This window comes from Plecotus auritus (assembly GCF_963455305.1).
Source record: "Plecotus auritus genome assembly, chromosome: 7".
NCBI lineage: Eukaryota > Metazoa > Chordata > Mammalia > Chiroptera > Vespertilionidae > Plecotus > Plecotus auritus.
Genome location: NC_137774.1, coordinates 90,786,220 through 90,848,113, shown reverse-complemented (window position 1 = coordinate 90,848,113; position 61,894 = coordinate 90,786,220). Strand labels below are relative to the sequence as shown.

At 47.5% G+C, this 61,894-nt stretch overlaps 1 protein-coding gene across 1 annotated transcript; it reads left to right on the top strand.

Moving 5' to 3' along the window:
* The first annotated feature begins 1,277 nt into the window (after positions 1 to 1,277).
* LIMK1 (LIM domain kinase 1) lies at positions 1,278 to 27,487 on the top strand. Its single transcript, XM_080679628.1, has 16 exons — positions 1,278 to 1,465; positions 3,234 to 3,330; positions 10,326 to 10,464; positions 10,805 to 10,914; positions 12,072 to 12,278; positions 16,815 to 16,920; positions 17,019 to 17,185; positions 18,305 to 18,488; positions 19,320 to 19,406; positions 19,751 to 19,882; positions 21,005 to 21,064; positions 21,339 to 21,404; positions 23,960 to 24,116; positions 25,762 to 25,817; positions 26,028 to 26,185; positions 26,283 to 27,487. Exons 1-16 carry the CDS (start codon positions 1,411 to 1,413, stop codon positions 26,443 to 26,445), a joined length of 1,944 nt encoding a protein of 647 aa, XP_080535754.1. The 5' UTR covers positions 1,278 to 1,410; the 3' UTR covers positions 26,446 to 27,487.
* Positions 27,488 to 61,894: the final 34,407 nt, after the last annotated feature.

The following is a 61,894-nucleotide window of genomic DNA, read 5'->3' as shown; positions in this document are numbered from 1 at the left end:
CCTGTCTCATTGGTTTCCCTTAACCCTGCCCCATCCATTGTAAAACCTCCTTTATTAAACTCTGCTCAATAATCCCCACTGAGTGCTCCTGTTTCCTGCCAGGATCTTATCTGCGATATGCCCTATAGAAACGCAAAAACATTGTACAGCCTTTGAGGACCTCCATGTCTCCTTGGGACACTTTCCTGTAAGTGCTCTGGGACCATCTGACCAGAAGGCAGTGGGGGCACTAGTGTCTGTCTAAATATTAAGTATTTTTAAAGCCCAGCTTCTTTATGATTAGAAATCAAGATTTGAATACCCCCCAAGGTAATAGTTTTGCACCAGGGCAGAGTGCCTGGCCACTGGCCAGGGCCCTGGCAAGAGAAGTCTAGCAAATGTGATGGCTGAAGCCAGCGTCTGGGTACCTCTGCCTTTATTCACTTGGGCACATAGCTCAATCTCTCTGCTCATAGCTTCCTGGGCAATAGGATAAAGGGGGAGGGTGGGCCTAGGGGGAGATAGGGTCGCTCCTACCCAGGGAACATTCTAGGATTCTCCACTTCTAGGCAGGCTGCTACACCCTTCTAGTGCTGAACTGGGCACCTGTGCTTTGGGAACCGACCAATTCCTCTGGCCACTTCACTCAGCCAAAACCCTGTTCATCTGTTCCTCCTCCTGAACCCTGGGCAGGGCAGCGCCAGCATCAAGTCTCCAGCCCTGGAAAGAGCACAGGCCTGAGCACATCAGTCACGGTCTGGCAGAAGGTCACCCTCCCCCAGGTCCTGCTCCCTTAGCTCCCTGCCTAGCTGGTGAGGGGCTGAGCCTTGGGCCATCGCCTTCCCTCCCCAAGGCGGCCACCACGGTCCTCAAGGTCCACAAAGTCTCCTCCAGCTCAAGTCCCAGTTCTTGGCCTCCATCCAGCTGCCTTGGGTCAGAAGGGGGTTCCTGCCGGGAAACTGAGGCCCCTTCTTGGGGCTTCTAAACTCGCCTAGGTTGCCCCGCGTAAGCCTCAGTTCTCGGTTGACGTATCTCTGCCTCAGGGCGCTGGGAGGGAGAAGTCGCTCGGGAAAGATGAATGAAGGGGCGGAGGAGTTGGTAGGAGCGAGGCGCCGCGAGGGCGCGGGGCGGGGCCGCGCAGGGCAATTCGGCCGCCTCCCCGCCCCTCTCCGCCCCGCCCCGCCTCCTGCCGCAGCTCGGAGGCCCCGCCCCGGCCCGCCCCTCCGCTCCATCCCCAGGCCGCCGTGGCGCGGAGCCGGTGCCGGAGCCGGTGTCCGAGAGGGGGCTGCGGCGCCGCAAGCCGGAGCCCACCCCGGCCGGGCCCGCTTTCTCCGCCTTCGCCTCCCGGGCCGGCGGCGGCTGCGGGCCAGCTCGTGGGGCCCGGGTCGCCCCCAGCCCCAGCGCCGCCGGGCCCCGCCTCCCGCCGAGTGCATGAGGTTGACGCTACTTTGTTGCACCTGGAGGGAAGAACGTATGGGAGAGGAAGGTGCGCGGGGTGAGGGCCGGGCTGGGCGCCCACCTGGGACCGGGCGGGCGGAGGCGCCTTCTGGAGGGAGCCGGGGGCTCGGGAGGGGGCCGGGCCCTGCCGCTACGGAGGCCGGGTCTGCCGCGAGGCCGCGCCCCTGCCTCCATGGGGTTGAGCTCGACCTTCCGAAGCCCGCAGGCCCCTCCCTGACACGCTCCCACCCGGTTTCCCCTCTTCCGCCCTGGATGGGCTGCCCTCCCGTGGGGAGAGCCCCTCCTCCCTTTCTTCCCGCCTTCCCCTGTCCCCCGACCGACGACCACCCGGTAAGAGTCTCAGGCACTGCCCCCCACCCCCAGTCCGGCCGTCAGCTGCGCGCTCTGCCCACCCGGGGCCTGCCTCAGGCCACCCTTACCCAGTCTAACCCTGTCTGGGAAGAAAGCGGTTCTAGGGAAGCCGCAGCCCTGGGTCCGAGTTGCCGTCTGGCGCCTGCTTGGCTCTGTGACCTTGAGCCAGGCGCTAGCTGTTGGGCCTCAGTTTCCCCGTCTGTACAGGTGGGGGCCGCATAGTTGCCTCCCCCCCACCTCCTGGTACCGGTGGTTGGGGGCCAAATGGGCAGAGTCCAGATGAACCTCCAGGGAGTCCTTGGCAGTTTGTTGAGGGCCCGCACTCCCTCGCTCCCTGCCAGCAGTATTGGCCGGGAGGGTGACTAATCCCAGCCTCCTCTTCAGCCCCTTCCCCTTACTGGGGCTCAAGACTTGGGACTCCACCGCAGTTAGGGTATGAAGACCAGGCTCCCCCAAAACTCCCCCAGCCCAGAGCAGGGTCAGGTCTCCTTCCCAGGGTTTCCTCAGCTGCACCATCACATAGGCCCACCTGCTCCTGACTAGGCAGACCCTCCAGCCCTGCCATCCACCTGGCTGCCCGCCAGGCCCCTGAAGGCCTACTTGGAACAAGGGCCCACCTCACCATCGCCCTTCTTCCCCTACCACAGGTCCCTGGGTCCTCATGGAGGCACAGGCGGTGGCCTGGGAGCCTGCTGTGTGACCCAGCAAGCCTTAACCTCTCCAGGCCTCAGTCTCCCCATCCGTACAATGAGGAAGGGCAGGCTTCGGGGATCTTCCAGGGCCCACCCCAGTTCTAACCATGCCAGGCTCCAAGGATGACTAAGCATGCCTAGTGGCTAGCTTGTGGAGGTGCCAGGCTTCCTGGAGCAGGTGTCTGGGAGTGCCCAGCTCTGCAGTCTCAGCCTCTGGTCAGGCCAGGACATAGCCAAAGCTCATTTGGGGCTGGCCCCTCTGGGCTTCCTGCCCTTCCCCTCCCAGGGGTTTCAACCCAGGATGCACCAGTCCAGCCCTGTCTAATCCCTACCTGGACTTGAAGGGTCCTCTTAGTTCCTTTTTCTGGGCAGGCAGGGGAGAAAAGGAGTTGTGACAAGAATGTCACCCGCTGCCTTATTTCTAAATCCTGCATCTTACTCCCCATTTACCTTGAGTTGAAGAATGCTGTTGCTGGAGAGTGGACATCTGATCCTCTTCAGTTTATAGATAGGGAAATTGAGATCTAGAGAGTCTTGGTAATTTCGCCAAGGTCTCAGCAAGACTCTCAAACCTGCCTCCTTTCTCCTTTGGCACAGTGACTGCCCAGCCTGGGTGCTGTGTGTATGTGTGAGTGTGCACACGTGTGCATGAGGATTTGTGCAGGTGCATGTGGGGTCGACAGGGCAGGCTTGGCCTGCACTAAACGGGGCCTCCGCTAAGCATGATTCCTAGCTCCCTTACCACCCCTGCAGGAAGCGAGTTGCCCGTGTGTGCAAGCTGCGGCCAGAGGATCTATGATGGCCAGTACCTCCAGGCCCTGAACACTGACTGGCACGCAGATTGCTTCAGGTAAGGTGGGCTGGCCAGGGGTGGGGTGCCCTAAGCAAGAACCACCAAAGATAAGTAGCTAGGCAAGCATTCTGGGAGAGCTGTCTACTCCTCCTGGTACTGTTTCTTGACTTCCAGCAAGTCTTTGGCCTCTGTTTCCCCATCTGTTAAATAGGCACTTGGACTAGAGATCCCTAAAGGCTGCTCTGTTTTGTCATTAGATCAATGGTTGGCAAACTGCGGCTCGCAAGCCACATGCGGCTCACAAGCCACATGCGGCTCACAAGCCGTGGTTTGCCGCTCTGTTGACTAATGAGTTTGCCAACCACTGTTCTAGACCTTTTAGGAGAGGAGAGGAGAAACCTGTCTTTCCACCAGTATTACTAAGCCCTGCAGCAACCTAGGCAGGGGGAAGGGGGGAAAGCAGTGTACCCTTGCCTTCTGGGTGCTCATGCTCCAGGGGAGGAAGGGAGACAAACCCAGGGGAAAGTTGGGCCTCCTTCACCAGGCCAAAGGCTGGTTGTGAAGATGCATAGCCCAGTATGCATAGCCCAGACACTAACTCCCATGTGTTGGAGACAGGGGCCAGGACTGTGACTGAGCACATGGGCAACCCAATAGGGCCATAATTAGAAGCAGGATCAGGGATAGCCTTAGAGTTGGCGTTAGAGCCAGAGTTGGGGTCTCAAAGGATGTGAGGTTTCTCACATGGGAAGGAATTCCAGGCAGGAAGAAATTCCAGGCAGAGGACCCAACAGGTGCAAAGGGTGGAATGGTTACAGGGCCTGGCTCAGTCAGTGAACAGCCAATCAGGTGGAAATGCATTGCAAAGGAGGGAAAGTGAAGTTGGGAGTCAGAGTATCCCAACTAGGGTCAGAGTATCGACCACCAGCTGATGGGGTTTATTTTAGTCAGTGGGAACCTCTGACAAAGTTTTTTTTTTCCTTTTTAAGAATAATGTCTAACATTTTCTACAGTTTAGTAAGGGCCAGGCACTGGTGTAAGGACAGTTAGATATTGCGTTGTCTCCATTAACTGAGACAGAGAGGGGTTAATTCTTTTAACCAAAGTCATGCAGCCAGTGAGTGAAATGAATACCCACACCACTGGCTAGTGAGGCCAGAAGACAGGCAGGCACCATGCCTGTTCCCTGGCAGGTGTTCAGAAGGAGGTCTTCAGGGCAGCAAGGGACTCTCAGTAGGCAGAGAAAACCACAGGCACTGAGACAGGGAGGTGGGACAGCGTGGGCAGTTGAGGGAACTGGAACAGCTCACTTGGTTGGCATAGATTGAGTGGAGGGATGCAGTGAGGAGGCAAACCTGTGACTGATTTGTGAAGGGCCCTGAACATCAAGATAAGCACCTTCTGAGTGTCTAGGGAGCCAGCAGAGGGATTCAGAAAGCAGAAAGCAAGGGAGGGACGTGGGCAGAAGTGCTATTGAAAAGTGCCATCCCAGTGGCAGATGGTAACTTGGCAGAGAATGGACCGTCACAGTAGTTCAGGGGTCTTAAGGCCTGATTTAAGACCGTGACTAAGAGTGGAGAGAATTGGAGATTTAGAAGGGGCAATGTATGGCAAGTTTTAGTCATATTAGCCACTACTTATGAGCACTCTTTTAATGTCATTTCATTAAACCTTCAACATAAGGTTTGAATGAAGTACCATTATTTGCCCAGTTTGTATGTGAGAAATGGAGGCTCAGAAAAACCAAGTAACTCACTGAAAGTTGCAACAGCTAGAGCTGGGACTTAAACCTATGTCTGTCTCACCCCAAATCACTGCAGAGTTGAAGAGGTGAAGGGTGTTGGGTTGGGGCTGGGGGCTGGTGAATGGCAGGCGCTGAATTTAAAGTGGTCTGGTTTTTACCCTGGTGCTGGGAAGGGTAGTGGTCTGTTGGCTCTGGTGGAGTCAGGGGCTGGGTTGGTGATGAGTTGTGCCCTGTCCCTGTTGAATTAGAGGTGTGGTGGACTATCCAGGGTGGCAGTGCCCTGCCCAGAGCTGGCCGAGGTGGTCTGAGGCCAGTCAGGTGAGAGGGCCAGAGAGAACAGCCTGCTTAGGGCTGGCACTGAGATGCCGGGCGGGGGGAAGGGGTTTAAGATGGGGCCAAGAGAAATCAGGGGAAGAACTTCAGGGGCCTCTGTACCTCTGGTCAGGAGGGAGATGGAGCCTTGGGAGACATGGGGAAGGGCCATGAGTACAGCTGTGGAAGCCACAGGAGTAGAGGAGTGGAACAGAATGCATGGAACCTGGCTTTGAAGGGCCCCGGCTCTGCATAACCAGGAGAGGGGTGAAGGCTCTGGTGGGGGCGGTAGGAAGGAGGCATGTTTGGGCTATCCCTGGCATGACAGGCACAGAGAAGGCTCCCACAGTGAGGAGAGCCCGTAGGTAGTAAGAGCCGCAGGTCCCATAGTGTGGCGTGCATGAGTGTTCTGACCCTGTGGTGTGGTTCTCCCAGCAGCCCCTAAAACCAGTGATGCCAACAGTGTCCGCATCCCATGACAGCTGGAAAGCAGTTCAGACAGGAGTCACTGCTTGCCTGGTCCCCATGGCTAATAGGCAGCCAGTCTGGCTCTCAGTGGGATGCCCAAGGCTCTGATTCTGTTTGGTTTCTCTCTGGAAGCTTCTCAGTGCCATGAGCTCTGAGGCCTTGCCATGGGAGAGTTCCTGTGGGCATACAGGATGCCTTCTGGCATTAATACTGGGGGGTCATTGTCACCCCAGGTCCCCCCTTTCTCTGTTCCAGGCACCCCATCCCTTGTAGGCCCCACCTTCTGGAAGGTTATAGCCACACCTAGAGTGGTCCAGGCTTCCCTTTGGCCCAGCTGCTGCCTTTGGGAGGTCCCTTCCCAGCAGCTTGTGCTCATGAGCCATGGGGCTGCTGTAGCTCTGGTAACATCCCCCCAGAGGCTGTGTGAGGAGGGTGAGCATGCAGCTGGCACTGTGGTCGGAGCCTGGGCCAGAATGCAGCCTCCCCCTCTTTGGGGGACCTTTCAGGCAAGGAGGACAGATTGTCCATGAAAGTTGACCTCTGTTCTCTTGGGGGCAGCACCGGAAGCAGCAGCTACTTTGAGCTTGTCCCTGTCCCCAGAGAGGCCCGAGCCCTCACTGCCTTTAAGTGGAGGCCAAAGAGCATGGAGGATGCCTTTCTCGGTGTGTAGGGCTGAGGGCAGAGGGACTGCCACAGCCTCCCTGCCTGCACTAGAGTGCCAGCAGAAGGCCCTTCAACTGCTTCCTGTTGCGGGCTCAGACCAAGTCCTCCAGCACCCACATTGCTTCATTCTCCTCCCATGCTGGTGGCCACGCTGGCCCCACCCTCTGAAAGCCTCCAATCCTGAGTGCCTGGAGTAGGATGGGGAAGCGGCTGATCGGCCCACCCTGCCTGTGCACTCCCCATAGGCCTCCAGAGCCCCTGGAGCTGTGGGGAGCTGCGGGGAGCTGCAAAGGATGCTGACCTCAGCCCCGAGAAGAAGGCACTTCTTTAGAGGGGCCAAGTAAGTGGAAAGCCCCTTCCCCACCTGTCCCATACCTCAGGCAGGTCCCTGGTGTAAGGTCTGGGACTAGAGGCAACTGTGGGACAAACCGACCTGGGTCCAGGCTGTGGGGCAGGAGAACTGAAACTCTGGTCACTGTTGGCCGCCTGTTGAGGGGAAGCAGGCCGCTGCTGAAGTTTCTGGCCTTTCTGGTACAGTTTCTCCATGAGGCTGATCCTCCAGCTGCCCTTCCTTCACCTCTGATGTCTGGGGATGTGGCCCTGGATAGAGTGTACTCATGGGAGGAATGGACCGGTCATTGCAGAGGTTGCCACTGCCTCTCAGCCCAGCTTTCTCATGCTTTCCCCAGTGGCTGAGCCTAGCTTTATCTTCTCTCTCACGGAGGGGTACCCTGTTCGGGGAAGACAGACAGCTATCCTCTAGGACTTCCTCTCTGTCTGACCCTGGGCCATCTCTGTACACCCTTAGTACCTGGCACTCCTCTCTTGACATCCTTTGTGGGAGCAGGGGCATGTGAGGGCACCCCTAAGAGCCAGGCCTGCCGGCCCCACCTGCCTCCTCTGGCTCCTGGCTGGATGTAGACCTGAGGAGTGAAGAGATGGACAGGGTTAGGGGCTCCTGAGTACCTTCCTTTAGCAAAGGTCCACTGAGGCCACAAGTGCTAGCCACCCAGCTGCTGTGTGAGCCTGGGCTAGATCCCCTATCTGAGATGGAGGTCCCCTGCCCCCTGTCTGAGATAAAAGGCCCAGCTGGGGTGCCCTGGAGCAGTTCTGAGGATGCTGGGGGTGGAAACTGCTCCAGATGGAGTGCACAGAGCAGGTCTCTCTCTGGTGGGAACCACCTATGTTCTCTTTGGGGCTCTGTTTGTGGATGCCTGGCCGGGGACCTCAGAGCCCCTGCAGGTTAATGGTGGGCCAACAAAGACTGGCTGTGCAGGCTGGGGAAGGGGTGGGGGCGGGGGGCACCTAACCAGGCCTCAGAGCAGGTTTCACGGAAGCGGCGACCAGGTTGCGATTACACTTACGGAGCCCTTGGACGTCAGTGTGGCTGTGGTCGTGTGGTCGGGTCTTCCAGGGCTGTAGGAGTTTGTGAAGGATTAGGAGTTTGTGGGAGGGAGAAGAGCATTCCCTCTCCTGGAGGAAGGCAGCTGCTCCTGACCAACCCACCCACCCGAAGTCAGGCAGCCCCCACTTCCTGAATCCTGGCAGCCTGGGAGTGAGGGGGAGACTCCTGTGGTGACACTCCTGTTACATCGTGATGTGCCTGCTCCGTGGCAGGGTGAAGTGAATCACTGATCAGTGCAGAGCGTGGGGGGCCTCCCCATGGTCATGGTGCAGTGTCTGCACCGCCTCTTTGCAGAACCCGCTTCTCCAGCACCTCCCCCCCACCCCTTCCGCCTCCCCCCCTACCCCTTCCGCAGTGAGATGCCCGCCCCCTGCGGGGCCCAGGGCAGGAAGGGGGGGTGCGGATGACGTCATGGCTCTGGTCCAGATGCTGCTTCCGCTGCCTCCTCTCACGTCCCAGGGAGGTTGGTCTCCCGAGTCCCTCCCTCCCCACTCCCCTCTTTCATAGGGAAATGGCATCAGACCCCCATTCTGCATGCATCTTACTTCCCACCCTGTTTCTGAATCCAGGCATTTTGTGCCTTCCCTGCCCTGACCTCTCCCCACCAATCACCCTCCCTCTGGCTCCCAGACAATGGAGAACAGGCTGGGTCCCTTAAAGGGACAGTGTCCCACAGCACTCTTTGCTGCTGCCCTCTCCCTCTTCATCCCCAGTTCCCTAGTTAAGGAGCAGTCAATGAAAGCAGACTGTGTAGAGTGGAGGGTTCCCTGGGGTCGGGGATGTCTCACTCAGGATCCAGTCTTTCCTGCCCCCTCTCTTCCGAATTGTTTCCCTGCTGAGCCATAAGCTCTGAGCCTGGGTCCTTCTGTACCGGTGTGACCTTGGCACATCACCCAGAGAGCGCAAACAGCCGCTGGACTGGATGGATTCTCTTCATGGTGTGTCCTCTGGCCCCTAGGACCCTGGGTCAATCTTTTGAAAACATGCCCCTGAGAACTCACTGGGATCCACATTTCTGCATTTGCTCCTCCTGATTTAGCTGGGCTGTGGGTGCCTACTCCACTGGGACAGACACTTGGGTGGAAAGAAGTTTAGCTCCAGGCCTGTGGGATGACACCAAGAAGCTAGTAAATCATTCCTCTCCATCTGCTCTTCAGGGGCCCCACCAGCTGGGCTTCCCTAATAGCCCCTGGTGATGGGGCAGGGGGATTGTGGCCCTGATGATCCTCCATACAGCAGGACTGCTCTTCTGAAGGAAGGTGTGGGGCCTAAGGCTCTGGTTGAGGTGGAGGGAGGGACAATGCTGTGCTGCCCCTTAATTCCTCTTGTGACTGGCAGCACCTGTAGGCCTGACGGGTCTAGAAAACCAGCAGATCCTCTGTCTAAACTGATCCTGCCTGGTCTCTGCTGAGCTGAACTCCTGCCTCATACCTTAGTATGAGCAGGGTTCTCAACCTTTCTAATGCCGCGACCCTTTAATACAGTTCCTCATGTTGTGGTGACCCCAACCATAAAATTATTTTCGTTGCTACTTCATAACTGTAATGTTGCTACTGTTAATGAATCGTAATGTAAATATCTGTGTTTTCCAATGGTCTTAGGCTCTACAGCAGGTTGAGAACTGCTAGCAGGGTCGCCTAAGACCATCGGAAAACACAGATATTTACCTTACAATTCATAACAGTAGCAACATTACAGTTATGAAGTAGCAATGAAAATAATTTTATGGTTGGGGTCACCACAACATGAGGAACTGTATTAAAGGGTCGCGGCATTAGAAAGGTTGAGAACCACTGCCTTAGTGGAACCCGGAGCAGCTTTATGTGACGAGCAGTTCCGATGCTCTGAAGCCCATCTGCCTTCTCTAAAATGAGGATGTCCATGCCTGCCTCATGGTGGCCTATGAGGATTAAGTAAATTTAACCAAGACAGTGGGAAGGTGCTAGCTTAGTAGGTCTTCACAGCTCCAACAGGTCACTTGTATATACGTCAGTTGGCTCAAGCTGCCTCCACATTGCTTGGGTGGGGGCAGGGGAGAGGGAGAGGGAGAGGAAGCTGTCTAGAGGAGTGGGCCCATGGTTTGTTAGGATCCCCAACTCAGTCCTGGGCTCCCTGGTTCCATTACACTCTCCATGACCAAGAGCTAGTCACTTGCCCTCTCTGGGCCATCTTTCTTACATGATAAGGGACAGGGGCTCAGATGAGCCAGATACTTGGGGTGCAGAACTGCTCTGGGTGGTTGTGCAGGCTGTGCACTGCACAGAGACTTCTGGCCAAGGAGGCTGAATCCATCCCTGACTCCACTTGGTAAGTAAGCCCTGTGCTCCAGTGCAGGCTGTCTCTGCCCAGAGGGCACACCTTTTTGTAATTCTCACAAAGGTGCCTATAGACTGACCAGACCCAGCTGTGGGAGAGGGTTGGGCGTGGGCCATGCTAAGCCCCGGCTCCTCTTCCGTCCAGGTGTTGTGAATGCAGTGCTCCCCTCTCACACCAGTACTATGAGAAGGATGGGCAGCTCTTCTGCAAGAAAGACTATTGGGCCCGCTATGGCGAATCTTGCCACGGATGCTCGGAACACATCACCAAGGGGCTGGTCATGGTGAGCACCCCCTGCCCCACTTGCATGTCTCACCTGGTGTGTGTGTGTCCGTCCGTGTCCTCACAGGTTTTCCTGCTCGAGATCTCTCTCCCATCATCGCTCTCATTCTTCTTTTCACTGGTTCTCTAATTCCCCCATGCCTTCTTAGCCTGTCTGTCTGTCTGTATCCCTCAGCCCCCTGCCTTTACTAGTAGAGCCAGCTCTGCCCAGGAGCTCAGCAGCTGGCCAACTAGACCCTCAAGGTTTGTTTGGGGTTGCCCTTCTAAGAGAAGGTCGAGGGGAGGAGATATGGGAGCTGAAGGGGCTACTAAGTTGGGTTGTCCCCCCACCTGCCTTCCAGGTGGCGGGGGAGCTGAAGTACCACCCAGAGTGCTTCATCTGCCTCACGTGTGGGACCTTCATTGGTGACGGGGACACCTACACACTGGTGGAACACTCCAAGCTGTACTGGTGAGTACCCTGGCCCCTGGCCCAGTCTGCCATGCCCACCTGTAGCACAGGTCTCCCATACCAGGGCCCTTTCCCTACCTATATGGGGCAGTCATTAATAAAAGTGCTTCGTAGGAGTGACTGGGAAATATGACATGAGAGTCACACTGAGAAAGCCTCAGATTTCTTATTGTTGTATTACTGGCACCAACTACTGACTCTCCAAGTTTAGGGCCCAGTCTGCATGCAACAAGACCACCTTCACTTCAGACAAATTGAGGGGTCCCTAGGCCACTCCCACTTCAGACCAGCTGGTTACAGATTAGGAGTTCCCACAACCCCCTCAGGTTTGATAATTCACTAAATGACTCACAGAACTCAGCAAAGTTCTATAATTAGGATTCAGTTTTATATAAAGGATACAAATCAGAACCAGCCAGATGAAGTAACACAAAGGGGAAGGTCCAAGAGGGTCCAGAAAGCAAAGGTTCTATGCATCCCCCCAGTGAGAGCAGGACGTGTGACCCCCACTCTCCACCGCAGCATCACCAGAGTTTTTATTGAGGTTCCATTATGTAGGCAGAATTGATAGAATCATTGGACACATGATTGGACTCAGTCTCCAGACCCCCTCCCCTTCTCAGAGGTTGAACTGGGTCAAAGCACCAACCTTCTCATCACAAGGTTGGTCTTTTTGGTGACTAGCCCCATCCTGAATCATCTTGTTAACATAAACTCGGGTGTGACCTGAGGGGTTCCGGAAAAACAAAGACGCTCTTATTCCAAGGCTTTAGTCCAGAAACGAGGGACAAAGACCAGAGAAATTTTTTATTATGTAACACGATAAAACTGGATTCAAGGGCAACATGGCTTGATCCCAAATGGACTTTTAATGACTTACTCCTGAACTGGACTTAAACCCAGGCCTCTTTCTGGTCAGCTTATACTGCGACAAGCGAGTAGGCAAAGCCAGAATGACTGAGCATCAAGGAGGGGCAAGGGCAGGGCTGCACATGCTCAGTTTCTGCTCCCAGTCCCATCAGGCAGCTAAGATCCTCCCCCTCCCATGGGAAGCAGTCAGGGTGGTGGAACTGGGACTTGGGGGTGGGGAGATGCTGGTGACTGCTGATGCTCTTTCTTCCCACTCTTTGGGTTCCCACTGCCTGTGACTCTTGCAGCGGGCACTGCTACTACCAGACTGTGGTGACCCCCGTCATCGAGCAGATCCTGCCCGACTCCCCCGGCTCTCACCTGCCCCACACCGTCACCCTAGTCTCCATCCCAGCCACAGCTCATGGCAAACGTGGCCTCTCAGTCTCCATCGACCCACCTCATGGCCCACCAGGTTGTGGCACGGAGCACTCCCACACCGTCCGCGTCCAAGGGTGAGTGGCTGGCCTGCTGAGGCTGCAGGTCTTGTGGCTATAGCCACGGATGTTTTAGATGGGGAGCCAACTCTGGGACTGGGGGCTCTGAAAACGGTAGCACGAAGGCCCATATAGAGCCCAGCTCTGACAGCCTGGTATACCAGATGCCTAGTTCCTCTAAAAACCACTACACAGCCCTAGCTGGTTTGGCTCAGTGGCTAGAGCATCGGCCTGTGGACTGAAGGGTCCCAGGTTCGATTCTGGTCAAAGGCACATGCCCGGGTTGCGGGCTCGATCCCCAGTGGGGAGGGTGTGCAGGATGCAGCCGATCAATGATATGCTGTCATCATTGATGTTTCTATCTCTCTTTCCCTCTCCCTTTCTCTCTGAAATCAATAAAAACATATTTCAAAAAGTAAGTACGTAATAATTTCTTATTGGATCCACATTTGATCCAATAAGAAAGAAAAGTAACCAGGTCAAGAATAAGTGAAGGAGGGAGCCCAGGGATATCAGCAGAATACTAAACGTAGCCATGCCTTGAGGGCAAATCTAAATTGGGTGAACTTAAGCTTCAATTTTCTTGATTCTTTATTTTTTTAAAATATGTTGTTATTGATTTTAGAGAGGAAAGGAGAGAGATAGAGAGATAGAAACATCGATGAAAGAGATACATTGATCGGCTGCCTCCTACACACCCCAAACTAGGGATCGAGCCTGCAACCAATGTATGTGCCCTGATCAGGAATTGAACCAGGACCTCTTGGTTCATGGGTTGATGCTCAATCATTGAGCAGCACCAGCCGGGCCTTAAGCTTCAATTTTCAAGTCCTTTCATGGCTGGGTCTTTCAAAGCCTTGGCCTGCTAAGGAAGCTAGTCTAATAAGAAAACTGCTCCCTCCCCCATTAAACTTTGGACCCCAAAAGGGCTCTCAAGGTAAGGATGAATGAAATAAACCACACCTTCCATCAGTTCACACCCCTACCCCCCAACTCCAAGAACTGTAAAATAAACTGATTTGAACCTGAATGGAAGGGGAGAGGGAATCTAAGAATTTATACACTTGGGATTGCAAACCAAATTCATATGTCTGGGTGGTTCAAAAAGCATTAAGACAAAATTGTAAAAGTTTAAAATGCTTCTTCCCTGCTGATGGTGCTCCCAAGCCCTTTACAGAATCAGATACAGATCCTTTCTGAAGAAACCCACTTCCAGGCTTCATGGAATTTACTTAGATAAGTGTCTCAAGGATGATGAGCAATTCAGTCAAAAATCACTGAACATATATATAAGAAAGCAAGGCATTGTGAGCAAGAGTCAGCAGAAACAACAGAAAGCAGAACCAGACCTATAAAACCTTCTGATATTGCAATGATCAGAAACGGTATAAAATAATTACGCTCAATATGTTCCCATAAAAAAGAGATGCCTGAAAAATGAGTAAAGTAATAAATTTGTAAAGGAACCAAATATACCTCTAGAAATGAAATATATAATTATTAAAACGAAAATATTAATTCAAGCATTTAACAATACAGTTTAAAACAGAAGAGAGAAGCAGATACACAAAAAGATAAAAACTGGGAAAGAGAGGTTAAGACATATGGAGGACAGTGAGGGGATCAGGTCATCTATTTGGAATCCCAGAAGAAGAGAGAACCAATGGGAGAGAGGCACTATTTGAAGATGTAATGGCCGAGAACTTCGTAGAACTGATAAAAGACGCCAATCCACAGACTCATGTCCAGTAAATCCCAAACAGCAAAATAAAAATAAATCCACCCATGGATCACCCCATCTAGTGAATTAGTACCCTAAAGGCAAAAGAAAAGACTTTCAAAGTGGCCACAGAAAATGAGAAATTACCTTCGAAAAAGTTCAGTTGGACTGACAGCTGATTTCTCAATAGAAAACATGTAAGCCAGAAATCAGTGAAATGATATATTTAATGCACTGAGCAAAAAAATAACCATCAACCTAGAATTCTATATTTGAAATATCCTTCAAGAATGAGGGTGAAATAGACATGGTAAGGCAGGCAAAACCAAGATTTGGTACTAGCAGATCATCCCTAATGAAAATTCTAAAGTATGTAGAGAAGGTCTGGGATGCCAGGAGGAATGAAGATTAGGGAGCCAGCTCACTTACAACTCACTGTGACTTTGAGAAGCTCCCTGTCCTCTATGGGCTTTGGGGTCTTTGAACAATAAGGAAGTTGGACAGTTGGGAGCCTTGTAAGATTTCTCTGAGGAGTTCATTGACTCCTTGAGAAGTAGTTTTAAATGTCTCCCATGTCCCCACGTCTGGACATGAGAACCAAGTGCCAGCTTCCATTGGATTCAGTGAGCTTCCTCACACACCTGCTGGGTACCAGGCACCATGCCTAAGAAGTGAAGTTAGTACTGGGGAAGGAGGATGCTGGCAGGCTTGCCTTTCCATCTCCACCCCCACCTTGAGCATCAGCCAGGCCAGCAGCTGCCTTACATACACAAGTAAGCAGACAGACTGGTGAGAGAGATGGGGAAACTCCCAGACCAGCTGGTCCTTGACAACCAGGCAGAATTTTAGAAATGGAGAGCCAGTGGCACCTCCCCCGACTCCCTTACTGGCTGAGCATTCTTTCCAGACAACATCTGCTTTCCAATTTCTGCAGAGCCACCCCTTCTCAGAAGCTCCCAGCTTGCCCAAAGGCTGCTGACCGGATTTACTTGTTTTAAGCAAGTCTTAGTTGACCACTTTTCATTTTGTTTATAGCAGCATTTTAAGGAAAGTTTATCTCTGACCCAGTCCCCTGCTGCCTTAACAGGAGACTGAAGGAAGGGAGATGAGGAGTCTAAGGAATATATTTTTCAGGCTGTATCCATGAGAAGCTTATATCAATGAAAATGTATTCATTGGTGTGTGGGGTTTTTTTTCAACTTTTTATCTTGACATTTACAAATTTACAGAAAATTTGCTAAAATAATAAGTATATTGAACACCTATACAATCTTCATCTAGATTCATCAATTTTAATTTTTTGCCACATTTGGGGTATATGTGTGTTTCTCCCTCTACATTTATGTATGTGTATACATATATACTGATTTATGTTTATATATACACATATATGTACATATTGTCATTTACTAAATCATTTGAGAGTAAGTTACAGATATCATTGACCCTTCCTCCCTGCCAAAAAACTTGGACATTCTCCTAAAAATAAGGATATTCTCTTACATAATTATCAGTTGTAATTATATGTAATCATGCCACTTAGGAAATTTAATATTGATACAGTACTTTTATCCAGTATGCAATCCAGTTCAAATGTTGCCAGGTGTCTCAGTCCTGTACTTTGTAATAGTTTCCTAATCCAGGATCTAGTCCATGATCATGAATTTCACTGAGTCCTCATGTCTCTTCAGTCTCTTAATTTGTGACAGTTCCTCAGCTTTTCATTGTCCTCCATGATGTTTATGAAGAGTGCAGGTCAGTTGTTAAGTGGAATGTCCCTCCATTGGGTTTGACTGATGTCTCCTCTTTATTAGATTTAGGTTATGCATTTTGGCCTGATACCACATAAGTGCTGCTGTGTCCTTCTCTGTGCATTGTCACATGATGCCCTTTATTGGGGATGTCAGCTTTGATAAACCTCTCTGCTGTAAAGGATTTTTTTTTTCCCTTTCGTAATGTAATCAGTAAGTCATTTATGAGATTTGACTCTGTAAATATCCTGTTCCCAAGAACCTTTCACCAAATGGTGCTGGCATCCATAGGTGATTCTTATCTGTATTAATTATCTCCATGATGGCTACAAAATGGTGGTTCCCCTTCTGCATTTATTACCTGGCTTTCCAATATAAAGAAAAGCTCCCACAGGTATGAATATGCTCTTGATAATGAAATTTTTTAAAGAATCTCTTTTCCTTAAAGTCTTCAGTTTCCTCTCTATCTTATCACCTACCCTTCCCCACCTCAGGGCAGAGGTAAAGTGAGTATTCCTTAAAAAGCTTTTATGAAGACAAAAGGAAAACCAGGTAACACCAAAGAGTTAAAAGAAGCGATTAAATTTGGCAAATTGGCCATTCCATGAGTTAGCTTATGGCCAACTAATCGAGGGCGTCATCCCATTTCCACTCTGCAGTTGTGGCTCAGGGCAGGCCTCGAGCTCCTTCCTGCTTGATTCTGGAGAATGGGAGCCTTCACCTCATCTTTCAGGGCAGTTTGGGAGTCAGGTAGGAAGCCAGTGAATCCAGACCCTTTTAACACTCATGACATTCGTCTGCTCCAAGCAAACCAGGAAGTTCGGAAGATTGGTCTGTTGAACGGCAGCCCCTGAGCGCCTGGTGTGGGGCAGCAAATAGCTAAGGGAGTGCCACCTTTCTCCAGTTTCACACAGCGGAGACATCAGTAATTAATGACAGAATTCTCACCAAACCAGACTCCAAGTTCATTGCCATCTACTGATCACACAAGCTAGAACCAGATCACCTCAGTTTCTTCTCAGGGCTCTAGGGGACAGGTGGGCGGGCAGGAGTCTGACCGCTGCTCTTGCTCTGTGCCCACAGAGTGGACCCAGGCTGCATGAGCCCAGATGTGAAGAATTCCATCCACGTTGGAGACCGGATCCTGGAGATCAATGGCACACCCATTCGGAACGTGCCCCTGGATGAGGTATGGGTCCTGAGTCTGGTAAGCAGGATTGGAGGTGGTGCCTTCATGCCTGCCCCCACCACCTGGGACTCACCTGTCCACACACCTGCTCTCCCCAGATTGATCTGCTGATCCAGGAAACAAGCCGCTTGCTCCAGCTGACTCTTGAGCACGACCCCCACGACACGCTGGGCCATGTGGCGGGCCCTGAGCCCAGCCCCCTGGGCTCCCCAGCTCACACTCCCAGTGGAGAGGCTGGCAGCTCTGCCCGGCAGAAACCTGTCCTGTAAGTCAGCCCTGTACCTTGGTGTATCTGGGTACTTTCACTGATGCTGGGCCTTGAGATGGGACCTGATTCCCACCCTCCAGTCACTCAGTCTGTGAGGGAGTCAGCCCTGCAGAAAAGCAGGCCAGAAAAAGGTGCTGGGGACTATGAGAGGAAGGACAGGTAGTGCGAAGTAGGAAAATAGGTGGAAGCATCTCCCCCAATTGGGATTACAGAGCTTTCCAGGGTGTACCAGCGCCTTGGTTGCAAGGAGCAGCCCACGAGTAACTCAGGATAATGGGATCTTTGGGTATGGTTTGGGAGGGGTGGGTTCCAGGCAGAAGCTAATTGCAGGGCTTCAGATGTGGCAGGGATCCTTGGACCTTGTCCACCCGTCACAGGGCCTCACTGAAGGGTGTGGCAACAAAGAGATGTGTTTCAGAGACCACTCTGGTCCCCCATGTGGAAGGGCACCCAAGACCAGAGGTAGCTAGAGGGCTGTTGCAGTGGTCCAGGTTGGGGGTGCCCTGTACTCTCCTGCAGGGGGTGGAGGACATGAGGAAGAAACCAGAAGCAGCCTGGTCCTCACTGCACTTACTATGGGCCTGCTCAGGACTCCTGATAAAGACTTGGGGAAGGGGCAGTGGGACAGCCTTTACTCTTGAGAAATACTGATGCTGTGGTTATGTATTTCTTCCCCACCTGTGTTTGTCTGGAGCTCATGCCACCCTCTAAGGCCACCAATGTGGCAGGGCTATGGGCTTCTTGGGAAGGTCATCTTCTGCACCCCAGGACCCAAATGCTGGGAGACAAAGTGTTGACCCAGTGCCACCAAGCAGAGAAGCCCAAGGACAAACGTTCCTACCAAGGGCACCTGAACAATGGTGGGCCTCAAAGAGGAAGGCCAAACAGGATGGGACACCAGGTGCTGGCATCAGGATGGGGTGACAGTCTTGTGACCGCCTCAGGAGAGCTGCCCTGTGCTACCCTCTCAGAACGGATGATTATGCATAGACTGCCATAGATGGGAACATGACAGGCAAGAGGAAGGGGGCAGGCCGAGGCCTAGCCTCCCCCAGGGGGCCTCAGCCAGGTGTCCACCTGCCCCCGGTGGCACTGGGCATGTGTGTCTGTCCCCAGGAGGAGCTACAGCATCGACAGATCTCCGGGTGCCGGCTCACTGGGCTCCCCTGCCTCCCAGTGCAGGGACCTGGGGCGCTCTGAGTCCCTTCGCGTGGTTTGCCGGCCACATCGCATCTTCCGGCCATCGGACCTCATCCACGGGGAGGTGTTGGGCAAGGGCTGCTTCGGCCAGGCCATCAAGGTACAGGGCATGCCGGGCATGGACAGGCCAAGAGTGGGAGCAGGCAGGCAGGCGGGTGCAACCTATCAGTCCTACCTCTTCCCACCAGTGTCTCCAGGAAGCCACATGGAAGGGGCTTCCAGACTCCCTAGCCAGTCTCTTCCACCTGGGCCTCCTTGAGCTAGTGAGGGGAAGGGCACCTACTCCAGATAGACCCAGAACTTTATATGGAGGCGGTTGTTGGGAGGTGGCAGCTGGGAGGGCAGCCCAGCCACACCTGAAGGCCTCATACTGAGCTTGCCAACCCACTTGGGCTCGGGACTGCTTTCCCCTTCACACTCTCCCCAGCAGAGATGTGAGCCCTTCCCTGGCTCTCATGTCACGGGCTATGACTAGGCTAGAGGATTCAGGATTATACAAAAGGTACTGGTCAGGTTGCCCACATGCTCTTGTCCAGATAGGCCCTGGCCCCCAGTACTTATCCCTGGTCCCATTGCCAGGGGAGGAGTCCCTGTCAAAGCCACCATTCCACCTCCAGGAGACAGCCCAGCAGAGCAAAGACAGCTGGCCTCTGGGTCAGGCGGTCCTGGACCCAAGCCCAGCCACCTCCTTCCCTGCCAACTGGGTGACCTGGAGCCCTGCTAGGAAACCTCCCTGAGCCTCAGTTTCCTCATCTGTAACGGTATTAAGTTCTGCCACACTTGAGGGCCAGGACATCACATGAAATGTCCATGAAGATCTTGAAGCTGACTATCTCCCTGACAGTCCTGGGGTAGGGATGGGGCCTCGGCAAGTTGGGCTTAGAGCAGAGCTTCTGTCTGTCTATCTCCATGCCTCGGTGTCCCCACACAGGTGACACACCGGGAGACAGGTGAGGTGATGGTGATGAAGGAGCTGATCCGGTTCGACGAGGAGACACAGAGGACATTTCTCAAGGAGGTCAGTGAGTGGAACTGCCACACTCTCTTCACCAGACTTCTGATACATGCTGTGCCCCACCCCACCCCCCTGCCCTTTCCACCTTTGAAGGGGTGGCAGAGGGTCCCAAGAGGATGACACTCAAGTCAAACGACGAAAGTAGAAACAGTATCTGCCAGGAGGGCAAGAAAGGCAGGGCCACCCTGGGGTGGGGGAGCAGCGCCAACAAAGAGCACAGTGGCAGTGGGTGTGACATGAGCCCCATGGGGCGGGGAGGGTCCCCTGTCTTTGGCATTGTCTGTGGCCTCTGGTGGGACAGTGGAGGGAGAAGGAGACGTGTGCACAGCCTGTTTGTTCCCCGCCAGGTGAAGGTCATGCGATGCCTGGAGCATCCCAATGTGCTCAAGTTCATCGGGGTGCTCTATAAGGACAAGAGGCTCAACTTCATCACTGAGTACATCAAGGGGGGCACACTCCGGGGCATCATCAAGAGCATGGTGAGTGCTGGGCTGCCCCGCACAAGGCACCTCCCCTCTGGGCCTGAACCCTCTTCGGTGGGGTGAGCCTCTGGTCTCAAAAGACCCTCCCAACCCTGATTTCGGAATCCAGTAGGATTACTCTGACTCCATCTGAAGCGGGGAAAAGCTGAGGCTCAGAGAAGGGTGGCAGCTATGCTGAGGGGACACAGGCTGTTTTGAATTGGTCATCCTGCAGGGCCGCAGGCCAGACCCAGCCCACCTGCCACAGGTCAAACACCTGAGAGGCCCCTCCCGTGACCTCTTCACATGGACCTTTGTTTTGCTTCTGGTGAAAGCAAATCATTTGTACTGTTTGCCAGGTTCCATAAAATTCAGAACTAAGGGCTGGGAAAAAATTGTAAAGCCACCTTTAGAAGCAAAGTGCTTGGAGGGGTACTTCCATCGCTCTTGTGCTGCTGGCAGTGCCCCTGGGGTCCAGTGTCACCCTGAGACCCTGAGTTCCTGTCCCCTCCCGCGCCCGCCGCTGATTCCTCCCCCCTCGGCCAAATTACCTGGTGTTGCCGGAGTGTCACTGTGTGGGCTCCTAACAGATAGGACTTCTCAGAGGGCATTCTGTGGTCAAGTACCACTTAGGCTTCCTAACTGTGCTCTGAGTCTTTAATATGCTCTGATGTCCTCACCCTCCCTCTGGAGGTCTCCAGGGGATGAGGTGAGAGAAGAAGCTATTTCCCCAAATGACAGCCGAAAGCCCTGCTCTCCTGAGCGATATGGCTGGCCCATGGCAGGTGACCTCACTAGGCCCATCTATGATGGTTCATGAAAGTTCAGATTTTTAAAAAACTTGAAAGGATGGGATTTTGTAGAAGATAAAAAGAGCTTTTTTCTCAGAGGTGGCGCATCAGGAACTACAGAGGAATATCTCTCTCCTCCCCACCCCCACTTTAGTGTTCGAAATCAGTTCTGCTAGAACGTTGTTATGAATTATACACCCACACCCATTAGAAGGAACAGTGTGGGTGCAGAAGAGAGTGGGGTCATCAGACCCGCTAAGACACTTGCCCCCTGCCTCTCTCTCACCCCTTTGCTCCACCACTGTGGCCCTGTTTTGGCCCTTCCTGGCCATTGTCTCTCCGCCCCCAGGACAGCCAGTACCCATGGAGTCAGAGGGTGAGCTTTGCCAAGGACATTGCTTCGGGGATGGTGAGTAAGCTTTGGTTCTGACTTACGGGGTGTGGGCTGGTGATCCAACCACACTTATGAAAACATTCTCTCTGCTAATCTGAAATTCCACAAGGGATTTAGACATGAAAGCCACAAGGAAGCTTTGAGAGTTAACAGAGAGGACCGAATGGAGAATGGGGAGAACACCCCCAACCGGCCTGATGGGGGCGGGATGGGAGGTGGGAGCCTCTGGGGCCAGGGCTGGGGTCCTTCAGCGCAGCCGCCTCCTGACCTTTGTGCCCTCCTTCCCCAGGCCTACCTCCACTCCATGAACATCATCCACCGGGACCTCAACTCCCACAACTGCCTGGTCCGTGAGGTGAGCAGCCTGGGCCTGGGAGGGAGGGGACAGCAGGAGCCCTGCCCACCACACTCAGCCTCAAGGCCTTTTCTGAACAGGGGTCCCTGGGTAGGTGCCCCTACTCCAGCTTAGCCCGGCGGGGAGGGGGCAGCTCAAGGCCAGGAGGCAAACAGACCTCACTGTGCCATTTACCTGCAGTGTGGCTCCAGCTCTCTGAGCCACTGACATTGCAGGTTGTAGGAGGGTCTCACAAGTCAATGAAGGAAAAATGGATGTGTAAACCGTAAAGGTCCAGGCGTGTGGCATTCATAGAGAACAGCCCACAGCAGAGTGGCCAGGCCTACACCAGGCAGCTCTCCCGGCTGTGGGTCTAGAGTGGGGCCTGGGCACATGGACTGGGTCGTCAGGGCAGGCTTCCTGAAAGAGACTTTGAGGGGACATACTTAAGTGGGGTAGTGATTAGTCTGTCTGCAGAAAACAGAGGAGGGAGTGACTGACCACCCAACTGGAGAGGCATCCTGGGGCTGTCATAACAACGTGCAACAGACTGGATGGCTTAAAGTAACAGCAGTGTGTCCTCAGGGTTCAGGAAGACAAAAGTCCAAAATCAAGGTGTTGGCATGGTTAGTTCTAAGGGAAAATCTGGCCCCTCCTCTCTCCTAGCTTCTGGTGGCTGCTGGCACTCCTTGGCGTTCCTTGGCTTATAGCTACATCACTCCAGTCTCTGCCTCTATCTTCACGTGGCCTTCTTCCCTCTGTTATCTATGTCTTCTTATAAGGACACCAGTCATTGGATTTAGGGCCCACCCTAATCCCGTGTAACCTCATGCTAACTAAGTGTGTCTGCAAAGACCCTGTTTCCATGTTAGTTCACATTAAGGTTTCGGGTGGACATGAATTTGCTGGGGATATGATTCATCACACTACAGGCAGGATGAGCGCCCGTCTCAGAGGAGGAGTTCTCCAGACAGGTGTCTGTCCAGTGAATTCAGCACAGGAAGAGTGTCTGATGGTGGCAGCGGGACATGCAAAGACCCAGCAGTATGACATCCAGGAAGCCATGAGTTGCTCACTGTCGAGTGAGGGTCTCAGCCCCTGGGAATGTTCAGGCAAAGCAGGGATTTTCTAGGCTGTGGGAAACAGTGGGCAGTGAGCACAGAGAGGTTGGTGAGGCTAGATCCACTCCATGGACCTTCCAGGGAGCCAGCTTAGGCTGCCCCTGCTGGCAATGGGTATCACTGCTAGGTCCAGCCAGTGTGCTGGGCACAGTGAGAACAGGGTGACCTGTCATAGCCTCAGTCCCACAGCACAGCCCATCCTTGGAGAATCTGATGAGAGTTGTGAGCCTCCTGTCCCCAGAATCCATCTATGCACAATCAAACTCTTTGTCTACAATTTAGGGCCTCAGAATCAGTGATGGCCCTCACTGGTTTCCCTAGAGCTGTTCCCATAGCAGGATCTGCAGAACCCTGCACCATTTGATCCTGTGAGACTTACGAAAGTGCACAGTCCTGAGCCCCCCACCAGGCCTTCTGAAAGGGATGGGGCAGGAACCAGCACTTGAACAATCCTAATGGACCCTGGCTTTCAAGAACCACTGCCCAGGAGTCTGAGGAACCCAGGTCAAGACCCTTCAACTAACTTCCCACCTGGCATTACACCTGAGGAGATGGAGCCCTGAGAGGGACTGTGTCCTCTGAGGCCTCATCGAGGTGGGCCCAGGATACACTTCATCCCTTCGCCCATACGCCATCTCTGTAGAGTTTTCTCTAGGTGACTGTTCACATTCATGTTACCCCCAAAGGTAGCACAGAGTCTTTCCCTTCAGAGTAAGCCTGGCTCTAACTCACCTGCCTGGGGCCCTGCCCCTCAGCCTTGCTGTGCCCATTCCTCAGTGTCCACCCCAGCAGTGGCCAATCCTGGACCTGGCAAATAGGTTCCAGAATTCCAGGGCCCCAGACACCAAGCCTAAGAGGCTGGGCCTTGGGGCACTCGGAGGATCTCCCCAGCCCCCTGACTTGGCACCATGCCCTAGGGTTCCCTGCCTGACCCTCATCGCTCAGGAGACCCCATCCCTGATTTTACCATCTTGGGTGAACACAGCAGTCAGCATCTCAACTCTGCCAGGGTCCAGGCTGGGCCCTGGGAGGGGCTCCTACAAACCTAAAACAGTAAAGCCAGGGGCTCTGGAGCCCTGGGTTTGAATCCAGTCCTATCATTGACCAGCTGGGTGGCCTTAAGCAATTTTCTTAACCTCTCTCGGCCTCAGTCACCTCATCTGCAAGGTAACATGTACCAGATTGTTGGAGAATTAAGAGATAAATAATAAATAGGGGAGTGGGGCCACACTGGTATTTTCTGAAGCTTTGGGCAGGGGTTTGGGGAAGGAAGGCGGTCCCTACCCTGCACACGAGCCCCTCTGAGCTATGGGGTTACACCCCCACCAGCAGCCCCCAGGTGTCAGAGGTATGTTCTCTGGCTGTCTGTGGATTGGTGTGGGGTCCAGGCTAGGAGCAGGTGGCTGGTGGTGGCAGGAACATACTCAGTGTGGCCCTGCTTCCTAATCACCCCAGAACAAGAACGTGGTGGTGGCCGACTTTGGGTTGGCACGGCTCATGGTGGATGAGAAGACTCAGCCTGAAGACCTGCGAAGCCTCAAGAAGCCAGACCGGAGAAAGCGTTACACAGTGGTAGGCAACCCCTACTGGATGGCGCCCGAGATGATCAATGGTGAGTGGGCGGCCCCACCTGTCATATCTCCCTGGGACCCATGCAGAGCTGCAGCCACCCAAGCCCTGGCCTCCTCAGCCCCTCTGCTTCCTCTTTGGGTCCTTTTCCCATTGTTGGTTTAACGAATTACCACACACTTGGCTTAAAAACACAAGTTTTTGTGTAGTTCTGGAGGTCAGGAGTCCAATAACTTAAGTCTCACTGGGCTTAAGTTAGTGTCAATAGGGCTGGTTCCTTGAAGGCTCTAGGGGAGAATCTGTTCCTTCCTCTTTCCAGCTCCTAGAGGCCACTCATTCCTCAGGTGGTGGCCCCTTCTTCCATCAAGGCCAGTAGCCTGGCATCTTCTCTCTGACATCTGTGTCCAGAATCACATTTCTTTCCCTGACTCTGACTCCCCTCACTCTCATAAGGACCTTTGCAACTACATAGAGTTCATCCCAGTAATCCAAGATCTCCCCCCCAACCCCCCACCTCAAGATCCTTAACTTAATCACTCTGCATAGTCCCATATAAGGCAGTGAATTCACAAGTTCCAGGGCTCAGGACATGGACATCTTTGGGGGCCGTTATTCCACCTAGGATAGGCCCTCTCTCTCCTACTCCCTTTCTTTTTTAATCAGGCCTGTAACACTGTGGTCCTGTGTATGCCTAGACCATGGATTATAAAACCCCTCCCTAGGCAGGTGGCATGCAAACACAGGGTCAGGACAGGCAGACTAGGGGTCATCTCAGCGCCAGCTCTGACCGAAGTTAACATAGCCCCCCAAATAACTTCACCTGTAAAGTAAGGCTAACAGTCCCTATCTTTAAGGGGTGGTGTGAGGATTAGATAAGGTTATAAACTAGGTAGCATTCGGTAAATGAGTGTCTATATTTATTGTTTTTACCATCATGAGGTAGATGGTATTCTTCCCATTGTACAGATGAAGAAACTGAGGCTTCGAGAGTTCTGAAGGTGCTGTAACAAATTACCACAAACTGGGTGACTTAAAATGAAAGAAGTTTATTCTCTTATATAAGGTTCTGGAAGCTGGAAGTTTGAAATCAGTGGAGCTGTGCTCCCTGCAGAGACTGTAGGGGAGAGTTCATTCCTTGTTGCTTCAGGCAGCTGTCTTGGCATTCCCAGGCTTTAGGCCACATCATTCCAATCTCTGTTCCCATCTTCCAATGGCCACCGCCGCCTCTTCTGTGTGTCTTCTCTTCTGTCTCTCTTACAAGGACACTTGTGATGGCATTTAGGGCTTGCCTGGATAATCTGGGATTATCTCATCTCAAGAACCTTCACCATACCTGCAAAGACTCTGTTTTCAGCAAAGTAGCATTCACAGGTTCCAGGGGTTTGACATGGTTATCTTTCAGGGCCACAATGAAGTCCATGACTCGTCTGGAATCATACAGCTTGTCAGTGACCAAGCTAGGCCTGGTACCCCTTACCCAGGGCTCTTGTCCTCACCACCACCCGCCCCCCCCCCCCCGCCCCCAAAAGTTTTCTCAGCCCTGGTAGGGTCAGGGGCAGAGCATCTTCCTTCTGGTCATGACCTGCTGGCCAGGGCATCCATGTGGTTTGCCAGTCCCTGGTCCAGCATTCCTGCCAGTTGGATCCCTGGTCCTGCCTCACTTGCTAATAATCAGTTTCTTTGTCTAGGCCGAAGCTATGATGAGAAAGTGGATGTGTTTTCCTTTGGAATCGTCCTGTGTGAGGTAGGTCCAGGGGTGGGCAGCAGTTGGCATCAGGCCCGGTGGCTCCTCTCCACTCCCTACCTTCCTAGGCTGCAGTCTAGGGAGGCTCCTGGGAACTGGGCTGTCCACAGCAATTTGCATCCAGGCCCAGTGTAAACTCCCCTCAAATGCCTCCTGGGTGGTACCCAACCCCAAGGGCCCCTAGGTAACTCCTGGCCCTGTGCCGGACAGATCATCGGGCGGGTGAACGCTGACCCCGACTACCTGCCCCGCACCATGGACTTTGGCCTCAATGTGCGAGGCTTCCTGGACCGCTATTGCCCCCCAAACTGCCCCCCGAGCTTCTTCCCCATTACCGTGCGCTGCTGTGATCTGGACCCTGAGAAGAGGTGAGTGGGGTAGGGCGCGGCCTGGGCAGCCTTGGGGTGGGCTGGTCCTCAGCAGAGCCAGAACCCACCATCCCTCTCCCCTGACCTGTCATCCCAGGCCCTCCTTCGTGAAGCTGGAGCAATGGTTGGAGACCCTCCGCATGCACTTGGCCGGCCACCTACCACTAGGCTCACAGCTGGAGCAGCTGGACAGGGGCTTCTGGGAGACCTACCGGCGTGGCGAAAGTGGACTGCCTGCCCACCCCGAGGTCCCTGACTGAGCCCAGCCCACCCAGCAGCCCCTGTCCCCACTCCAGAAAATCCACCCTGCACCAGATTCCTCTGCAGGAGGCAGCCAGGTGTGGAGGCTCAGCAGAAGTGGGCACCCAGACCCCTCCCCATCACTAGATCCTGACTTGCCTCCTATCCTGTGGGCTGTGGCCCTGCGCTGTCTCTGCCCCCCAGCCGCAGAGTTGGCCTGGCTGCATACACACGATCACCTCACCCTGCCTTACCTCTGTCTCGGTGGGGTTGCCCCCTCTTGCTTCTTGCATGAGCTTGAGGGCCCATGTGAATTGTGCCCCATCCCACACCCCACCGCCCTGGCTATCCTGCACACGCTCCACCTGTCTGCAGCTCCTCCAAGGCCTTGCTGGAGACCAACTTCAGACCATGCCCTGTCACGGCTGAGTACATAGGAGGGGGTGTGCCAAGGGAGCAGTGTTCCCAGGAGCCATAAGGGAGTCTGGGGCCTATCACCACCACACCTCCCCCCCCCCGAGGGGTGTCTAGGTAGTAGCAGGTATTGATAACCATCCAAACCCCCAAAGCAAAGAGACGTCTGCTCCTGTAGGGGGCATCCCTGTTGGCGGGGCAGCAGCCCTTCTTGCTTTGGGTCTTTTTGTTTCTTTATTAAAGCCACTTTAGTGAGAAGCAGGTACTAGGCCTCAGGGCAAAGGGAGGATCCCTGGCAGAGTTGCTGGGAGGAGCAGCAGAGGAAGGTTGGGTAGAGCGGACGAGGCAGGTGTCCACCAGCATCCCAGCCCCCTGAAGTTCATCTCGGCGCCCCTCCTGGACCTCTCCCTGAGGCTCCTTACCAGTAGCTGGAGCAGCCCCTGCCTCTCCCCGTGCCCCTCTGTCCTCTGGGTTCTTTCTGTGTAATCTATTTTTTAAGAAGAGTTTGTATTATTTTTTCATACGGCTGCAGCAGCAGCTGCTGGGGGCTTGGGGTTTTATTTTATGGGCTGGTGGGGGGAGGGCCATTTTATCACTTTGCCTCAGTTGAGCATCTAGGAAGTATTAAAACTGTGAAGCCTTCTCAGTGCACTTTGAACCTGGAAAATAATCTAAACAGGCCCACGGGACTGCGACTCAGGGAGGTGGGACAGTCACCTCCATCCAGGAAAAATCATGTTCAAGGAACAAAACCCAGACTCAGAACAATAAACTCAATTCTGTGCTCCCCCCAACCCCCCCAGATCCTGCGTTGCAATGTTTGTCTGGGGGCCCTAAGGAAATAGGATGAGAACGAAGCTTTGTGATTAGAAGTCTGGTGGGAAGACAAGAATTGAAGCAGAGTGGAGAAGGGTGGAGGATGCCGAGGGCTGGAGCAGAGGTGGTGGCCAGCAGGACAAGTGAAGACTCCCAAGGCTGGGTTTGGGAAGGGGAAGAACAGATACCAGTGAATGTACTGCTCTCATTTTATGTTTTCTTCATAAAATATAAAGGGTTCAATCAGGAAAACAGAAACCACACTAGTTATTTCAAATATAGGGCCTTTAATCTAGGGAATGTTCACACAGCTGTTGAAACAGTGGCATTTTAAGGAAAGAGGAAGTGACTTTAGTTATCTGATGTTGTACAACAAAATCACCCCTTAAACATGGTGGCTTAAAATAACTGATCACTCATGGCTCACAATTTCTGTCAAGAATTTGGCAGCAGCAATTAGGGGGTGGAGGGGGGCATCTGTAATACTTTCAACAACAAAGATTTAAGTAAAGGATTTGGGAGTAGTTTGGGTGGGTGGTTCTGGTTTGGGTTTCTCCTGAGGTTGGTTGGGTGGTTTTGGTCTGGGGTCTGTCCTAAGGTTTCCATCAGATACTGCCTGGGGCTTCAATCTTTTGTGGAAGTGGCTGGAACTGGAGGATCCACTCACATGGCTGAAAGTTGGCTCTGGCTGTTGAGGCCTTGGGCTCTTGTCCACGGGGCTCCTTGAGTGTCCTCATGGCATCCTCTAGGGTAGTGGTTCTCAACCTCTCTAATGCCGCGACCCTTTAATACAGTTCCTCATGTTGTGGTGACCCCCAACCATAAAATTATTTTCGTTGCTACTTCATAACTGTAATTTTGCTACTGTTAATGAATCGTAATGTAAATATCTGTGTGTTCCGATGGTCTTAGGCTCTACAGCAGCCGTCCTCAACCTGTGGGTCGCAACCCATAGGTTGAGAACCACTAGCAGGGTCATGAGGAACTGTATTTAAGGGTCGCGGCATTAGAAAGGTTGAGAACCACTGCTAGGGTGAACATCCCAAGAGAGCAAAATGGAAGTTCCACTGCCTTTTATGACCTCGTCTCAGAACTCACACAGCAACATTGTCACCATATTCTATTGGTCAGACTGGCCAACCCTGATTCAACATGGGAGGGGCCCACACAGAGTCACTAATACCAAGACCAGAAGGGATCACTGGGGGTCATCTTGAAAGCTGGCCAGAAATCTGCAGGGAGGGGCCCCATGAGACCAGTGCTCAGATTTTGATGTGTACTGGGGAAGGGTTGGATTCTAAGTAGTTGGTGCTGGAACTTTAGGTGACAAAATGGTCAGTGCTGGAGCTAAATGCCTGCTACTGATGACTAGTGTGGAGAGCAGGACAAAGTCCCTTCCCTTTCACTTTCTGGTCTCCCTCAGCTGGCCCCTACTAGCAGGCTGACCTTAACAGGAAGCCCGCTGGCAAGGAAGTCTGGGAAATGTAGTTTTCAGGAGTGTAGCATCACAGAACACAAAATGGAGTGGGTTTGGGGCTGCGACACAATAAGTAACCAGCACGGTCCACCCCGTTTGGCTACTCATCACTGATGCACAGCCTTCTACCATATTCAATTTCCATCCACCTCTAACAAGTTCACGCTTCCACCTAACACTGCAAGTATCCTTCGTACACAGATGCATCATTCTCTTCCTAAAAGGGAGGGACGACGAAGTTCTGTAGTCATCATATGCATCACTGTTCATTCCAGTCAAAATTCCACTTGAATTTTGAAAGACTAAAATAGTAAGGCTCATCATCAATACTTTTACATAAAGCAGTAGAGGGAAGGAAAAATTGGTTGATAGACACATAACAAGCAAAGAAGAAAATATATAGAGTTGCTCTAGTCTTCATTGCTGCAACTGATTATGATGTCATAATTGATTTTGTAACACATGAGATAATTCACATACAAGTCACCTACTTAAAATGTAAAATTCTATAGTTTCTAATATATTTAGAGTTGCATAAACACAATTTTTAAAAAATATGTTTTATTGATTTTTAGGGAGAGGGATAGAGAAGTAGAAACATTGATCGGCTGCCTCCTGCACACCCCCTACTGGAGATCGAGCCTGGAACCGGGCATGTATGTGCCTTGACTGGTAATCAAACAGGTGACCTCTTGGTTCCTGGGTCAATGCTCAACCACTGAGCCAGACTACTGAACATATTTTTAAGGTTCACCATGCCATAGCATATTCTCAGTATTTCATTCCTTTTTGTCTAGACTAATATCCCACTGTAAGGATATGCCTCTATCATTCATAGACGTGTGATCTGTTTTCACTTTGGGGCTCCTATGAATAATGCTACTATGAATGGTGTACAAGTTTTTATGTGAATGTATGTTTTCATTTCACTTGATTATATACCTGAGAATAGTAACTATGCTTAACATTTTGAGGAACTTCAAAATTGTTTTCCACACCGGCTATATCATTTTACATTCCTACCAGCAATGTATGAGGGTTTCAATTTCTTCAAGTCTTACTAACACTTATTATCTGTTATTTTTATTATAGACAGCTTGTGAGTGAAGTGGTATCTCATTGTGGTTTTGATTTGCATTTCCCTAGTTACTAATGATGTTGAGCATCTTTTCATGTGCTTATTGGCCATTTGTATATCTTTTTTGGAGAAATGTCTTTACCCGTTTTTAATTGGGTTACTTATTATTATTGAGTTATAAGAGTTCTTTAAATATTCTGGATACAAATCCCTTATCATATATATAATTTGCAAATATTTCCTCCCATTCTGTGGATTATCTTCTCACTTCTTTGATAGTGTCCTTTGATGCACAAAAATTTTAAATTTTGATGAAACAGACTGATTGCTTAAAAGACACAAGCAAAACTCACCAAGGAAAAAATAGAAAACGTGACTAATTGTTTACTTAATTCATTGAATCTATAGTTTAAAATCCTCAGGAAAAGAAAACGTCAGATAGTGTCATTCGCAAATTCAAAGAAGGAAAAACACCAATTCTACCAGTTCTTACCTCTTCCAGAAAATAGAAGAGAAGGGAACACTTGTTAACTCATTTTGAGGTTAGAATTACCCTGATACCAAAATCAGATACAGATTGGGAGAAAGAATTTACAAATTATCTATCCAACAAAGGATATAAATAACTGCCAGAACATAATAACTGTCAAAAACAACATAGCAAAGCAACCCAATTTTTAAAAGATTGCCCTGGCTGGGTAGCTCGGTTGGTTGGAGCATCGTCCTGTACACCAAAAAGATCGTAGGTTCGATTTCCAGTCATGGCACATACCCAGGTTTCGGTTTTGATTCCTGGTCAGGGCATGTATAAGCCGCAACCAACTGATGTCTCTCTCTCTCAAAATCAACATACATACCCTTGGGGGATGATTAAAAAACAAAAATAGGCAAAAGATTTTAACAACCACTGCACCTAGAAAAATAAACAGATCCCGAATAAGCACGTGAAAAGATGCTTCACATCACTAGTCATTAGGGACATGCAAATTAAAACCATTATGACATTCAACTCACACCTATTAGAATAGCTAACATTTTTAAACTGTAATATCAAGTGTCAGTGAGGAATGAAGCAACCTGAGCTCTCTATATTGGTATCGAGGAATGCCAGGTGATAGTCACTCTGTAATTCCTACAAAGTTAAACACGCTTGCCATACACTTACCCTATAATTTACCATATAACCTTGCTATCCCACTCCTAGGTATTTTCCCTGGAGAAATTGAAACATATGTTTACATACACAAAGAAAAAATTCTCTTAAACCCTGTAAGGAGATGGATGTTCCTAAAGGGTATAATTGCCAAAATCAGGAAACAGCCCAAATGTCCTTCAACAAGTGAAAAAAATAAACTTCAGTAAATCCATACAATGGAAACTACTAAGTAATAAAAAGGGCCCTAGCCTGTTTGGCTCAGTCATTAGAGTGTCGGCCCGAGGACTGAAGGGTCTTGGGTTCAATTCTGGTCAAGGGCAGGTACCTCAGTTGCAGGCTCCGGCCCTGGTCAGGGCACATGTGGGAAGCAACCAATCGATGTCTCTCTTTCACATCGATGTATGGATGTTTCCTTCTGTCTCCCTCCCTCCCTTCCACTCTCTATAAAAAAATAAATGGAAAAAATATCCTCAGGTGAGGATTAACAAAAAAATTGATTAAATAAGGAGCCATTGATACATTCAATAATGTGGATAAATCTCAAAAGCACTCTGCTGAGTGAAAGAAGTCAATATCAAAATGTTAAATTCAAAAAAGAAAGAAAAGCAGAAAAAAACATGTTACATATGGTGATTTCCTTTATATGACATTCTGGAAAAGGCAAGGCTATAGAGATGGAGAACAGATCAATATGGCCAGAAATTAGGGGTTGGGGAAGGATTTGACTACAATGGGGCAACATGAGGGAGTTTTTTGAGGGTGATAGAACTGTTCTGTATCCTAATTATGGTAGTTATTAAATAAGTCTATAAATGTGCTAAAACACATAGAATTGTAAGCAGAAAAAGAATCAATTTTACTTTGTAAATTTTTAATTTTTTAAAAAATCTAACCAAAGTACCTCATACCTGTCAGAATGGCTATCATCAATAAATCAACAAACAACAAGTGTTGGTGAGGATGTGGAGAAAAGGGAACCCTCATGCTCTGTTGGTGGGAATGCAGATTGGTGCAGCCACTGTGGAAAACAGTTACCTCAAAAAATTAAAAATGGAACTGCCTTATGACCCAGCAATTCCACTTCTGGGAATTTATCCAAAGAAACACAAAACATTAATTTGAAAGAATATATGCACCTCTATGTTCATTGCAGCGTTATTTACAATAGCCAAGATTTGGAAACAGTCCACGTGTCCATCAGTAGATGAGTGGATAAAAAGGCTCTGGTACATTTACACAATGAAATACCACTCTATCATAAAAAGGAAGAAAATTTTACCCTTTGGGACAGCATGGATGGACCTGGAGAACTTTATGCCAAGTGAAATAAGCCAGTTAGAGAAAGACCAGTACCACATGGTTTTACTAAGATGTGGAATTTAATGAACAAACTGAACTACCAAGCAAAATAGAGAGAAACTCATAGATAGAGAGCAGGCAGACAGCTCTAGGGGTTGGGGGTGAGAGGAGTAAGGGGGAAGGAGGGGAGGGTTAGGGGAGTGGAGAAAAAATGGACACAGACAACAGTGTGATTGCAGGGGTGGAGGGGGATGGGTGAAGGTGGTGAGGGCCTAGAGGGGATAAAAGGTGATGGGAAAAAATAATAAATTTTAAAAAGGAAAAAAGAGAACTAGTGGACATGGACAACAGTGTGGTGATTATGGAGGGGGATGGAGGTGACAGAGACCATGGATGGTTAAGTGGTGGTGGGAAAAATAAAATTATTATTAAAATAATAATTATTTTTTTGTTAAGCCTCACCTGAAAATAATTTTTCCATTGATTTTTAGAGAGAGTGAAAGGGAGAGAGACAGAGAGGGAGAAGCATCGATATGAGAGACACATCGATTGGTTGCCCCCCACACACACACCCTAACTGGAGTCGGGGATCAAGCCTGCAATGAGATGTGTGCCATTGTCCGGAATCAAATCCAGGACCCTCAGTCCTCTGGCCAAGGCTCTAACCACTGAGCAACCGGCTAGGGCAAAATAAAATTAATTTTTTGAAAAGACACGAATGGCCAAAACTGGTTTGGCTCAGTGGATAGAGCGTCAGCCTGTGGACTGAAGGGTCCCAGGCTCGATTCCGGTCAAGGGCATGTACCTTGGTTGCAGGCACATCCCCAGTAGGGGGTGTGCAGGAGGCGGCTGATTGATGTTTCTCTCTCATCCATGTTTCTAACTATCACTCTCCCTTTCTCTCTGTAAAAAATCAATAAAATATATTTTTTAAAAAAAAGAAAAGACACGAATGGGTAAAGCTAGCACAAAACTTTATTTTAATGTGTATTATACACCAAGTTACCAACTGATACTATACATCGAACTCTTCTTTTCTTTTTTTTTTTTTAATATATTTTATTGATATTTCACAGAGAGGAAGGGAGAGGGATAGAGAGCTAGAAACATCGATGAGAGAGAAACATCGATCAGCTGCCTCCTGCACACCTCCCACTGGGGATGTGCCCGCAACCAAGGTACATGCCCTTGACCGGAATCGAACCCGGGACCTTTCAGTCCGCAGGCCGACGCTCTATCCACTGAGCCAAACCGGTTTCGGCTCGAACTCTTCTTTTCAATGAAAAAAAATTCTAGCCAAAGCAGACAACAGTCAAATAATTCTGTAATACATAAAGTACTTCTACCAAAAAGGAAAATAGATAATCAGATTGTATTTAAAAAACAATATCTAGCCCTGACCGGTTTGGCTCAGTGGATAGAGCGTCGGCCTGCGGATTCAAGGGTCCTGGGTTCGATACCGGTCAAGGGCATGTACCTTGGTTGCGGGCACATACCCAGTGGGGAGTGTGCAGGAGGCGGCTGATCGATGTTTCTCTCTCATTGATGTTTCTGACTCTCTATCCCTCTCCCTTCCTCTCTGTAAAAAATCAATAAAATATATATTTTTAAAAAAAACAATATCTATTCTGTTTACAAGAAACCAACTTGAAATATAATGATATAGATAGGTTAAAAGTAAAAGGATGGCCCGGCCAGTGTGGTTCAGTGAACCAGGAGGTCAGGGTTCCAGTCACGGTTCCATTCCCGGTCAGGGCACATGCCTGGGTTTCAGACTCCATCCCCAGTAGGGGGCATGCAGGAGGCAGCAGAGCAGTGATGTTTCTCTCTCATCAATGTTTCTATCTACCCCTTTCCCTTCCTCTCTCTAAAAAATCAATAAAAACATTTTCTTTTTAAAGTAAAAGGATGGAAAATGATAAAGCACACAAACACTATTTTTTAACTGGACTGGCTACATTTAGATTAGATTAGATTAGATTAATATCAAACAAAGTAAACCTCAGAGCTGGGGAAATTACTAGGAATAAAGATGGAATTACATAATGAAAAAAAGAGTCCACTAACCAAAAAGACATAACTATCTGAAATATGTATGCATCTAAAAATATTGTTTTGAAATACATGAAGCAAAAACTGCTAGAACTAGAAGGAAAAGTAGACATCATACAAGCACCAACTTTACAGCCATGTGAAGTAGTACCTTCGAAGTGGATCCTTCAGCTTTCAGCTGACAGCAGCCCAAGCCAATATGAGAAACCCTGAGCCAGAACTATCCAGATAAGCCACTCCTGAATTCCAGACCCTCAGAAACGGAGAGACAAGCCACTAAATTCTAGTATAAGTTGTGTAGCTGATACAGCCACACAAAACCTCTCTGGTTCTTTGACCATGACCTGCGCTGAGAATTTCCAGCCCCAATCTAATCCTTTTCTTTCTGTCACTCTGTAGGGCCATCAGAAACAGCCAGCCCAAACCACCACTCCTAACGTTTTCCTTCGACACTTGTTTTCCCCTGGCATTGGATTCAACAGGCACTTCATCTCAAGAAACCATGAGTGGTGATTAGATTACTTGAGGTGTCTCTTTATGCCAGGGGATACCAGAAACCCATCTACATTGGCAAGGTACTCAGTGCTGAGTTCAAGGTCAAAGACATGATCAAATAAATGTCACAATCTCTCCCATCTATGAAGGCCTATTTATCTTGCCAGCTGTGTTTCTTCTGACAACAGGAAGCACTAAAAGGGACATCAGAAGATGGAGAAAGAGGGAAAAGGACTTCCTTCCACTTTTCCAGAGATTGTCTTAAGCAGCAGCAAGCATTTGGCTTCTGCCCCCAACTACTTGCAGCACACATAGCCCATAGCTCCTCTTCAGAAGTGAGCACCAGTCACAACACCCCTCCTCCTGCTTCCTCGGTCGTCTGGCACCACCCAAGGTTACCCTGTCCTCAGTGTTCCTTCCGGTTCTGAACACCAGCTGCATGGAGATACAACTTAGAGCTCCTCGGTTCTGGTAAATCATAAATTTTAGTTTCTGCTCTCCTGACTGCTCCCTGATTGATACTAGTACTTGGTACCAGGAGTGGGGTTGAAGTATTTGCTGGGTAAATTAATGAATAAAATAATTTATAATTGAACTGACTTACAAAGGTCTAGGAGGCCCAGCTGGCATCTTAATCTCTGAATAAACAGCTAAATTATTCAGTCACTAATTAAATCATTCAACACTTACTCTCAATGTTCTGCTTTCACTTCTTAGCCCTATAAATTTAAACTCAGTCTCTACAACCCTCTGAACAATAAATCCAATAGATTTTGAGTTTTATTAAATTTTTGCAGGTAGGAAAAGGAAAAAAGTGCCAATGATCCTTTTCCTGGCTTAACAAAATGAACTTTAATTATCTGTATCTTTCAGAGAGCATATACATCAGATTAAACGTCATTACAAGGGCAACAGATTATTAAATAAGATAATCGGAATGCAGACTTTTAGGGATTATTGGTTACAGTTCACAGAATATAGTTAAAAACCCTGAAGTCTGGGTGTCTTAGAAGACTCATTTGAACAAACACTGCTTCTAGAAGAGAAGTATACATTTGCACATTTCACATCAAACAGGAGTGCAGAACTGATATTTTTGTGAATACTCTCAACTTACTACTTTGTCAGAAATAGCTTTCTGGTACTCAATGATGTCTGCATTTCTGCAACTGTATGACAAGAGCATGCATTTTATACTTCTCTTTCTAAGCCTCTTATTAGCATTTTCAAACCTACTCAGTAGAATTCCATTAGCACTGAAAAAAAGGAGAGATCTGCCCAGCCAGTGTTGCTCAATGGTTGAGCGTTGACCTATGAACCAGGAGGTCACAGTTTGATTCCTGGTCAGGGCACATGCCCGGGGTTGTGAGCTCAATCCCCAGCAGGGGGTATGCAGATCAATGATTCTCTCTCATCACTGATGTTTCTATCTCTGTCTCCCTCTCCCTTCCTCTCTCTGAAATCAATAAAAAACATATGTTTTTAAAAAGAAAAAAGGAGAGACCCAATAAGCCTAAAACATAAAATATGAAAAAATGAACCACCAAGATAATTTTGTAGTCGAAGGAACCGCTGAGCTAAGGCCAGCCCTACCAAGATAATTTTAGATAAATTTACATACAGTGAAGTGTGTCCTTTTAAAAATATTTATTTTGATTGATTTTTTAGAGAGAACTACAAAATGTTATTGAAAGAAATTAAATCTTGTACTTCTTTTGTTAAATTTATTCCTAAGTATTTTGTTCTTTTAATGAAATTCTTAATTTCCTTTTGGATTGTTAAGTGAATACAAATATCACTGATTTCTGTATATTAATCTTGGTTCCTGGCTGAACTCTTATTAGTTCTAGTAATTTTTTTGGATTTCTTAGAATTTTCTATATACAAGATTATGACATCTGCAAATGAGTTTTACTTTTTCTGTTCCAGTCTGGATACCTTATTTGCTTTTCTTCCCTAACTGAACCCTCAATGTTGAATAGAAGTGGTGAGAGTAGACATCTTGATTTATTCCTGGTCTTAACTTTCATTATGAATTTCCATGAATTTTAGGAACAGCCTGTCCATTTCTGGGTGGGGAGTCAGCTGGCTTTTATTTTTTAAATTTATCTGTATTATTCCAAGTATTACATATGTCCCCTTTTCCCCCTCTTTGACCCCTTCCACCCCATACCTGCTCCCCCTCCCCCCAGCTGGGGTTTTCAATAGGGACTGCAGGTCGCCCTGGCCCATGCGGCTCAGTTGGGTGAGCGTCATCCCATGCACCAGAGTCACAGGTTCAAGTCCCAGTCAGGGCTCTACCTCCAGTAGGGGGCGTGCAGGAGGCAGCCAATCGACGTTTCTCTCTCACATCTGTTTTTCTCTCCCTTTCCCTTCCTCTCTCTCTAAAAAATTAATTAAAACATATTTTAAAAAGATAGGGACTGTAGGTCAATTGAGGAGTACTGAAGTATTGACATCTTAACAATAGTAAGTCTTCCCAGTCCATGTCTTTCCATCTATTTAGGTCTTCTTTAATTTTAGTATGATGTTTGCTATGGGTTTTTCTTTTAAACTTTTTTAAAGTTATTGGTTTTATTGTTCCACTTATTTATACCTTCATTGGTTGGTTCCTGTATATGCCCTGATCAAGGACCCAGGTGTATAGGGAGGATGCACCAACCGAGATACCTAACCAGGGCAATATGGGTATTTCTGTAGAAGCCCTTCATCATATGGAGGAAGTTTCCTTCTATTCCTAGTTTGTTGAGTGTTTTTATCATGAAAGGATGTAGAATTTTGTCAAATGCTTTTTTTAAAAAAATCTTTATTGTTGAAAGTATTACATATGTCCCCTTTTTTCTTCCATTAACCCCTTCCAGCCCGCTTCCACCCTTGCCCCAGGCTTTCACCACTGAATAGTCCCTGTCCATATATGCATAAGGATTATGCATATATATATATATATATATATATATATATATATATGGTCTGTGGTTGATTGCCTCCCACCCACCCAACCTTGCCCACCTTCCCCCTGAGATTCCACATCTGTTCCATGCTTCCACGTCTCCGGATCCTCTCTGTTCATCAGTTTATTTTGTTAATTAGATTCCACATATGAATGAGATCATGTGATACTTGTCTTTTTATGACTCACTTATTTCACTTATCATGATACTCTACAGGTCCCTCCATGCTGTCTCAGAGGGTAAGAGATTCTTCTTTCTTAGTGCTGTATAGTATTCCATGGTATAAATGTTCTACAGCTTTTTTATCCACTCATCTACCATGGGCAATTGGGCTGTTTCCAGATCGTAACTATTGTAAATTGTGCTGCTATGAACATACGGGTGCATACATTCTTTCTGATTGGTGTTTCGTGTTTCTCAGGATATATTACTAGGAGTGGGATCACTGAGTCAAATGGTAGTTCCATATTCAAATGCTTTTACTACATCTATTGAGATAATCATATGGGTTTTGTAGGCAATATTTTAATTAGAAAAAAAAACCACTAATTTTCAAATCATTTCATATACTATTTCTGTGGTTTACATGCATATATTAACTTTCTCTTTTATAGGAAACTTGACAAGTTAGGCGCTTACATTAAACATCTATATATGTAAAAGGCTAAGCAACTGACGCACACTGACCACCAAGGGGCAGACACTCAATGCAGGAGCTGCCAAGCACAGCAACTTTGCAGAGTGCCCTCTCGCACTCCGGGACCCCTTGGGGGGGATGTCAGACTGCCGGTTTCAGCCCGATCCCTGCAGGCCAGGCTGAGGGACCCCAACTGCTGGAGGGACCCCACTCACTCCACAGATGCCCTTTGAGCCCTGGCGCCACCCCAGGTGCTGCTGGCCGGGGAGGACCTCCAGAAGTTGGCTCCAGGGCGTGTCCGGCCCGTCTCGCCCAGTCCCACCTCACCAGCCACCTTCTAATTAATTTCCTTTCAAAGTGCACGAATCCCTGCACCAGGCCTCTAGTTATGAAATAAGGGCAAAATACTCTGTATACAACAACTGTCAGTATTAGCAAAACTATGTAGTGTTTGTAATTACATGCCCTGAAATAGAAACTTTGTGTATTTTTTTTCAGATGACACCTGGCCTCCATTAATTGGAAATAACGGTTTCCCAGGAATGAAAACCACTGCGCTGCATTTAGTGGTTAACATAAGTCAACTGTTTTTCCCCTTGTGGGCACCATATTACTAGAAGCATTAAGTACATGGAATTTATGCTGAAATAGATATGTAAGTCAAATAATTTACAAGTTTTCTTTTAAATACTTTTTAATTGATTGCAGAGAGAGGAAGGAAGAGGGAGAGAAAGAGATAGAAATATCAATGCTGAGAGAGAATCGTTGATCGGCTGCCTCCTACACACTCCCCATTGGGGATCGAGCCTACAACACGGGCATGTGCCCCCACTGGGAATCAAACCTCGACCTCCTGATTCATAGGTCAACGCTCAACCATGGAGCCACACCAGCGTGGCACAAATTTCCTTTTAGAAAAAATGTTTTGTGGTCACAATTACTTCAAAATATAATTACATTCCAATAAGCTGACATATCATGATTTAGCAATTATACAAGTGTGATTTTTGACACATGGCCCCCTCCAGGCCACCCCCGCCCCAGGGTTTTTTATAAGTTACATGGAAATTTTATGTTACACAAATGTAAAATGCTAAAAGATGTGGGGGGAAAAAGAAAACTAAAAGATGTGAACAATTGGTCCTCTGTTTAAGTTTAGAGTGCAGCAAAATGTAGGTAATAGTTTTCAGTTAAAATTATCAGACTATAATATAGCATTCTAAGTCATAAAGACTTGGAAATACAAATCTAAAGAAGGTAATTCCTTTGCCAAATGACAAAATTTTGGCAAATTAATACAGTACCTTGTAACACAATAAAACTACGTTGGATTTGTTGGAATCATATATCACTTTAATGATAATTTCACTGCAAAAATACCATTTAAGTGCAAATCAAATTACTGCCTTTTTGCCAGAGTTTATAGCAGAGCCAGTTGTTTTTACAAATTAATAGGGGCTTTAAAATTATATAACTTCCTTCTTTAAAGTGCATCCTTCTTGCAAACTGAGGAGTTAACACAGCAGGGCAATTGTGTGTATAGAAAATATGCTGTTTCCTTCTGGGGTTGGCCCAAAACCACTCATGAAAAGCTTTAAAATTCTAATTTAAGAAGCTCAAACATGCCAATAACAAATTATTTTTTTCAAATATTGGTGAGTCTCCCATAAATAGAGAAACCCTCAGTAATAGATAGTCAGATATATAGTTCTTTTTTTGTGAACCAAAATAGCCTATTCCAATTCAAATACACCATCAGTTTATTTTTCCTGTTTTGCTGTCCTGGCTAGTACCACCCATAAAATGTTGAACAGAAGTGGTGATATGGGGCAAGCTTTTCTTTTTTCCTTATTTTATTTTATTATTTATATATTTTAATTTTCTTGGCCATTGTGCCAAATCTCCTGAAGGGTTTACATTTACTTTCTTGTTCTATTCATTAAATGAATCTCAAGATGCTGAGTATATAAATGTTTAGAACTCAGAACACATGCATACATACATAAGAAGATAAATATCACCCCCACCCGCTACCCAGAAATGACCACCAGTATATTTGTATATTGCCTTGTGTAACAGCATTTTTATGTAGTATTTTCCCCATTCATTAAAATCTGTACACAAACATTTGAGAGAGTTTCATCTTATTCTGCATTATCAAGATCATTCTGTGTAGATTTTTGGATGAAAGAAGGGGTTCTGTGGAAAGTTACCTCATAGTGTGATCTGATCCTAAATTCCTAACTGGGCAGGTCATGGTGGATGATCATACCCAGGCATAAAACTTTTCTGTAGTGAAAGGTTTATCTTTGCCTTAAGCAATCCCTGTCCATTGTTTCTGTGCCTTTAACCCCTATTTTTAAAGGGGTGCTTTCAGCCCAGCCAGTGTAGCTCAGTGATTGAGCATCGACCTATGAACCAGGAGGTCACACGTTGATTCCCGGTCAGGGCACATGCCCGGGTTGCAGGTTTGATCCCCAGTAGGGGGCGTGCAGGAGGCAGCTGATCAATGAATCTCTCTCATCATTGATGTTTCTAACTCTCTCCCTTCCTCTCTGAAATCAATAAAAACGTATTTTTTTAAAAAAAAAATTTTGGCCATTGGTGATTAACTCAATCTCCAGTTCCTATCTCCACCAGAGTTCAAAGAGTGGGGGCTAAAACTGCTTACTCCCATAATTATTATACACTCTATTTCTTACCTTTTAGTAGTGGCCATTTAACCTCTAACTGCATACTTGACTTAGCAAAGTATAAAATTACCTCCCTCCCCTTCCAGGCTGAGGCAGGCAAGCTTAGGACTTTCCTGGGTACACACATTATCTCTAGTCTATCCACTGAGAGTGTGGCTTTAAAAAAAATTGGAAAAGAAATTGACTTGAGAGAGCGAGAGAGAAACCAATTTGTTGTTCCACTTATTTATGCATTCATTGATTATTTCTTGTATGCGCCTGACCAGGGGATCGAACCTGCAGACTTGGATATCTGGATGATGCTCCAACTGAGCTATCTGGCCAGGGCTGTCTGTGTGTTTCATACACACACACACACACACACACACACACACACACACACACACATCCTATATTATCCTATATTTTTTTCCTGGCAAACCTAGTGCAGAGCCTCATCTCCTGTCACTCCTGGTTATTGACTCTCATTGACACCTAAGGGAAGACACATTATCAACTTGCTGGCTGTCATCTCCCATATTTCTTTCTGGACTCCTGAGATTTCCCTTTCTTTCATGGGAGCTCAGCTATGCATTTAAAATAAAATTTTTAAATTTTATCTCACATTTCAAAGAGTTTTAATAGAGAATTTTCTGGTTATTGTAGCCTGCCAAATCAGAAACATATGGGAAGATTTTTCAGAGTATGTTTCAAAGCCCCTCTTCCCCTGCCAACATTCTGATACAGTCCCCTAAGGAGTATGCAAAATCTGGATGGAGTTGGGCCAGAAATGGGATGGAGGTGGAGATCATTCCTGTGTAATACGAAAAACAACATACGAACCCACTTCCCTAGTGTTCTGATTCATTTCTAGTGTTTTTGACTTTTGTATCTCCAGTGCTAATGCAGTTCCATGGCCCATAAAAGATACTGGGTAAATATATACTGAGTGGGTGAATGAATGAATGAATGAATGTTGTGATCAATGTGAAATAACGAGAATACCTATTGTGCAGGTCTGATATACCATCAAACTAGACAGTACCTGACACAATCCAACACATAGTAACTGCCCAACAAAGGTCCCTTTTTCCTTACCCTGAAATGGGAAAGAATGGGGGAGGGGCAGATACAGGCTAGAAGGGGTCAAGGCCGGCATCTGTAATACTTCCAACAATGAAGATTAAATAAATAAATAAACAAACAAAGAAACAAATAAAGGTGGTGAGGAAGCGGAGCTCACCACCACTCCACGGGTTTGGCAGGCTTAGATCAGACTAATTCCAGGGCATGGACAACCTGCATTCCAGCCTTGGTACAGGTCTGATGACCTTGATGGAGATAAGTGGAAAGCATGTGGGTTGGCCTAGATTTCATTCTGTGGGTTTGGACCCATGGTCCTTGATGAGTGGGCCAGTCAACCTGGAGGACAGGCCCTAGGGGTTGTGTCAGGATTTTGTATTAGGCCCCACTTATTCATCTGTTTAGGGCATGGCACAGAGTTGTAAAGGATCAGGAATACATTGAGTCAGCACCAAGGATGGCCTCTTTTGCCCCATAAAGTCTTACCTTTCCTTCTCCATCCCCTCCCTTCTGTTCCATTCTGTCCTTAGCCCTTTCCTGCCTCTGCCTCTCTCCAGAGAGCTCCTCCTCCAGCACAGATGCCTACCCCAGGGACTCCAGCTCATCCTCTCTCCAGGTCTCCAGCCTGTTGCAGGAGGGCCCAAAGGCCCTTCAAAGGTCACGTCCCCAGACAGAGACACTCCTTTCCCCCACACTATCCTCTGTGATTCCATCGCCAGAATGTCACCCTGGACTCCTCCCCTTTTCAGCTTAGTCACCAAGTCTCCTGAATGAAGTCCACCTCTGGGTATCTCTGCAATCAGGCCTCTACCAATCAATCTCTTCACCGTCACCTGAGGTCAGCCACCAGCACTGCCATCTGGATTATCACAGCTCCTAACTTACCTTCAGCCTCTAGCCTGGGAATGGTGGTCCCAAGCCTGATCAGGGCCTCTGATCTGCTTTGTCTGATCTGGTTTGCTTTGCTTTTGTTTTTAAGTGGGCCAACACTATAAACTAGAAGATTTCACATTTTAAAAAAAGAACTGTGGCTGTATTTGAGAAATTTGCTGGGCTCACATACAGTTCAACCCTTTGGAGGGAATAGCAGCTGTCCCCAAGTGGCAGCTGGTCCCTTCAGAGGGGACTCCCAGTGTGCCTTGCCTCTAAAGGCTCTTGAGATCAAGGCTCCAATTCATCATCCTCATCCATTCCCAACTAAAATACCACAGTTGCCTGGCTAGCATGGCTCAATGGCTGAGCGCTGACCCACGAACCAAGAAGTCACGGTTCAATTCCAGGTCAGGGCACATGACCGGGTTGCGGGCTCAATACCCAGTCTGGGCATGCAGGAGGCAGCCAATCTATGTCTCTCTCTCTCTCTCTCTCTCTCTCTCTCTCTCTCTCTCTCTCTCCCCCTTTCTCTCTCTCTCCCTTCATTTCTGAAATCAATAAAAATGTATATTTTTAAAAATATCCAAGTTGATCCTGCCATTTAGCAGCTTGTCTAAGTTCCACAGAAGAAATCAGGCTCTTTATCCTGGTATTCAAGGCCCTTCCCCATTCCACCCATGCCACCTCTCTAGCCTCACCCCAGTCCTTTTGCTCCCCTGGAGCACGACAGCTTACTGCCTCACAGGTCTCACATTTCCCAAATGAATTCTGTTTTCCCAAACCTTTCTTACATATAAATTGGGCTTTTGATCCTCCTTTATTTACATAATAGTTGCACAGTTATATATACAAAAGTGTGTATACTAATGTCCATGTAAGAATCGTTCAAACCTGTAGAGAATTTTTAAAAATATGTTGTTTTTTTTAATTGATTTCAGAGAGAAGAAGGGAGAGGAGGGAGAAACATTGATGAATCATTGATCAGCTGCCTCCTGAACGCCCCCTACTGAGGATTGAGCCTAAAACCTGGGCATGTGCCCTGAGTGGGAATCATACCATGACCTCCTGGTTCATAGGTTGACACAGAACCAACCACTGAGCCATACTGCCCTGGCAGCCAGTAGAGAATTTTTATAGGAGTTTATTTGAGCCAAACAACATATGCCAGGGAGCAAGATTTCAAATGCTCCATAGAATAACAGTTTTTTGTTTTGGGGTGTTTTGTTTTTTTTAATTGATTTTAAAGAGAGGAAGGAAGAGAGAGAGAGAAGAGAGAGAGAGAGAGAAAAAAGAGAAACATCAATGTGTGAGAGAAATATTGGTTGGTTGCTTTCTATATGTGCCCCTATGGGGAATTGAACCTACAACCTGACTAGGAATCAAACCTGTCACCTTTCAGTGTACAGGATGATGCTCCAGCCAACTGTTTAACAAACAGGGTGAGAATGATGGTGTTGCAATTTCTTTTATGCATTTGAAATTAAGGAGGGAAGTAAGGAAGATTACATGAAGGTGGGAGAAAGCAAGGTTGAGAATGGATTACAGGAAATTAATGAGATTATGTGCTCTCTTGAGGAGTCACTCTTTAGAAGGAGGGGTGTTTCAAAGGTATGTTAACCTAAATGCACAGAAACAATGGACAGGTCTTGCTCAAGGCAAAGAGCCTTTACCAAAGAAGTTACATGCCTGGAGCTTAACTACCCACTGTGACCTGCCCAGTTAGAAACTTGTTGTTGTTAATCCTTACCCAAGGATATTTTTCCAATGATTTCTAGAGAGAGTGGATGTGAGAGGGAGAGACAGAGAGAGAAACATCGATGTGGGAGAGACACATCGATTGGTCACCTCCTGCATACACCCTGACCAGGGCCAGGGATTGAGCCTGCAACCAAGGTACGTGCCCTTGACCAGAACTGAACCTGGGGCCTGATGCTTTATTCACTGAGCCAAACCAGTTAGGACCAGTTAGGAATTTATGATCAGATCACCCTGTGAGGTCACTTTCCACAGAACTCCTATTTTTCATCCAAATGAAGTATAGAACATTATCCAATGGGCTGTCTTTGAGGAGAGATTTTTCCCAAACTTCATTATAAATTTCAAACATTAAAAAACGTTGAAATAATAGGTTAACGAACCCCTATGCCCACCACCTACATTCAACAATTGTTATCATTTGCCTATATGTGTATAGGGTTGGTTAGCTGGTTGGTTGGTTGGTTGGTTGATCTTGCTGAATCATTTTAAATTAATTCATAAATATCATAATATTTCAATTCCTGAATACAGTGAAGATTTCAGCATGCATATCCTAAAAGTACATTCTCTTCAAAACCACAAAACCATGATCAGATTCAAGAAAATTAATGACAGCCCTAGCCGGTTTGGTTCAGTGGTTAGAGTGTTGGCCTGTGGACTGAAGGGTCCTGGGTTTGATTCCAGTCAAGGGCACATGACCGGGTTGTAGGCTTGATCCCCATAGGAAGCGTGCAGGAGGCAGCTAATCAATGATTCTCTCTCATTATTGATGTTGCTCTCCCTCTCCCTTCCTCTCTGAAACTAATAAAAACATATTTTTAAAAAATGACTTGAATTTGGGTCTTAAAAGGCCATAGAGCTTTAAAAAAAGAAAATTAACAATAATAATTTCCCAGTATTACCTAATATCTAATCCATAGTTTCCCCAATTGTCTCAGAAAAGTATTTTATAGCTGTTGTGTTGTTTTGTTGGTCACATCAGGATCCAATCAAGACTTGAAAGCAACCTTGCCTGCTGTGTCACTGCCCCCACCAATCCTTTGTCCCTTACTTTTTTAAGCAACCAGGCCAATTGTCTCATATAAAGTCCCACCTTCTGTATTTATCACATTTCTTTGAGTTGTTTAACTTGTTCCTCTATCCCAAGCATGTCAAACTCACTGCATGCAACCCACAACAAATATTTTTATGGCCCAGCCAATATAACGGTATGTAAGAAACATTTTAATAAAAACTTTGTAACTTAGAGGGGAAAAAAATGGCAGCAGAATAGACAGACATGAGCAGATAGAAAGAACAGCTGAGGGTCACACGGGGAGTGTCTGTAGGTGAGTTAAGGGACAGCTATACTCCAGGAGAAGGTGGGGGACTGCTGAACGGGGCTCCCCTGACCGGGCAGCCCCCACTGCTGCTGGGTTCCCTCCCGGAGCCACTGGCTAGGACACGGAGACCACGCCATCTTGAAGGGGAAAGTGGATGTTATCGGAAGCCTGAAAATCTACAAGTGCGGCACCCACCGAACAGCTGTGAACCCCAGAGCACCGGTCCCCAATTGGCGCAAACACACGGATTCAGAGGAGCTCTACACTCCACCATGGAAAGCTCAGATTTCGCCAGGGATAAGGAGAGAGAGAACTACATAACCAGACACCCGGAGAAGAAAGACCATGGGGAGACAAAGAAACAGCCCGCATATGAAAGAAAAGCAGGCATCACCAGAAAAGGAAGAAAACGAAATGGAGGCAAGCAACCTGTCAGAGAAAGAATTCAGAGAAATGGTCATAAGGTGGCTGAAAAGAATGGAAGACAAATTCGACAATATGAGTAAGAACCAAGAGGAAATGAAGAAGATCCAAGAAGAAATGAAAAATGACATCGCTGCTGTAAAGAGCTCAATAGAAAGCATCAAGAGTAGACTAGAAGAAGCAGAGGACTGCATCAGTGAGCTAGAAGACAAGGTAGGAAAAAATACCCAAGTAGAACAGCTTCTAGAAAAAAAAATTAAAAAGCAGGAGGAGAGCCTAAGGGAACTTTGGGACAACACGAAACAAAACAACATCTGCATTCAGGGGTTCCAGAAGGAGAGGAAACTGAGCAAGGAATAGAAAACCTGTTTGAAGAAATAATGACAGAAAACTTCCCTGATATAGGGAAGAAAAAACCCACACAAATCCAAGAAGGTCACAGAGTCCCAAGCAAAATGAACCCCAAAAGACCAACGCCAAGGCACATTATAATTAAATTGGCAAACACCAAAGTAAGTAAATTAAATTGGCAAACACCAACGACAAAGTAAGAATCTTAAAAGCGTCCAGACAGAGACAGAAAGTTACCTACAAAGGAACCCCCATCAGACTAGCAACTGATTTCTCAACAGAAACTCATCAGGCCAGAAGGGAATGGAACGAAATATACAAAGTCATGCAAAGGAAGGGTCTGAATCCAAGAATACTGTACCCAGCAAGCTATCAATCAAAATTGAAGGTGAAATCAGGAGCTTCACAGACAAAAAAGGACTAAGGGAATTTATTACCACCAAACCAGCAATGCAAGAAATGCTAAAGGGTCTGCTGTAAAAAAAAAAAGAAATAGGAAGCGAAGAAGGAACACAGGGGTAAAGAATAAAAATGGCGACAAATACGTACCTATCAATAATAACTTTAAATGTAAATGGATTAAATGCCCCAATCAAAAGACATAGGGTAACGGATTGGATAAGAAAACAAGACCCATATATCTGCTGTCTACAAGAAACTCACCTCAGAAAAAAAGACACACACAGACTGAAGCGATGGAAAAAGGTTTTTCAGGCAAATGGAAATGAAAAAAAAAAACTGGGGTAGCAATACTTACCTATGACAAATTAGATCTCAAAGTGAAGGACATAACAAGAGATAAGGAAGGCCACTTCATAATACTAAAGGGAGCAATCCAACAAGAAGAAATAACTCTGGTAAACATATACGCACCCAATACAGGAGCACCCAAATACATAAAAAAAAAAACTCCTGGAGGATATCAAAGGAGAGATTGACAGCAATACAATCATAGTAGGAGACTTTAATACCCCACTATCACCAATGGACAAATCCTCTAAACAAAAAATCAGCAAAGAAACATCAATCCTAAATGACTCACTAGACCAGATGGAATGAATTGACATCTTCAGAACATTTCACCCCAAAGCCACAGAATATACATTCTTCTCAAGTGCACATGGGTCATTTTCAAAGATAGACCATATGTTGGGACATAGGCAAAGTCTCTTCAAATTCAAGAAGATAGAAGTCATATCAAGCATCTTCTCAGATCACAGTGGCATAAAACTGGAAATCAACTACAATAAAAACAATCCCAAAAAAATCAAACACATGGAGACTAAACAGCATGCTATTAAACAATGACTGGGTTACCAGAGAGATCAAGGAAGAAATAAAAAACATCATGGCAACAAATGACAATGAAAACACAACAATCCAAAATCTATGGGACACAGTGAAAGCAGGCTTGAAAGGGAAATTCATAGCTCTACAAGCCTAATGCAAAAAACAAGAAACAATGGTAATAAATTACCTAACCCTACAACTCCAAGAGTTAGAAAGAGAGCAACAAGAAAAGCCCAGTGTAAGCAGAAGGAAGGAAATAATAAAGACCAGAGCGGAGATAAACGACATTGAGACCAAAAAAACAATACAAAAGATCAACAAAACCTAGAGCTGGTTCTTTGAAAGGATAAGCAAGATTAATGAACCTCTAGCCAGGATCACCAAGAAGCAAAGAGAGAGGACCCAAATAAACAAAATCAGAACTGAAAGAGGTGAAATAACAACAGACCCCACCGAAATACAAAGGATTGTTAAAAAATACTATGAACAACTCTATTCCAACAAACTGGACAACCTGGAGGAAATGGACATATTCCTAGAAAAACATAACCTTCCAAAACTCAATCAGGAAGAATCTAAAAATCTCAATAGGCTAATAACTATGGAAGAAATTGAAGCAGTCATCAAAAACTTCCAGCAAACAAAAGCCTGGGGCCAGACGGCTTCACAGGGGAGTTTTACCAAACATTCAAGGAAGAACTAAAACCTATCCTCCTCAGACTATTCCAAAAAATTCAAGAGGAAGGAACACTTCCAAGCACATTCTATGAAGCCAGCATCACCCTAATACCAAAACCAAAACCATCTCTCCATTGAGAGATGCAAATCAAAACAACAATGAGGTACCATCTCATACCTGTCAGAATGGCTATTATCAACAAGTCAACAAATGACAAGTGCTGGCCAAGATGCGGAGAAAAAGGAACCCTCATGCACTGCTGGTGGGAATGCATACTGGTGCAGCCACTGTGGAGAACAGTATGGAGTTTCCTCAAAAAACTAAAAATGGAACTCCCATTTGACCCAGTGATCCCACTTCTAGGAATATATCCCAAGAAACTAGAAACACAAATCAGAAAGGACATATGCACCCCTATGTTCATAGCAGCACAATTCACCATAGCTAAGATTTGGAAACAGCCTAAGCGCCCATCAGCAGATGAGTGGATTAAAAAACTGTGGTACATCTACACAATGGAATACTACACTGCGGTAAAAAAGAAGGAGTTCTTACCATTTGCAACAACATGGATGGAGATGGAGAGCATTATGCTAAGTGAAATAAGCCAGGCAGAGAAAGATAAATATCACATGATCTCACTCATTTGTGGAATATAATGAACAACATAAACTAATGAACAAAAATAGATCCAGAGACAGAGAAACATCAATCAGAACGTCAAACCTCAGGGAAGGTAGGGGAGGGTGGAGTAAGGGGGAGAGATTAACCAAAGGACTTATATGCATGCATATAAGCCTAATCAATGGACACAGACAACAGGGGGGTAGGGTCATGAATGGGAGGTGGGGGGTAATGGGAAAATAAGGACACATATGTAATACCTTAATCAATAAAGAAATTTAAATAAATAAATAAATAAATAAATAAATAAATAAATAAATAAAAATAAATGAAGGACAAAAAAATTGTAACTTAATTTTTACAATATCCTGTTATACATAATATTTATATATATAAAAGGCTAATATGCAAAGTGTCCCCTTAGGAATTCTACCGACCTAGAGTTCAATCACTCACTATGATGTGCGCTGACCACCAGCACCAGGGGTGGCACGGAACGAAGAAAGGCCCTGGCCAGCAGCCAGCAGCCACTAGGAACCCTACCCATGCACGAATTTCGTGCACTGGGCCTCTAGTATATATATAAAAGCCTAGGTGACCGAACGACCGGTCAACCGGTCACTATGATCCATGCTGACCACCTGGGGGCAGATGCTCAATGCATGAACTGCTCCCTGGTGGTCAGTGCGCTCCCACAGCTAACCTCCCATGGTCCCTCCCCCAGCCGGCTGGCCCTGATGGCCCCGATCGGGACTGGGCGAGATAGCCCTAATCGGCCCCGATCGCTGGCTGGGCCAAGGGACTCCACCCATGCATGAATTCATGCACCTGGTCTCTAGTTATTAATAATGAACTACAATGTTCGCTAATGACTGATTTCTATAATCGTGTTGCATTCATTTCCCCTATGTGCCTTATGCGCAGGTGCACCATTTCTCTCAACTACTACTAGCAGCGAATATTTTAGCAGCTGATTGCCACATCATTAGTCTTGTACTGACTTGTTTAGTATACGAAACAGGAAATATTTTGCTTTCAGAGAACAAGAAAAATAGGTTTGTGTTACACTTATTAATTTGTGCAGTTATTCAGTGTCTGATAAGTACATGTTCAAGAAAAATATTAATTTTTATTAAAATGTTCTATTATTTTATGTTAACAATTACTCATTTATTTCAGCCCTTTGTGTTCAGCATGTCTCTATAATAAACCTACATTTCTATGAAAATTGAAGCTTTTGTTTTTTGTGGCCCACATAAACTTAAACCTTATTTATTAGTATTTGGCCCATTAGCCTTTGAGTTTGACATGCTTGCTCTATCCCCCATATTTACTATAACTGGGAATGTGGTAGGCAGTTAGAGAAACATGAGCAGAACAAGGACAATGGGCCAGATACAGAAGGTGACCAGGGCAGAAAGTCCTGGGTGCCTAGCAAAGGACAACTGTAGGGTAGGACCTCGCCTCCCAGGGTGACCTTTCCTCCCCTAGCAAATCACTGGTCATGTGGTTTGGACCCCTGACCTTTCCTTCCCAAGAGATAACATCTAGGTCTCAGTTGTATTTAAGCTCCAGGGCCAGAAAAGCAGCAAAACCAGACAAGCGGCCCCATGGCTGACCTCAAGACCAACTGCCTTGACTAATGACTCCCTACCCTGGCACCGCCAATCAATCAGTGGAGACCTAGACCCTGAAAGGACACACCTGGAAAGCTGCTGAATATTTTAATAAGATCGTCCCCTAGGACCTCCCCTAAAACCTCCACCTATAAAACCCTTAGTATGGAGGACCCAGAGCCTCTCCCTCCCCCAACCCCCAGGCATGTTATGTTATCATTACCTTCCTCACGCTCAAGCTCCAAGGGCCCTTCCTTTACTTCTATAACTTGTTTCCTAAACCCATTTCTTCTAGGAATTACGTTTTCGACCTCTGTCATTTTATTAATTTTTTTTTTTTGGGGGGGGGGAAGGGGAAGAGAGGAAGGGAGAGGGATACATGGACATGTGCCCTGACCAGGAATCAAACCAACAACCTCTTGGTTCATGGGTCAACGCTCAACCAGTGAGCCACACTGGCCAGGCTGCCTCTGTGATTTTATAAATAAACTAGTGGCCCGGTGTATGAAATTCACGCACATTAAAAGGGGATTAATTAGAGGAAATAATTTAATATTACTATTTGCCCTTTCTCTATAATAGAAGTGTCAGAGATGAAAGAAAATTAGTAAAATGTATATGAAAACTTTCCTCCTGTCAGAGTCTGGGGCGCACCACGGGACCCAGAGTCAAGTCCCCACCCACCCACATGCACCTCAAAATCGCGTGAGACCCAAACCCAGCCGGCCCCTCCCCCATTGGGCTAGATCCAGACCCGGCCAGTCCCACCCTTGTCAAGCCCTGCCGGGAAGGGGATGTAGCCTCAGGTCCCCTGGCCCGGCACCAGGATGGGGGCGTGGCCTGAGGTCCCCCAGCCCAGACTGGGGCGGGGGGGCATGCCTTGAGGTCCCCCATCAAGCCCCGCCAGGTGGGGGACACGGCCTGAGATATCCTGTCAAGCCCTGCTGGGTGGGGAGCATGGCCTGAGGTCCCCCATCAAGCCCCGCCAGGCAGGGGGTTGCAGCCTGAGGTCCCCCGGCCCAGCACGGGGAGAGGGGGCACAGCCTCAGGTCCCTCGTCAAGCCCCGCCAGGTGGGGGACACGGCCTGAGATACCCTGTCAAGCCGCGCTGGGTGGGGGTGCAGCCTGAGTTCCCCCGACCCAGTACTGGGGGTGCACCTTGAGGTTCCCAGTCAAGCCCCCTGAGTGGGGAGCATGGCCTGAGGTCCCCCGGCCTGGCGCTGGGGCGGGGCGAGCAGCCTGAGGTCCCCTAGCCCAGCACCAGGATGGGAAGCGAACCTTGAGGTCCCCCATCAAGCCCTGCCGGGTGGGGGGCGTGGCCTCAGGTCCCCTGGCCTGGCGCTGGGGCAGGGGCCGAGGCCTGAGGTCCCCTGTCAAGCCCCACCTGGTGGGGGGCGCAGCCTGAGGTCCCCTGGCCTGGTGCTGGGGCGGGGGTAGCAGCCTGAGGTCCCCTAGCCCAGCACCAGGACGGGAAGCGCACCTTGAGGTCCCGTCAAGCCCTGCCTGGTGTGGGGCACAGCCTGAGGTCCCCTGTCAAGCCCTGCCAGGTGGGGACATGCCTGAGGTCCCATCAAGCCCCACAGGGGCAGGGGAGTGCGTAGCCTCAGATCCCTGCTGATTGCTCGTTAAGGCTCCTTATGGGAACTTGGCCTCAGCTGTGGGTGCAGCCATCTTTGTGATGGAGTGATGGTCAATTAGCATATTCCCTCCTTATTAGATAGGATCTTCTCTTATAATTTGGGTCTTGGCTCTGAATTCTTTCTTAGCCAGAACCCAAGTACCAAGGTTGCTGAACCCAGGTCCCGTGTGACCCCACTGGCCTAACACCTGGTATTGTTCCCACGGCCTTCAACAGGAAGAGAAGTTAAAGGCTTGACTCAGGTTAAACATTTTGACAAGAATAGGTCAAGGGTGATGCAGTGTACATAGGGGAAAGGAGTTTGAATTAGTCTCCATGTTTAGGCTGATTACCTGGAACTGACTGGTGGACATTGCAGGGAAAAAGCAAAAGCTGTGTATAGAGATCAGAGATGCAGAATGTGGCCTGGGCTTCCTTGTGAGACGGTGAGCTCCTCATCGCTGGGGATGTTCCAACAGTGGCTGGAGGACCATCAAGTAAACTCATGAAGTCTCTTGCATTGGTTAGGCAGGGTTGGGCAAACTTTTTGACTCGAGGGCCACAACGGGTTCTTAAACTGGACCGGAGGGCCAGAACAAAAGCATGGATGGAGTGTTTGTGTGAACTAATATAAATTCAAAGTAAAGGAGCGGAGGGGAGAGCAAGAGAACCCTCTGCTCTTTCGGCTCCGCGGGCCGGATAGAACAGCCGAACGGGCTGGATCTGGCCCGCAGGCCGTAGTTTGCCCACGGCTGGGTTAGAGCGTCACACTCCCCTCACCCAGCTGGATACTTTAAGGAGTGTTTTTGATTGTCACAATGACTGCAAATGTTAATAGACAGTGGACATGGCCCTGCAACATGTGGGACAGTCCCATGAAAAGAACTGAGAACTTCTGGGTGAGAGGCTTGGTTAGAAAATCGCTTTCAACCTTCTTTCAGCAATGCAAATATTTTTCAAACAATAGCTTCACAGACCCAGAATACAGAATAGAATCAGTGTTTAAAGACAGGGTGGCTCCCACCATGGCCCCTCTCCAGAAACCTAAGGCACCAAAGAATACCTGTGAAAACCACTGAGTCCGGTGGCCTGAGATCCAGATGCTTCTAAAATTCTCTGTCTCTATCACAGGAGGGGGACATCCATGCCAGTCCCACAGACACCATCACTCAGGCTCTGGGTTCCTGCAGGCAAACGCTGACCTTCTCAGGCTCAGGCTCAGATGAGAGGACAGCAGTGCCCACCTGCTCTTACAAGGACTACAGGAAGCATGGCCCAGCCAGTGCCTGGCTTATGGCAGGGACTCCATGTTCGTTAAAGCCAAATCCAAATTTCATTTATTCTCTTAAATTAGAAATACACTGAGTGGCCAGATTATTATGATCTCTGAACGCATAATAATCTGGCCACTCAGTGTATATCCTATATAATTAAAGGCTAATATGCAAATTGTCCCCTCGGCCAGCCATCCATCCATGTCCCCTCCCCCTGGCCAGGCTGGCCGGACCCCACCCATGCATGAATTCATGCACCGGGCCTCTCATATATTTATGTATATATATACTGAGTTGTCAGATTATTATGCGTTCAGAGATCATAATAACCTGGCCACTGTACATTCACATGGTAGAAAATTCGAAAGTGCAAATGATTTTTGCAGCTGTCCCCAGCAGTTAGAGGTATATTCTTTCCCAGGTCCCACTCACCCAAGGATATTTTTCGATTGATTTTTAGGGAGAGTGGAAGAGAGAGGGAAAGACAGAGAGAAACAGCTATTGGTTGCCTCCTACACAAGCCTCGACCAGGGCCAGGGCCTGAGGAGCCTGCAACCAAGGTACATGCCCTTGACCAGAATCTAACCCAGGACCCTTTGGTCTGCAGGCCAATGCTCTATCCATTAAGCCAAACTGGCTAGGGCACACACTTGTTTTTAATGGGTACATACTCCTGTTCCTTGTTCTTTCCACCTCATAACCACAGAGATCACTTCATTCCAGTACATGAAAAGTTTCTCATTCCTTTTTTTTCCACTTTATTTTTATTGTTGACACTATTACAAATGTCCCCATTTCCCCGCCTTTTCCCACCTCCACCTAGCCCTCTCATTCCTTTTTCTTTTTGTAGTTTTTTAAAATATATGTTTATTGATCTCAGAGAGGAAGGGGGAGGGAGAGAGAGATAGAAACATCAATGATGAGAGATACTCATTGATATGCACACTCCACACTGGGGATCAAGACGGCAACCCCAGGCATGTGCCCTGACCGGGAACTGAACCATAAGCTCCTGGTTCATAGGTCAACGCTCAATCACTGAGCAACACTGGTCAGGCTTTGTAATCTTTTTTTAACGTGTACTACAGATACATTAAAATCAGTGTATAAGGAAAACAATGAATTCGCACAAAGTGAATGCATTCATGTGACCAGCACCCAGATTAAGATACAGAAGAATCCAGCCCTCCAACTCCAGCATCATGGTACCTCAAAAGTAACCACTCTCGGTGGGGGGGCGGGGGGGGGGGGGCAATGGTAAGATATGTACACATATACCTTAATAAAAAAAAATTTTAAAAAAAAGTAACCACTCTCCTGACTTCTAACATTAGAGTTTAGTTTTGCCTGCTTTTGTATATTTATTGTATAAATAGACTCAGAGTGTGTTCTCTTTTGTGTTTGGCTTCTTTTACTCAATATTGTGTCTATGAAATTCATCCACATTGTGTATAGTTGCCCTGATTCATTCTCACTTCTGTGAGCTACTCCAGTGAAGGTATACATGACAATTTATTTATCCATTCTACTGTTGATGAGCATCTGGATGAGTTCTGAGGTTTAGTTGTAACCAATAGTACTTCCGTGAACATTCTAGTACATGTCTTTTGATGAACAAAATTCTGTTATGTATTTCTGATAAATAGGTATCTGTGAGTAGATGCCTCATTCTTTTTTTTATTTCTTTATTAAGGTATTACATATGTGTCCTTATTTCCCCATTACGCCCCACCTCTCATTCATGACCCTACCCCCCTGTTGTCTGTGTCCATTGATTAGGCTTATATGCATGCATATAAGTCCTTTGGTTAATCTCTCCCCCTTACCCCCACCCTCCCCTACCTTCCCTGAGGTTTGACGTTCTGATTGATGTTTCTCTGTCTCTGGATCTATTTTTGTTCATCAGTTTATGTTGTTCATTATATTCCACAAATGAGTGACATCATGTGATATTTATCTTTCTCTGCCTGGCTTATTTCACTTAGCATAATGCTCTCCATCTCCATCCATGTTGTTGCAAATGGTAAGAATTCCTTCTTTTTTACCGCAGTGTAGTATTCCATTGAGCAGATGTACCACAGTTTTTTAATCCACTCATCTGCTGATGGGCACTTAGGCTGTTTCCAAATCTTAACTATGGTGAATTGTGCTGCTATGAACATAGGGGTGCATATATCCTTTCTGATTAGTGTTTCTAGTTTCTTGGGATATATTCCTAGAAGTGGGATCACTGGGTCAAATGGGAGTTCTATTTTTAGTTTTTGGAGGAAACTCCATACTGTTCTCCACAGTGGCTGCACCAGTCTGCATTCCCACCAGCAGGGCATGAGGGTTCCTTTTTCTCTGCATCCTCGCCAGCACTTGTCATTTGCTGACTTGTTGATAATAGCCATTCTGACAGGTGTGAGATGCTACCGCATTGTCATTTTGGTTTGCATCTCTCTGATGATTAGTGACTTTGAGCAGGTTTTCATATGTCTCTTGGCCTTCCTTCTGTCTTCTTTCGAAAAGTGTCTATTTAGATAAGTTGCCCATTTTTTGATTGGGTTGTTTATCTTCTTTTTGTTAAGCTGCATGAGTTCCCTGTAAATGTTGGAGATTAAACCCTTATCGTTGATATCATTGGCAAATATGTTCTCCCATTCAGTGGGCTTTCTTGTTGTTTTATTGATGCCTCATTCATTTTTAGGGCTACACAGTAAACTACTGTGTGGATGAACCATCATTTATAGATACTTAAATCACTTCCAACTTTTTTGCTGAAATAATCTTGTACATATATCATTTCTCATGAGTATGAATATGCTGAAAGTGGAATTGCTGTGTTTTAGGGTTCTGTATAAGATTTGTTCCATTACTAAAATAAAATCTAAAACTATTTTTCAAACTAACCTTTCTCCCAGTGTTTCTCAGTACAGGCACACTTAGCATTTTAGGCAATCTTTACTCTGTGAATTGGTCCAAAGAAACAGATTCATTACATGTCAATTTCACTCCCTAGTGGTTGAGAGAATTAAAAAAAAAAGAAAAGAAAAAAAAGTCCCCACACATTTCCCATTGGGAAAAGTAGCACTTCCCCTATTGGGGACTACTGTTATAACCAATACAAGAATTGCCTCATCAGAATTCTTGAGTCATATGACACCTCTGTTGAAATATCTCCAATGAGGGAGAGATCTCATTGCCTCAGGAGGCAGCCCCGCCAATTTCAGGTAGCTTTGATCACTGACCAGTTTGTTCGCCTCCTACATCTTTCCGCTATTATACAAGTTCAATTCTCTCAACATGTGGATGGTAAATCTAACCCCTCTTCAGCTTCTGCTTTCTATTCTGGCTAAAAATCCCCAGGTTTTCCTCATTTTACATAAAGGACATGGTTTCCAGACCTTTCAACATACTTGGAAGGAGCATCATTTTATTTATCTAATTCTAAAGGTGTCGTGCTCAGAGCTGATAATGCCACCTCTCCAGTCCAGGAGCATTCATTCTACTTGATTTAGTCTTTATTAGTTGAACTCTTGTGATCACTTGTGATAGAAACCAACTCAAACTGGCTAAGAAAAACAAAGCAAAACCAAAATCAAATCCAGTGGCTCACAAAGCAGTCCAGCTCAGCAACCCCAGCAAGCCAGGGTTTGCCTCCCTGAAAATGTGCATCAGTCCAGGGAAGGCTACTGATTGACCTGCTGGGTTATGTGCACACTACATGGACCAATCATTGTCCCCAGGAAGGTACTATGATTGCCCAAGCCTGGATCCTATGTCCTGGCGTGAGAGATGGGTGAATGCATGAGAAACAGCAATGCTAGCAAGATGAAAATCAGTGGATGTCTATCACATTACCTTAAAGATAAACGGCATTTGCTTTTTGGAAACCAGAGTTCACTGCATCTCAGAGTTGACTTTAAAAACGACTACAAATTCCACTACAGCACAGTTTAAAGCCAGGTCTCACATATCCTGAAATAATGCTACTAGCTTTTTCAAACTCCATTTATTCAGCAAACATGTTGCACACCCATTTGTCAGGCTTCAGTAGATAGTTGGAATAGACATAAACACCACGTTGCCCTCGGACTAGAGGACCCACAGCACAGTGGGGAGCCAGACATGCCAATAGACAGTGTTGCAAAATCAATGCTGTGAGAAACTCGCTGGAGGAGGTGGCACTTGCAATAAGCATAGAGAAGGAGTAGGTATTTGCCTGTTGGACATGAGGGAGCAGTGAGGACAGAGAAGGAAAGAACATTCGAGGAAAAGTGGGTGCAGGGGCACAGATGTGAGCAAGGACTTGGAGTGTCTCGGAACCACTGGGAGTCCAGCACCATAGGAGGATGCAGTGTGGCAGAGGGGCTGGGGATGAGGCTAGTTAGGATAGGCAGGACCAAGTGTGGGGATACCTGCAGCCCTAGAGCCATCAAGCTCCCTAGCTTTTACAGTAAAGCCATCATTCTAGCACCTGTTCCACAGAGTCTCTTGCCTCCCTCTCCCTTACCCTCCCATGAATGTAGGTCTCCACGACTTACCAAAGGAAGCGCCTTGCCACCGGTATTCCTGAGAAGGTGGGAACATCCCAGCCTGAACATTTGCACTATTGATGATATAAGATTCCCAAACCTGCAGAGAATTTTTATGAGTTTCAGTCAAACTGAGATATAAGCCTCAGCTTGAGCATATACAAGACCTCAAATGCTCCTTAAGGGTGGTCTCAAAAAAAAAAAAAAAAAAGGATTACTCTGGTACTTCAAGGGTGGTTTAACCTAGATGCACAAGAACAATAAACAGGGCTGGCTTAAAAACCTTTTACTAAAAAAGTTACATACCTGAGGCAGTGACTACTACCATGACCTGCCCAGTTAGGAATTTATGATCACATCACCCTGTGAGGTTACTTTCGGTTAGATTTATTACAACACCCCCTTTTCGTCCACAGCACTGACTATGTCCTATTGTCCAGGACTGTATCAGGAGCAATGGCTGATGTTTATGCATAAGATCCTGCCCAGGAACAAATTCCAGCTCCCACCCTCCGTGCCCTCTGGAAACTGGCAGGTGAGTTTCTTAGTAGCACTGTCATCCATCCTTCTGTCGTGGGTTCACACGGTTTTTTGTGTTTGTTTGTTTATTATTATTTTTATTGATTTCAGAGAGGAAGGGAGAGGGAGAGACAGGTAGAAACATAACTGATAACAGAGAATCATTGACCAGCTGCCTCCTGCACGTCCCCTACTGGGGATCGAGAGGGCAACCCAGGCACGTGCCCTTAACCAGAATCGAACCCGGGACCCTTCAGTCCACAGGCTGACGCTCTATCCACTGAGCCAAACCAGCTAGGGCAGGGGTTCGTAAGTTTGAGTTTAGGGCCAGACCCCTCCTTACAGCACCATGATATTCCCTTACTGTCCCAGACCCCTGTCCACAGATGGCTGCGGTTTTGGTTTGCCCAAACAAATCCTTCCTTAGCTGGCCCTGCAGCCTGCAGAGAATGAACAAGATTATCCCTGTCCTCCAGGCACTGTCTGGCAGGTCAAAAGAAACCCACTTGGACCCTGAGGAAGGGTGTTCCATAGCAGTTGCCCTTGGGAAGAACTGGGTGGCCTGGAACCCAGGGTGTGGGGGAGGCAAACTTTTCACCATATACTCATGGATGAATTTTGACTCTTGTACATTGTGCATATAAAGCTTCCTTTTAGAAACAAATTATATATATGTGTTGTATATGTATACATATGTGTATAAATATGAATTAGAATATGTATGTTAGAGTATTTTAAGAATATGGAAGTTGGGCTTTCTAGGGGAGGCAATATTTGAGATTGATTTTGAAAGAGAATTAACATGTACCAATTAGGAAAGTGGGTAGGGGTAGGGGTAAGAGAGAGGGCTTGCTAGGAAGGGGGTACAGCACAGGCAAAGGACTGCAGGCTTGGGAAAGCAGGATGCTTGGAGAATCATGAGACGTGTGATGCTGTAACTGAGGTAACTGAGCCAAACCATGGGGCTGGAGCCCCTTGGTTAGGAGCACCCCTGCTGGAGGGGCTCTTCAGGAAGAGGCCGAGGATAAGGGCTGAGGACAGAATGGGGGACAAGGAAACGGTAAAAAGCCAAGGTTTAAAAGGCAAAGAGGCTATGGGGCGGTCCTGACTCTCAGTGTCCCTGATCCTTCACAACTCTCTGCCACGTCCCAAGCAGATGAACAGGTGGGCCCTAATACACAATCCTGACACACACCCCTATGGCCTGTCCTCCAGGTTGACTGGCCCAATTCATCAAGCACTGGTGGGTCCAAATCCACAGAATGGAATCTAGGCCAACCCACATGCTTCCCACTTGACCTCCATCAAAGTCATCAGAGACCTGGACCAGGGCTGGAATGCAGGTTGTCCATGCCCTGGAATTAGTCTGACCTGAGCCTGCCAAGGCTGTGGGGCCATGGTCAGCTCTTCCTTCCTCTCTAAGGCTGCAGTGTCCAATATGGGAACCACCAGCTACAGATAGTTATTGAAATTTCAATGTCAATTAATTAAAATGAAATAAAATGGGAAAATCCGTTCCACATTAGCTACCTTCCAAGTATTAAATAGTTCAGGTATTTCTGACTTTGCATATTAAAAACCTAAACTTTTTCTCATCACACACTCTTTAAAATGGCCAATGAAACAGAACAGAACTTGTTTAAAAAACACAGCTGAGTTCCCATGAAAAAAAGAGATATAAGGTGCCAGAAACAAGGGGGACTGACCCCTGCAGATGACAGCTATGAGCTCTGGGGTGAAGATGGGGTGAGCAGCAAGGGCTTGTGCTTAAAGTTCATGTAGGGACAGGAGACGGCCTTGAGGCACACCTAAGGTCAGAGTGGACTTGAGATCTCTGCATAAAACTGGACCCTTGAAAAGCTACATTCTCAGCAAAAGGGCAAACTTGAGAAAATGTGCCCATCGATAAGACAATAAGCAAGCTTGTCTGTTTCAGCCTGAGAAGCCAAAACTCTGAACCCAGCATGGCATGGTTTGGGATGTCAATTTACTGGACAGAGACTGTGGGAAAACTCCTTAGTCAATACACTGGGGCCCGGTCCAGTGATGCTCTGGGCGCATGAACAAAAGGGGGAAAGCCCTGAAGCCATGCTCCCAGGATCCAAGGCTGCAACAGATTCTATGGGAGGTAAAAAAAATAACTAAGCCCTGGCTGGTGTGACTCAGTTGGTTGGGCATCGTGCAGTGTACTGAAAGGTTGCTGGTTCAATTCCTGGTCAGTGCACATGCCTGGGGTTGCGGGCTTGACCCTTGGTAGGGGGTGTGCAGGAGGCAGCCAATCAATGTTTCGCTCACACATTAATGTTTCTCTCTTTCCCTCCCCCTTCCTCTCTCTCTAAAAATGAATTTTTGAAATTCTTAAAAATTAATAATAATTAAGAATCAGCGACCCTAAGGATGAGCTCACAGTAAGAAATGTCAAAATCCCTGGGGGCACAATCCACTAGGATTGAAACTGGGAAGACACAACAAACA

Excerpts from the sequence above, each read along its gene's own strand:
- LIMK1 (XM_080679628.1), top strand. The coding sequence starts at position 1,411 with ATGAGGTTGACGCTACTTTGTTGCACCTGGAGGGAAGAACGTATGGGA. Across the intron at positions 21,065-21,338 it reads AGGACATTGCTTCGGGGATG|GCCTACCTCCACTCCATGAA; the intron begins GTGAGTAAGCTT and ends CTCCTTCCCCAG. Across the intron at positions 26,186-26,282 it reads GATCTGGACCCTGAGAAGAG|GCCCTCCTTCGTGAAGCTGG; the intron begins GTGAGTGGGGTA and ends CTGTCATCCCAG.